We start from the raw sequence: 72,089 nt of genomic DNA on the forward strand, positions 1-72,089 counted from the left end.
ATAATTTTCTTATTACACTTACTGAGTATGTGTTGTGTAAAAATATTTTTTACTTTGATGGGCAAGCCTATTGGCAGATCAGAGGCACGGCAATGGGGGCTTCTTTTGCCCCCATATATGCTGACTTATTTATGGGATTTTTTGAACAATCATACATATATGATGTTCATCATAATTTGTACATCAACAATTTGGACATCTGGAGAAGATATCTAGATGATTGTTGGATGGTGTGGCGAGGGGATAAGGCTCAAGTGTCTGAATTTGTTAGGTACCTTAACAACAACCCTTGGGACATGCAATTTACTCTTAACATAAAATATCAAGAGATTATTTTTTTGGATGTAGTAATTTCTAGACAGGAAGACCATACACTGGCTACACGGGTACATAGGAAGTTCCCCCAATATAATACGCTGTTACATGCATCCAGTTTTCATCCCCGCCACATCATCCGAAATATTCCCAAATCCCAATTTCTACGCATGAAACGCATATGTTCATCAGAGGAACACCATCAAGGTTGCGTACAAGATCTGTCCAATAGGCTTGTTAGTCATGGATATTCCAGACATCATATTTCCAAAACTATTGACCAGACCAGTGAGATGGTGTGTTCTACTCTATTACAATACCAACATTCTAGGAATGATGACACATCCAATTCTGTCCAGCTGATCAGATTTGTAACCACATTTGGTAACAATACATCTAGATTTAGGGAGATTATTAACAGACATTGGGACATTTTAAAGGCTCATGAACTACTTAATGACATTTTACCAGACAAATGTGCCTTTTCATATCGCAGGGGTCGCACTATACAATCTCGCTTTACTCACTACAAAAGATATACACCAGCCATAACAGTTCAAACCACTTTGTTTGGTGACCCTTTGTTGGGATGTTTCCCTTGTGGCCATTGCAGCGCTTGTGAACATATTCTTAAAACTAAGGAATTTTCAAGTAAAAACACATCTCAGGTATACCAGATTAATATTTTTGGAAACTGTAGTTCAGATTGGGTCATATATCTAGCCACATGCATCTGTTCCTCTTTTTATGTTGGTCAGACGTCCAGACCATTTAAACTGAGGATCAGTGAACACCTTAGTGCTATCAGAAACCATTGCTTGTCTAATGCCTTATACAAACACACCAACAGCCATCCCACTGCACATTTTAAATTCGTCATTATAGACAAGATTCAATTGCAGAGAAACTTTAAAGCAGGCTGGCATGACAAACTTAACAACATGGAATCTATATGGATTACCAGGTTAGGAGCTTTGTTCAAACCTGGACTAAATGAAATGGAATAACATGTCAGCCTGCCCTCTTATGCATATTGTTGATATATTCATCTAATTATGTGTACACGTCATTTTTTATAATATCATTTATAATGACTCATAATATAAACAAATATAATAGAATTGTTATATGATATGTGTGTATACATTCAATTAATTTATTTATGAGCAATATGCCTTTAAATATTTATTTATATAATACCAGGATGTAGGGGCTGCTTAACAGTTGACTATCTATGGTTTAGCACTGAAGAAGGCTTAGTAAAGCCGAAACCGGTTTGCCTTAATAATTTTCATCAATAAAAGTCTTTTAGCCAGAGTACCATTGTGCTGGTCCGTTTTTGGTAGGATTTACTGTTTTGGTTTGGACCGTGCACTCAGTCCCTCGTGCGTGTGTTTGGTTTGATACGTCTTAAAACAACCTTCAGTGTGAAAGAGAAGACATTTGCTGACATTTATACAATAAAACGGTCAGATTTCCATATCGAGAAGCAAGTGGTATTATCGCTAAAATCTGGTTGCGATAATATGTAAGTACCGTAATTACATATGTTCTTTCACCTTCCTGGAACTCCTTTTGTCCATTACATGACAAGGGCCCCAGCAATTTGCAGTCCATCAACTTCTCCCACACAAGATGCACTTTCCTCCTGCTGAAAGAATTTGAGTTCATGGTTATACTATACAGAAACAAAATATGCACTGTTCAGAACACATGGAAGAAAACACAGCATTTATGAATCTAGCAATGTTTTTGGAACAATATAGATACTTGAGTGACCCAGGCAATTGCAACCAAGCAATTGATGGAGCATGGGAACATGTATAGTATTCACAAGCCCAGTGGCTTTTTGCTGGCAAACATAGGTGCATAACATTGAAGAAAACATCGAAATACAATTCTATGTCAAAGAAATTATTTTCTGAGTTAGAAACTGTGTGCTGGTCAACAGAAGCATGTCTTCAGGAAGAAGTCATAAAAATCCACTAATGGAGCTAAAGCCAGTCTTAATTTTTCTGTTTAGTAAACGTTTGGCATTCCATTTCCAAACCTACCTGCATTGTTAATCAATACTGAATTAAATGACCTCCTCATATTTTAGTAGACCTTTATTTCCAGTCCCTTCCATACAGACAGCCTAACTTAATCTGATAAAGAAAACTTGCATTCCTCAGTAATTATTAATCTTACCCTCTTCCACTATGCTCACAAACCCCAAACATCCACATTGAATTCTTTATACTCACATGCACACATACACACACACACACACACACACACACACACACACACACACACACACACACACACACACACAGAGGGACAGTTTTGATTTGTCAGCTCACCTACTACATCTTTGGAAGGTAAGAGAAAACCAGATTACCTGGGGAAAGCACCTGTAAACACAGGCAGGGAATGCATAATCCACACAGCAGGCATCCCTGCTGAAAATCAAACCAGAGAAGACTATATGGCAGCATATTATATCTGGCAATAATGATGGAGCAAACTAAGGAATCACCAATAATGCCACAGAATATCTCCAATAATGCCACATAATATCTTCAATAATACCACAGAATCAGCTCTCCATGGCATCAGCAATCTCTCTTGTGACAACTCTCACTGCAAAACTGTTGTGTGACCAGGAGATTGTTGACAACCACTAATTAGATTAGAATCTTCTGAAGTATGTAAGCAACATGCATGACAGCACAGTATTTGAGGCCACCCCTCACTCTCTCATGCCAAAGTGTGTATATGTCCTTGGTTATTCCTGCATTTTGAATATTGAGGCACAGGAAAATAATTTTCTTGGGTGGCGAAAGCCAGGGTACCTTTTTGGCTAGGCTTGTATAGGCCCTAGGGCCAATAGCCTAGTAACTACCTATGAACCTATGAACCTATGTATATGGTAGATCCAGTCAGTGATTCCCAAGCCTCTGTATCCAGGAAGCTGAGAAGTTTGTGTACATAATGAAGATCTGTAGTTTAGAAAATATACAGCAATTGCGGGCCACAGTGGAAAACACTGTTAATGTTGAGAGTTTGCATAACAACTTCCAGTTCTCAGCTGTCATTGGTTTAACAGACTGTTTCATGTCGAGATTCCAATAAATATGTACATTAAAATGGCTTGCAATCCATCAGCTGCCAGGTGCTGTGCATGCATTTCTGATGGTATAATTATGCATGTAAGCATACTGCATCCAGCTATTGTGCATGACACACATACGTGTCACATTCATTATGTCCTCTACTTCTTTAGAGACCACTACATCACATATGGTCATATGACTAGCAAGGAAACAGACAATATAACAGCAAGTGACACTTATGTTTATAGAAAGAAGTACCACATGCCCAATAGATGATTTGAGACAACCTGTAACTCTGCCTGAATGTATCAAGCCAACATTCACTTAAAGCAGCTGGACACAGCAACTACAAGTATGTAAGTGGTCAAGTACATGCAGGTATGCAGTAAGAACATGAGTTTATGATGACATAGTTTTAGTTATTTATGTCATATGTGGTATATATTCTGGTATTATTTCCATTTGAATTTAATTTTGATTCTTTAAATTTTGATGAACTATTATACAACTACAATGTAAAATTCAAGTTATTGTGATTGATGGACTGATTCAAAATGTTAATTTGCACATTTTATAGAGATAAGTGAGCATGATGTGTGGTAGGGGGGAGTTTTCTGCATACCAGCTGTCTTCCTATCTGGAAATCATCTAGGAGTGGGTCCACTCTGCCTGTGAAGTCATCAGTCAAGTTCGAAGGAGTTGAGATGCTAGGTTACAGGTCAGCAGTATGGAGGTGCATGACATAGATATGGATGGTTGGCGGTGTCCATTGTGTAGTTTCAAAGAACTAGTAGAAAGATGGGCCACATTGCCCACAGCATATGAGCAACTAACAAATCACATATAATGACAACAGTACAAAGCAACACTGTGCTGTTCCTGTATATAACACATTGAGTACTTGGGGATCTTTACAGTGACAGATTTGCTACTATTCCCCAATATATTGTGCATCACATGATCATCAGTGAAGAATCTTTAGTTTGTAAGGAACAGCATGATCCAAAATGGATATCAAGTACCTCTTTGATGCAAACTTATAGTGGAGCACACTATGCACCATTAATGAGCTTTAGCCTTGGAGGTCCCCTGCAGTGGAATGGATGATGTAAAGAGAGAGGGACATAGTTGATGCCATCATGAATTTGGCCAGTAGGCTCATCCACTGACTTTCATATTTAGAAACTCATGTGGCCACCTGCATACAAATTCAGTGCTTTATTGTTTAGACTATCTTCATGTGAGGAGGTAAAGTTTTTGTCAATTTGCCAAGGGAAAGTGCAGACATTTTGTGAACAGAGTCCTACATTGTGATTTACAGAAAGCACTGTCATCATGATGACATTCAGCTTCACTGAGTGAGGTGAGATTCTTTGCCCATGTCTATGGGGAACAATAAGCATTTATTATGTCATACCACTTGCAGCAATATAAAGACAGACTATTCCTTGGATGCAAGGCCCTCTCAATATGATTGACAAATGGCAGAAACTTGCATGTAACCTAAGGTCAGTTACTGAGATCTACTGAACCAAGATCAACATTGATATAAAGACATGTGGAGATCCAAATTAAAAAGAAATGAGGAAGGAGCAGGTGCAATAGATGCATATGCAGACTTCATTTTATGTAGTTTGCTCACTGCTGTTACTGAAGAGCATACATAGTGTGCTCCATTTCTTGTCATATACTGTAGGTTAGATAAGTCTGATCAAAGTATTAAAATAATATTTTATCATGTCTTTGTTGTGCCTTTCCTGCTGTTTGACATCTGCCATTTTCTTGATACCCTCAAATAGCTCCATAACCAATGCCTCACTGATGATCACCTGGCTTTTCCCATGGAATAGGACCCCAAAAACTTGGGAGAGCATCATAGTATCTCAGCGGCAAGGAGATATTTGACCAGAATGCTCTAATATGATGCCATTCAGAAGGCATACAGAGAGATTTTTTTCCCAGGTCTAGCCTTTGTCCCATTCCCCAATTCAATATGTGCAAGTATTTCCATGTCGTCCCTGCCAATCTGCATCCACATTCTCCAATGAAGATGATCTGGCTGCTTTAAAAATAAAGTTGCCCTGTCTAGGCTAGAACCACAGGCATTTCTCAATGAAATCTTGTAGTTATTTTCTCTCACTACCATTCCTCTATCGATATTCTGCTAATAAACTTATGTCACCATCAACCCAATCTAGATATTTGGCTCAGAGCCAGCAGATAAGAATTTTACTATATTAAAATTATTCCATATTGTTGTTATAAATATCTTTAATCACATCAATGAGGATTTAATCAACTAATCAGTATTTTAATATCAGTCAAGGAATTTATTTATAGCTATGAACTTGTACCATCACATTGCTGCATCCAGGCTTTGTGATGTCTTATGTTAATGCTGAGAGGTACCTTTACATTATTGTTATTCCAGGTGTCATGCTTGATGTTGAGACACTAATGATCAACCCTCTTTTGTGTTCTTTTGTGTGTTCATGAGCATGCAATTACCAGGTTTTGTCTTGGGAGTAAAATCTCAGGAGGTTCTCCTTTCCCTGAGATGCAGTGACCTAGGAGTTTGAATATATAAATAGTGAGATTGTAGTGCCATGCCTTCTTTTGTTTTATTTTTTATATCAAATGTTGCTCAAATATGAGCGATATTTCTCTTTTGTGATCACGGTTATGCATGTCAGTCAGAAATTAGTACATGTCTTCATATATCTTATCAAGGAGCTGTTATTCTACTGTAAAAGAGGAACAGAGTTGAGTCAACCAACCAATATCCAGGAAGAGAAGTAAATGCTTTGAGACAAAGCAGAATAGGCAAATAACACAGGTAGCTGTGCATATTTTCTGCATGCTTTGAAGGCTTTTTGGCTGCTAGGACATGACATGGTCTAACGATACATTAATTTCCTCTTGTGTGTCACAAAAGGAGATATTGACAGCCAAGCTCGCTGGAATTTTGTAAATAATTTTATAGGTTCATAGGTTCATAGGTTCATACTAGGCTATCTGCCCGAGGGCATTTACAAGCTTAGCCCATAGTTTGTTTTGTGGCTTCACCCACCTTTAGTATGGGGAACTATACCCATTATTTTGCTGTGCCTCTGTTGAGCAGTGACACGGAGGTAATCCCTGGGATCTCCCATCCATTGGTCAAGATTTCTCTTGAACAAGGCCAGCGGAGTGCTCTGCCTCACATATACCGGGATTTTATTCCACAGCATAGGAGTCTTTGGGTGATGAATCTATCCCTCCAGCACGTCCTATTAATAGCTGTGTCGAGGTTTAAGTCTCCGCCTTGTGTGGCTCTGACGGATCTAGATTTTTGAGGTGAAGCATATTCATCAAATCTGGGTTTGACATGGCCTTGTATGTTAGGCACCCCTCTGTCACCTCTGAGCAAGTCTGTGTTTACTGAATAGAGCTGGAGTTCTTTCAGTCGGGCAGCATAGGACAGATGTTTGAGACCCTTTATCCTTTTGGTGAGGAACTTTTGTGGCCTCTCCAGCTGCTGCAAGTGTCGGGTCAGATACCGAATGGGGCATTGTACTCAATCATTGGTCTGATGAGTGATGAGTATAGGGAGACTATGACCTCCCTTGATCTAGATGAGAATCCCTTCATGATAAGGTGGGCAATGTAGAAGGTCTTCCTAACTACTTTAGCTACATGGGTGTCGAATGACAGACTACTATCAACCTGGGTCCCCAGGTCCCTGATAACTTCTTCTGTGCTCAGTGGATTGCCACCTATTTGGTAGCTAGGGGTAACCTTGTTTTTCCCGAAGGGTATGATTATGCATGCATTTAACTTTAGGCCATGGCTCTGGCACCAGTTATCCGTTTCTGTGAGACCCTTCTGAAGGATATCTGTGTCAGATGTGTTTTCTACTATGGCGCCCAGTTTGCAGTCATCTGCAAACTTTGTCAGCCATAACCCTCCTGTGTTTGCTTGTACTTCGGAAAAGTAGATGCCAAACAAGAGTGGGCCCAGGACTGAGCCCTGTGGTACACCACTTGTGACAGGCTTTGAGTCTGACATGGCGCCAGCAACTCTGACCCTGTGGGTTCTGTCATTCAGCCAGTTTGCAACCCATCTTGTGATGTATGGGTTAACATTTAAGCTGATGAGTTTTTCAATGATACCCGAGTGGGGTATTGTATCGAAGGCCTTCGCCAGATCGAGGTAGGCTGTATGGACTGCCTTTCCTCATCAATGGCTTTGGTGACTGTTTCGAAAAAGTCAACCAAGTTTAGAAGGCATGATCTGCATTTGACAAAGCCAAACTGGGATGGATCCAAAGTCTGCAAATTCCCTATGTCTTTATTTATGAGGTCCATTATGATCCTCTCCATGGCTTTGCAGATAAGGCTTGTCAAGCTAATGGTCCGGTAATTTCCAGGGTCGGTGGAGGCACCGCCTTTGTGAAGTGGGACCACAGTTGCAGTGCGCCACTCCTGCAATGCGTATCCAGAGGTAAGACTATGATTAAACAGCTGTCCTAGCTGTGGGTTTAATTCCTCGTTGAGTTAAGTGGAGCACACAGCCGGGGACACCATCAGGTCCCATGGATGCTGTGTTTTTGCTTTGGAGAGAGCAGTTCTCACTTGGGCGTTGGAGATGTTTGGGGGCTGCAATCGCTTGGTATAGATATCTCTCCTTTTGGGAGTTTGCACTGAACCTGTCAGCCAGTATGTTGGCAATGTCTGTAGGATCAGTAATCTTCACATCATTTTGAACTAGTTCTGAGCATATCTGGGAGTTTCCTCCCAGGTTTCTAACTATAGCTAAAGAAGGCCTTATGATTGTCTTTTGAGTCTTTAGCTATTTTTCTCTCAAAATTTGCTTTGGATGATTTTATGAGAGCTCTTAGTTTTTACTTATAGTAATCAAGGGTGTCTTACCTTTTAAGGATTTTGCTCTATCTTGTAGTAGCTTCCTCCTTTTGTTGTAGAGTTTGTTTATGGCTGGGGTCCACCAGACTGGGCGCTTGCCTTTGGTACAAAGAGTCTTTGTTTTGCTTGGGATTGCCTTATCCATGCAGTCCTGCAGGTGCTGGTAGAAGGCATTTGTAAGTGATTCAGCGGCTTGAGTACTGTTTTCCCCGGCTCGGGGCCTTAAAGGAGACCACACTAGTCTTTAGAAGTGTGAAGTCGGCTTCGAGAAGTTCTTTACTGTGGTCTTTTTATTTCAGGTGGGGGTGGGATGAGGACCTCCAGCGAGATTAGTTGTGATCTGATCTCACCAGTGAGGGGTATACTTCGGTGTTGAACATTGTGCTCCCATGTTCGTGATGATGAGATCAAGTATGTTTTCTCCCCTTGTGGGGATGGTGACTAGTTGTTCCATGGCATTTGAGTTTATGAATTCCAGGAACTTTTGGGCTAGGGTGTTTGGGCTTGAGTAGTGTTCCCAGTCTATATTAGGGTAATTGAAGTCACCTAGTATGATGGTGTTTGGTGATACATTTATCCCTCTAGTGTTTTCAGGAAGGCCATGTGAGGTTCCTGAGTTTGTGAGGGTGGCCTGTAACATGCTACAATTTGCAGAGCAGTCTTGCCTATGGTTAATTGCACCTGGATGGTCTCCGATGCATCGTGCGTTGCCACCAGACTTGAGGTGTGGGTGTCTTTGATGAATATGGATACCCCCCCTCCTTTCTTGGTATTGTCTGGATTTTCGGGCCGGAGCATGATAAGAGGTAAAACCTGATAGTGCTGGGGTGCTCTCAGGAGCCTTGAACCAAGTTTCTGTCACTGCACAGACATCGATGTTCTCCATACTGAGAAGGGCCTCGAGTGTGTGCATTTTGAGATTTAGACTTCTGGCATTGAGCAGCATTACCCTTAGTTTTTCCTTTTTGTGTTCTAGGGTGGTAGGTTTAGAATTTGAGCCTTGCCTAAAAAGGCACTATGGGGTGGCAAGAGCCTTTGCCAGTATCCGGAATCCCAGGGTGACAGGTGCAAGCCATCCCTTGAGCAGCGTGGCTTGTCCAGCATGTCATCCCAGGCAGACAGACATTGGATCCCCTTTGAATGACACCAGAGTTTAAGCCAATTGTTAAAGCTGATCATCTTATCTCTGTATTGTGGCATCATTCTTGGTGAAGGTAGGATACTGCTCAAGGTCAGGGTCATACCTGCCTGGGCTATATAATCAGAGAGCTCCTCAATGTCTCTTTTCATGTAGTCCAAGGAGGTACGTCTCAGGTCGTTTACACCAGCGTGGACAATGACTGAGTCGTATTTGTACCTGCTGTTGAGAGACCTGAGTGCTTGCGTTATGTGGCAGATTCTAGCGCCCGACAGGCAGCTTACTGTGACCTTCTCCTTACTCAGTCTGGTGGCGGACGTCAGTGTGTCTGACTATGGAGTCACCAATGACTAGTGTGTCTGGCATTGTGTTTGGCCTTAAGGGCTGTGACTGTTTGACACTCTGACTGTGAGGTCTATGTGTTGCAGGTGTTGTGTTCTGAGGTGGTGGTTGTTTGGGTGTCTGCTTTGGTGGCCTCTGCTGTTTTGGTAGATTTTTGATCAAAGCCGCCGAGTATGTCTTTGTGTGTTTATGTGTATGATTTGAGGTTGCGATGGTACTATGTGAGACTGGGTCTATAGTGTGTGTGGTAACCTTCTCCTCCTGACTGGTCTTGCCAGTCCTATGTTGAGAGAGCTCAGCCTCCAGTTTGGCCGTATAGTTGCATCTCTCGCATGTATTTGTGTTTTGTGGGAGGAGGAGAGGGTTGTCTGTGTACATGAGGCAATTGTAACATTGCCTCAATATTCCCAGGTTCACCAGCTGAGCAGGAGAGGACACTAGCAACTGATCCCTCGACATGCTAGAAGGACTAGACAACAAACTTTAAAACAGATTCCGGGGACGTGGGTGACCGAGAAATGGGGGTTTGCCTTTTTGGGGTGCTATCTATAAGAGTGCCGTATCAAGGTAATAAGTACTGTAGGAGCAATTGCTAGGTTTAACAGATAGAGAAAAGTCTACTTGGAGTCAAGTAGAGATGATCTTTTTAGGTATTAGAGAAAGTGCTAGTAACAGGGATGCTTAAAGGTAAGATTGAAAAGAATGCACTCTGCAGTGTGCACTAGAGAAGTTAGATATGAAAGTAGGTAACTTGAGTTTTACCTGTTTAAAAAGTTAAGTTAAAGTTTTATGTAATTTGTGAATATTAATATGACTGGTAGAAAAGTGTGACAGAGGGAGATACTGCCAGCACAGCTATCTGGAATTTTGTAAATAATTATATGTCATTTGTGAATGTCAACGATTCATATGCCTGTGTTACATGTGTATTAAAAGTGTATGTTATATGTATATCAAATTGCTGGTACAGAAGTGTGTGTAAAGCACTGAGCTTAAAGATGTATCTGCAGTGTATCCTACTGGAAAAGAACAGAAATGTGTATACACTATTGTAATTGTGTAAATGTATATAGACAGTGGAAATTGGGACTTAGAAGGTTAACTTGCAAAACTTCAGAAAAATGGTTGAAATTAAATTGTTTTATAACTGCGCCATAAAAGTTAGGTTCAATGCAGCAAGGAGACAGGATGTCTAAAACTAGGGAGCCTTCTGCACTGTATTGTAAGTGTTTTATTGTTTGTCTTCGAGCAGTTGCAACCATCTGAAAGCTATGTATTTTCACAAGGAGATGCTAAATGCTAGCAGTTTCTAGCAATGGCTGTTGAGCCTGGGAACTAAAGTCAGGTGACAAAAACTGATATCATGCTGCAAGTATCCCAGCAGTAATATTTTGATATTAATTTAATAACTCTTTGAGAAAGTGACTGTGCATTTTGTATTTTGTCTTTGACCTGGTAGCATCTACTGGAAACATCCATTCACTACATCTGTCTTGCCTTGCTGTAAGTAAGTTAACTAGGGTACAGTAATTCTTTTATATTCAGTAAGGAATATAGTAAAGATTAGTTTAGATGTTTTCTGTATTTATTTGAGACTGTCCTGCAATGTTGTTTTAAGTATTTCCTGTACTTTTAAACTCTGAAATTACTGTGATAATTTACTGAGTAGTTTCTTGTTCTTTTACTATTTGTTATTAAATATATTTAAACTTATTATTGTGGCTAATATTTGTGAGACATATTTAAGCTTTTAGAGTACTTGCATATCTATTTGGTGACCTTGATCTTGGTCAAACTACCATTTGGATTAATATAACTTTACACAGTAGGATCGGACACTATTTGTTAAGGGCCTTAAAGTAGCTGATAAGGGGTTCTGGTGGAAGTGATAACTACCTTATAGTCTGGGCAAAAGGGGGCGTAGCTAGTAAACCTGTGCCAGCCTTTCTTAGGGGTGTGTGTGTGTGTGTGTGTGTGTGTGTGTGTGTGTGTGTGTGTGTGTGTGTGTGTGTGTGTGTGTGTGTGTGTAAATAAAATCTCCAAGAGTGTGTGTGTCAGCTACTTTGATAGGGACAAAGAGCACTGGTTGGACAGAGAGAGTGTTGGAGGACTTGGCTTAGAACCCTGGCTAAAGACTCAACTCTATAGCTATGCCAGTAGGGAGTCATACTGGGGATCTGGAGATAGAGGGAGAAACCAGCCACAGACTGACTGTGGTTTCGGTGTGCTCTTAAGGGAAATTGTACTTTACCGTGTATGTACTTGTCATCCTCCCAGTGTGTACATTCCCCACTGTTGTTAGTGGTGAGGATTAAGGCTCCTTGATTACCGGGCCAGTGCTGGGGCATCACAGTGTCAAATGAACTATCAATGAACCAGCTCCCTGAGGCTATAGGGGACATGAGGATTTCTTCTCATCTGAGAGTTTAGGCCAGAAATGCCAGTCTTACAGCTCCCATGGAAGCTAGCTGCAGCTGAATTCACTACTGACACTTGGGATCAGCTGCAGATGGTTGAGGCAGATGTTCCCAAGAAATCTGGATTCATGTTGAGTCGATGAAGGTAGTTTTTAAGCAAAAACAAACAAACATAAAAACATTCAACAAAACTACCTTCAATGAACACTGAAAGAATTTTGTTTTTGCAGGGGAAGAAGCCCCCTTGCACCCCTCATCAGGGGGGCATGCCTCACACCCACCCCAAGCTTACATATATATCAGATCTGAGATTGCATATTAGTGGAGAAAAAAGGCAATCTCCACTGCTGGAGAAAGTAGTTTCAGCAAACAGTATTCAGTCGTTTTGCCTTCACCAACCTTCACTGACTAGTCATACTCATGGACAATGCTACTTATTCTTGACCATGTATCCATCTGCTTGAAAGGATCCAATGAGCCCTAATCTATAATTGTATGCAAAAATATTACAGGGTCATTCTTAATGAGATGCCATAGTAGGTCCACTGTGGAAGATTGCACTACAAAGTGGATGGGATTCAAACCCTCCTAGACCAGCCTTTATGTACACAGCTGTTAGTGCACTAACATCTTGCATATCATATGTGCCTTTGCCCCCTTGTGTGAAGCCTCACAATCTTTGTGTCATCCTGCCATCTCCTACTTTTAACATGCATTCTGTTTTATCCCTTTCTGTTCTCCTTTGGCTATTAGAGTACTTCTGTGCCAGCACTCACACACTAGTTATGGGCTATTAGAGTACTACCATGCCAGTACTCACACACTAGTTATTGACTATTAGAGTACTTCCGTGCCAGCACTCACACACTAGTTAATGGCTATTAGAGTACTTTCATGCCAGCACTCACACCCTAGTTATTAGCAATTAGAGTACTTCTGTGCCAGCACTCACACACTAGTTATTGGCTATTAGAGTACTACCATGCCAGCACTCACACAGTAGTTATTGGCTATTAGTGTACTACCCTGCTAGCACTCTCACACCATTTAGTGGCTATTACAGCATACAGCTTCAGTGCTTTGATTATCATTTAATACTTGCTGCTGCTCTGGAGCATGTGGCTTTCCCTCATTATACAGAGCTGCAACCCTCTCATTTAGGAAATATCTTTTATACCCACTTCAAGATGCTAAAAACATTTTTTGACTATTGTATATACTTTTTTTTCACATCTTCAAAATATGACTGCCATCTCATGACAAATAGTAAGTCGTCCAAATACGATATACATAACATAAATCATCAATGTTAGGGTAACAATTGTTCAGAATTGTCTAATAATCAAGCTGCTCTTAATGAGCTGTAAAACAGGCATTTACACAAAGATAGTGTACAACATATTGAAAATGTGACATTAAAACATTGCAACCAGATATTCAAGTCTACCTAAATAAACATTCTGTCTTGCACTAACTATGTACAATATATACATTGATGTCACCTTAATGTTCATCTTATATGTGTTTGCCATGACCTGTACACTGTTATTGCAGGTATTTTTATAATAATTGCCTTTAGTTTCCCTTAATTATGTAAAGTAATATTGATGGTGAAGTCCTTTGGTCATAAATCTGTTTTGTCCTAAGATTTCTAAAAGCATTTTCCAATGTTTCTGATAGTGAGATAGTTTTTTTTTTTTTTGGCTTCTTGTAATTAATTTGCTGGCTAATAAGTATTTTATAGCCATTCCTTTAAATTCTTCCCATGTGATTTTACTTCTGTCTAATCAGTTTTGGGCTATATATGATTTGGTCATTGCGCACAATGTGACTATGATATGTTTATTTTTGTATGAGAAATTATTAGGGAATATATGTAAAATTGTCATTTCCCATGACAGGGTAGATTTGGTGTATCCCTTTTTTTCTAACTTGGTTCTTAGTGAACACCACAGCTTGTAAATATTTTTACAGCTCCAAAAAATATGAAGGGTGTCAGCAACACTGTTTTGGCATATGGTACAATAAGGGGAGTGGGAGGGATTAATTTTGCTAAGAAAAAGTGGTGTGTGATACGTATTGCTATTGATCATAATTTGGGTATAAATTAGTTTTTTAAGTGGAGTTAATTTCAAAGTAAGTTCAACAGCATCAGATTTTTTTCATCAGTTATCTTATTATTTTTCTCTTCCCAAAATTTGGAATATAGAATTGCATCTTGATATCTAATTTTTGTTATTAATCTATATGTATTTGATAACATTTTAGATCTCGACAGTAGCAGGTTAATAATTTGTTGATATACCTGCATGTCTTGGTTGTCTATTTTGACATTCATAGTAATTGTGTTGATCAGGTATATTAATTGGTTGATTATGGTATTATAGCTTTTATTTACTTCAAGTTTTTGTCTAATATTGTCAACTGAGAAACTTTTGATCTAGTATAGGTCCACATTGTTGGATTTTTGTCTACCTCATGACTACCTCTGGCTGTTTCCAATCCCAACAATCCTCTTACACTGCATGATTATTTTTTTATACCATGAACTTGATTGGCAATGTTCATGATATATTACTCATAGGCTAAACATCTAAATGCTCCTAAACTGAGCAGTGGCATATACATATGTAACTGACACATACTTCTGGAGTTCCACACCTCAGCAGCCTTAGCACTTCAGATATGTAATGCTTGTTTCAATCCTTTAGTGAAAAAGGCTGAAGAAACCCATTGCAATAGAGAAAACAGCTCACTGTTTATAAATGGTATTAAGATTGCCTTCTACATAAAATAAGTGCAGTTATTATCTCTCTGTATTACTCTCATTTTACACTTGAAGTGTATACAATGCAAGTATGTGGTTAGCAGCTTGACATCCCTGAATGAACACATCGCAAGTATGTGGTTAGCAGCCTGACGTCCTTGAATGAACACATCGCAAGTATGTGGTTAGCAGCCTGACGTCCCTGAATGAAGATGAAGATACACATCACACTACTTGCAGTTTAATCTTTGTTACATGTTTTTATGCACGCAAGATATAACATACATGTATATGTAATGCTTTACAAGAATGATAGTGGAATATGGTTTCTACTTACAAGAATGATAGTAAAATATGGTTTCTGCTCCCATAATAAATTCAGCCATACTTTCCTTTCTAAGCTTTAGTTGCCTCGGTTGCATGAGAAATGCATTACTTTCTGCAATTTGACAGTCAATATTTTAAATTAAATGGCAAATAAGCTATTTTCCCTTAAAGATTATGGGACGTGTTGGAGACTACACAGTGCATAAGGCTTTTCCTAATAAAGGATATTGTATATTTTCTAAGTAGCTATTTCTTCATTATTAATTTTACAGTAAATATTTAAACACTGGATTTTAATAACAGGGTAATAATTTGTATTCTTATTTTTTTCAAATAATAATTGCATTAATCACATAATGAGATGCTCTTTAAGACCCAGATGAAACAATACTTTCAGAGAGGTATACTTTAAAGAAGTCTTTGAAATGTAAAAAGTTAAGGGAAACATTATACAGCTGTTCAATAGACCCTGAGTACTGAGATCAATGTTTGTACTGCAATTTATTGAAGGATAGTTAGTTACAACCAATTAATAGAGTTGCTAGTTTGCACAGGAAACATTGCCAACCTCTTTCATCATTTGCTTCTTGATAATGACTTTTTTAAATGAGTTATGATAAGAAAAGATCTCATCTGTGAATATCTGATGCTTTTGCTACATTATGTCTTATATCATGGCAGCATAAAGAAAATGCTAAGCAAGGAAGCTGTAGACAATTACATTGTAGCAACCATGAATAACCTTAGTAATTTGTTTGTCAGCAAATGCAATTAAACCAGATGAAAGAAACCATTTAGCACCTTTTATTGCACTTTATGGTATAAAGTGCAGTGTAGAACAGTTTATTCTGTCATTCCACACACTAGCAGTTAAAGTGGTAATAAAAGGTCTGTGCAGTTTCACCAGACAATACCTATTGCAATTATGTTATAGAACAAAAAACATGAAATGTTGCTCAGAACTGCATGTACAGATGCAGTTTAATTATACACAACCAATTCTTCTGCAATAGTGTTTTGTATGCAGTGTGAAATACTCCTTTATGCTGTAATGGGCTCTTTTGCATTTTATCTTATATGTTACCTTTGCTACTAAAGGACATTACAGGAAAATTATCTTTCAAATAACATAACATGTAATAGGAAATTCTTCATCTTACTTAAAGCAGAAATATTTGCTAAAATATATGAACTTACATGAGTGAACTTCCTTATGGCTACTAGCTACAATGTCTCTTCCTATCACGTTTCACTTCTGAAGTTACCTAGAGATTCCAAGAAATTTAACTTGGGCCAAAATAGTGCTTAATTCTGAACAATTTTAAGCACTACAAATGCAAATCCATCCTTTCTATCCTTCTCCATATATTTCTGTACTGCAAAATAAACCTAAAATGTATGCCTTCAGTTTGGTTTTGAGAAATCTTAAAAGCAATGTGATCATCCTGTTTGGTAATTATAAAACGATTAATGGCTGGGTCCTGTACTTGATGTGCAATCATTGTTATATGATTTTCATTAATCTACTGTTACACCAGCGCTGTCAAGGAGCATTACATGTCTAATGTTCATTTTCCATGCATGTTAAATAATCTTCACTCTTTCATTATTTCTGCATCTCTTGTTTGTTCTCTTTCTCTATCTCTTTTTTTTTTTTTGGGGGGGGGTTCTTAACATATATATATATATATATATATATATATATATATATATATATATATATATATTCATTTACATTTTTTGATACTACAAAATGGTTCCTGTCAAAGTCTGTTCAGCCTTGAGTCAGGCTACAATGTCATGGGAAAATAAAATACAACAATTTCAGGAAACAATAGCATGTTTTGAGATGATGGATATAACTAAAACACTTGTAGAAATCTCACAAAGGCACAGCAACAATACACAGATAACTCACATTCAGTGACTGAAGATCAGGACTGAATGTTGGACTTTGGAGCTATGAGACAGAAATCCTAAACAAAGAGCCACCAAATTCTTCCTCTCATCAACAGAAAGTAAATTATCAGATAGATAAAGAAGTGTCCAAAATCTCTAAGTATTTTAAATAAAAGACAAGTAAAAAAATAAGGCACAAGCAAACTAATTAATAAAGAGATCTTTATTTACAACATGATTCAATTAATAATTGGTAATACTAATATCTGCATGAAATCTGTATGGCTTCTTTTTTTTCTTCTTTTTTCTTAATCTGGAACCTCCTGTTCATACACACCAAAGACATAGTAATGGGTGTATAAGACAGGTTTTGAATTGCCTGTAAAGAAGCAGGTCAGTATGCAGTAGTATGTGTATATATTCAATTATGGCCTGTCATCCATCCAAGATAGGTTCTGCCATGTGGTGGGATAGGCTTTAGCTCTTCAAATAGTCTTGAGAAGCAATAGTGCAAGTATCAGAAAATTAATGAATTAATGGATGAATGAAAACTTCATGCAGTATCCATTACCATCAAAATCCCTAGAGAGAATTCCATGCAGCAGCAAGGTAGTTTAAATTTACTTTAGAGGTCTTCAGCAAGCTTCCCTCAGGAAACTGTAAAGAGAAATAAAAATAGAAGTGTTCAGAAGATTTTCAGAGATCGATAACATATAGACAACGTCTTTATTTTATATCAGTTTGTTGCAATGCAGATTTAAAAATCCAACCAAAATGTACAACCAAGAACCAAACTGAAACAAAAAAGCTTGAGTGTAGTCAAGAGAATAAATTAAATTTTAATCCATAAATGTTTTCTTTCCTACTCATGTTTAAGTTTCCAGACATGAAGGAATGAAAGTGCTTATGGATTAAAATGAAATGTATTCTGTTGACTACACTCAAGCTTTTTTGTTTATACAATATAGATTTGATATTCAAAGTTTTGGTCTGAGCAATCTAAATGAATTTATAAATTATAAAAATGGTATTTAACATCAAATATGAATACACTATATTATATGTAAACCAGTTTCGAGACTGACATAAAAATGTGGTCTTGTGTAGCTAAGATAAGAATATATTATAGGTAATGCCTGCATTAAATAAACAATATGGTCTTAATACTTTGGGGTAGGCAAGAAAAGATATGAGCTAGAGGCTTGAAAGGATTTTGCTATATGTCAAGCAACTGAGATAGAAAAGAATTTGGGGTGTAAGGGTCTGCAGTAGAAATACACTGAAAGGGTAAAATAAATAAGAAATATATTTGAAGAAAGTGGCAAGCTCAGTTATTTAATATAAATACAAGTAGGATATAATGGATTATGCATAAAGTAAGTACCAGTGTCAGATTTCAAGTTATTCTTCACTTAAGGCAAGATGACTTTTATTTTCAATTGATTGTGCATGTCATGCATGTATTACTACAGGTGCTGATTCTGTAGATGGAAAGTTGTATGATGTTACTTTATGGAAGAGATCTATTTCATTGCAGCAAACCACATTATCATCTTAAACTTCCAGGATGCGTCTGTCCATGACCTGTCAGAAGCCAGCTCACAGCTAGTGGGATGGCTTGGCAGAACAGGAAGTGATATGCTTAATTGGAGACAGAAAGGTGTTCAGCCTGGCTTCAGATTCATGTATGCTGATCATAAGAGACATTTTTGCCTTAAGAATACTGTGGTGGCTTGCATTACATTACATAAGCATGCACCATAAATAAGGCACCTACCCAAGTAGTGGTCTTCCTTTCCTTTGCCTATCTAACACACAGTCTAGCAGTGGCCTAAATGATGGTTCTGATTTCACCATCTCAGTGCACCCCAAGCATGTTCACACCCAACACCATGACAAATGTGAGCAGGCTTTGCCCCATAATTCCTCTTTCCCCTCATCATCTGCTCTTCTAGTACCCAAGCATACAGTTTAGCAGCTGCCTTAGAAATTAACTCATGTCCTGAGTGCACCTCCAGCATACCAGCACACCCTCCACCTGAAAGATGAGATCAGGCTCTGCCCCATAAGACCTTGTAACTACTCCATCTGTCCCTCCTATACCAAGATAGCTAGTCCAACCTGAGTCACCCTGAACTGTTTCTTAAAATGGCTTGCATTGCAGTTCTTCTTAATCTACTTATATGCAGCCCTTAGCTCTGCCACCTCTCATATGTTTCTTTGATTGTGTTATTAGGGTAAGATTTCTGTCTCATAGCTCCAAAGCCCTGCATTCAGTCCTGATCTTCAGTCACTGACTTTGAGTTATCTGTTTATTCTTTTGTGAAATTATTCCAGGGCTTTGTTGCTCTTTTTTTCAGACCTTACAGGTTTAGTGATGTTAATGTCCATAAAGAATAATAGTTTTCTTTAGGAAACTGCATGACTCTTACTGCAGAATATTTGGGAATACCCTAGTCACACAAACAAAGAAACATATGAGAGATAGCAGAGCTAAGGGCTATGTTATCCATTTTGAAAGTGTTATAAAGAATGTCAAGCACATAACCATTCTAAGTGACAGTTCATATCATGACAGGACATTTATAGGAAAGACTATAAGAAAAGAAAATCTTGTATAGGAAACTTTGTTATGGAGATCTAGCCAATGCAGTTTAGACTGAACAACAAAACATCACTGTCCAGTTATTCTTGAAAAGAATCCAGTTGCAAACTAATATTTGTCTTCTTTACTCATTCAAATATTTGCAATCTGAGTTATAAAAGGCAAATAATAATAATAATAATAATGACATCTTATATTAATGCTGAATAAATATAATACAGAATAGTAGGGCATGTGAATTAATCAGTCCAGCTGACTGTAGCTGAATAAGACAACACTGTGTACAGTTTGGTCAGCCAGCTAGAAGTGCAGGTCTGACCTCTTGCAGTAACAGCATGTTAACTGCTTCATCATCACTACTTCTCTACTTGTTAGAAATGTTTCCAGTTGTATGTGTACACCAGGGATATGTGGATGAGGGAACTTTTATGATTATGGTTAATCATTAAGTGACACCCTGACCTCCATATGTAAAACAACAATGGGAAAAAGGGATTTTGGATGGATGGATGGATGAATGACACTTGCTAGACAAAAGTTCTCTCAGGTGTATATCAATCTCAACCCTGTCCTTTTATATTAGTTATCCTGGGCCTCTTAGCATAAAGGCTGTACATAATGTATGGCACTGTACACTTATAGCATTGTTACTGCTTTATTTTTTATTTTATATCATTACATTTTGGTGATATTTCTAATTACAATATCTACCAAATGACGTGTTTTTCTGGTATTCTACTGCAATACCACTGGCATCTCTAACTTACTGTGTAAGTTTTTACTGCACGTTAAAAGCTGCATGCTGTTTAAACTGAGACTCTTCTAACTCTAGGTAAACTATTGCTTACTTAAATGCATGCAGGAAAGCCTGTCATTAAGTTATAAGAAATGAAGTCTGCTTACCTGAGCATATTGCACTTAGTTGTGAAGATTTTCATTGGTTTTATACCTGCTTTCCTTGTTAGTATTTTGATAAGATTGCATTCTCCTTCCTCCCCACTACATACTATTTAAGCAGGTTCCCTTACTACAGGACATTGGAAACAGACTGAGCGACTGCTTTGGTCATCAAGTCTGAAAAATAGTGTTGTCCAAAGGTTCTCAGTAGCTTGGTTAAGAAACAGACACACATGCACACACATGCACACACACGTGTGCACACACACACACACACACACACACACACACACACACACACACACACACACACACACACACACACACACACACACATTGCTGTATACATGACACACTGGAAAAGCACTTCTTTTTAGGAGTGAGCTGGGAACTTTGGTCTCATTAAGTGAAATGATCTGACAGAAGCATTTTATAGGTAAAGACTGAGCAAGTCAAATTAAAAGTTACAGGATGTCTCATTTGTATCTCTTAGCTTTAACATCCTCCACTATCATCACTTCTACTGGCAACAAACACTCTTAATTGCAGTTAAAATATTTTGTTTGATTTTCGAAAATGAGGATGCATGATAATGAAACAGACTCAACAATCTGAGCTTTGCTGATATGAATGCTATGATGCTGAGGCCAGATAACACTTTTTACTTTACAATTAACCTGCCATCATAGTAAGTTCTATGGTACAGAGGGAAGCCTTGAATGTGAGCCAGCTTATCAGGAATTGAGGAGTGACACTGATACTGCAGGAGTTGGCTACTAAGGTGGGAATGAGTGGCAAACACAGTCTTCCCTATCCTTCCAGAAGAGGTGAGGGCAGTCTGCTCCACTATTATGCTGATGCCTATTGAGGGTAAGTGTCTCAGAAAGCACTGCTTGGACTGCAGACATGCACTTGGTTCTTCCAACCATTAGATATGCACTGCAATTATCATCACACACCTGTGGAAGCATCTACCTGGTTTAGGGGTTGTGGCAGCACTCCCTCTCTTTGGTATATAAAACACTCCATCCACAAAAGAAAGGGTGGAGGGGTAGGCTAGCATCACAAAATACCCTGATGGCTGTTTGGGTAATGACCTATAATCAGCTTTTCTTCCTGTAATGGGGTAACATAGGGGCATAATCTACAGCAACCACATAACTTTCAGACAGATGGTCCAAAAAAGATATAAATAATTGATTCTAAGGGCAGATTCAGTGATCTAGGAGTAGCAGCACATGTTGAGGGTTGATCTGTCACCAGTTTTATAACAGACGTGACAGAGCTGATGTTTCTTGAATGGCATCTTGACACAGCATCTGGAATAAGTTTCTTCTACTGAAATGCATATCAACACTCCACCTGTTGAGATCAGCCTTGGCTCTAGATGATTCTCATTGCTGAAGTTACACCCTGACCCCATGCACAAAAATGGGAAAAAGGGTTGAAGATGGATAGATCTGCTGAAACCACTAGCATGAGTTGCTAGCAAGCTTTGCTGGAAGCTCCAAGAAGTAAACCAAGGAAGTGTTTAAAATTAATTATTTCATAGCCCTCATTATGCTGAATATAAATGTCAGTGAAATAAAAATCGTATCTTCTACTGCAATCCTAAATCGGTTTTGAAAATAAGTATTCTGTTTTAGTCATTTATGCATTTTCCTGCTCTGGGGCCACTCTCATGACTGTATTGCTTTTTAAAGAACACTATTTCAGCCCTGACTATTGCATGTTAATATTAAAGAAAAGTGAGCCTTATGTGTGTGGTGCCCCAGAACGTGCAGTGTTGTTATTGTGTATACAACCACTAAATCTTTTAAAAGTTGAGTTCTTCATGTCACGATAGCTCAGTGTGACTCTTTGTATTGTACCGTAGACAAAAATCCAATGAAATATGACACTTGTGCTTCAACAAATTGCTGGTAAAAATATGTATGGAGAAATAACTATGAAAGGCAGACACACTTTTTTGACCTTATCACAAGGGCCCAAGTCCTCCAATACTCCAAATTTAGATGGCTTAACTACACTTCCCTTCTTAAATACTGACACTATGACATTGCAGTACCACAGGAAAGAGTATATAATTGAATATTTACTCTTCTCTAAGGTTATACTACCTTGGATTTGTTATGTTTAATTAAGGACAGTAGCAGGAACGGAGCCACACTTCTCAAAAACTCCTTGAAACTACAATTGTTGACCAAACTACAATTACTGAACTTTTTAAAAGATCTATTTTGTGATGAATTATGTTGGGGAAAAAAACAGGATATCAACTGTCTTATTTACAGTAGTAGACTTTTACATTACTGCATCTATGGCCAGCCTTGTCTAGAGAATTTTTTTTTTTTTAACACTGAAGTTCTTCATATAAAATATACTTGAAATTGATAATGATGAAAAGCATTTTATTCAACAGAAAAAAATTACAAAATGAAAATTAACTGTTTCATTTAAGAAAAGGCAAACTTATTTGCATTCTATAAGTACAAAGAAAGACAACAGAACTTTAAGCAAGACAACAAATGTAAGCAACTTTTCAGTTTAATTTTGAGAAGAAAATAATTTTTGTTAATATTAAAAATGCAATAGTTTCAAAAAAAAAGAAAAACAGTGTATGTGAGAAAACATATCTATCTAATACATTATAAAGTACATTGAGTAAAAATAAGGAATACCCTAGCAAATGGGTAAGCAAAAAGACACAGAGCTATCAAGTGATATTCCAGTCTAGCTAGTGTTTTTCACGGAGTATGACATATACAATTCAGACCTACATTAATCAAGATGAATAGTTGGGTTTAATAATTATACCACTGTCCATAACAGAACTCAAAACAGCCATAAGACATTCCCTGGGATTCAATAAAATCCTTGCAGGAATAGTACCATTCCTGCACGGAGTGAACCATGTCCGCACAGCGCTAACAGCAGCGCACCTTGCATATTCATGAAGGTATGCTACTGATAAGGTCTGTAAGGACATGAACAGTGAACAAGTGCAGAGGGCATATTCTAGCACTGCTTGCACAGTTAACACACCGCCTGCACTCAGAAAGTGCCGTACGGCACTTTCTAAAAGTAATGCGGCATAATCCTAGAGATTTTCTTCAATACTATGCCAGTATGTCAGTGTCTGTGGACACTGAAATGAAATAATGAGTATTTCAGTGTCTGTGAACACTGAAATACATAGGGGAGAAGAAAAGCAATGCAGGGGGGTGTGTGACAGGTTCTGTGTCAGACCCCCTGCATTTTAAAAGTGCCGTATGACACCTTGCGACCTGTTAAAGCAGGAATGTGGACAAAGGCACAAATAATGGGGGGGCAAAGCCTAAAAATAGGAACACTTCTTACATATTGCTCTTACAAACTTAGAAAGTTGATAGAAAACAGGTTATGCATTAGCATGAATTTCCGAAGGATAGAAGCCTGAAAGTCAGATGTATGCCATTATTTTATGACTGCAGTCCTCAATGACTTGTCAGAAAACCACAATACTCACTATATAATATAATAATTTTTTTTTTCTATACTAAGGAAAGTTTAAGCATAGCTGAGCGGGTGTCTGTATTATTGCCCTCCACTTAACATTGCTTAAACATCCCATAGGAGATAAATAAAAATATACAGCTGAACTTCCCAAGCTGAGATAGTGTAGTGGCTGGAGTCCTGGCTTTACATACAGGTGTTCATGGTTTAAGTACCAAAACAGGCAAGTTATTTTTATATGGGAAAGCAGTGTTAATTTTTTTTCAACTTAAATTATGTAGTAACTGTTTTTTGTCAACCAGGGTAGTGTAGCTGGTGTAAAATGGAAGTGTAAGGGCATATAACATGTGACACCACCCATGTATACACAAGTGTCCCATACAGTATAGTCACACCCCTTGCTAATGTAATGAAAGCACATAGAGGGATGTCATGTAAAGTAAATTATATACACTGAATACATGAAGTAATTATTCTGATATTCTAAAAATGAAAAGTGAGCAAAGCGTGCAAACCCGCTTACAACTGCTTAAAAGTGCCTTAATCACTGTCTCCATCAGCCCTTATTCTGCCCAGCAACAAAATAATCAGCCCCTTCCAAGTTGCAAACCCAGGGTGCTGTGCACTACAATCATAGCAACATGCCACTACACAATCTGAGCTGTGGGATACTGTAATGATTTTACAAATATATCATTCATTTTGGTCATTTAACATTAATGAAAAAAAGAAAACACTTCCAAGTTTGGAACACAGGACCTTGTGCACAACATTCATAGCAACATACCTCTACACCATCTGAGCTGCAGGAATTTATAATGTTTTTACAAACATATCATGCACAACAGTCATTCAACATAAGGGGGAATTATATAGCTATACATTTATATGTATATATATATATATATATATATATATATATATATATATATACCGATATATATATATATATATATATATATATATATATATATATATATATATATACCGATACATATATATATATGTTCATATGTGTGCACTAGGTTAATGGCTCTGAAGCTTTTACAAGTCTAGCCCAGAGGATTACCCTGGCATTGTGCCACCTGACCTTAGTTCCTAGTGCCTCTGTCAAGTAGAACCACTGGAGTGATCCCTGGGGTGAGTTTTCTATTTCCAATTCACTCATCAAGATTTCTCTTGAAGAGGGCCAGTGAGGTGCTCTGCTTGACATGCATGGGAAGTCTATTCCATAGCATGGGTAGTCTCTGGGTTATGAGCCTGTCCCTCTAGCATGTTTTGCTGATTGTGGTAATGAGCTTGAAGTCTCTGGAGCATGTGGTGTGGAGGGATTGGATGTCTTTAGATGCAGCAATTCTAACAGAGCTGGGCCAGACATGGCTTTGTATGTCAAGCAGAGATTGCTTCTAAGTAGGCAATATGAGAGAGAATAGTTGGATTTTTTTGAGTCTGTCCATATAGGACAAGTGTTTAAGGCCTAGGATCCTCCCTGTGAGGTACTTTTGTGGCCTCTCCAGTTGTTGCAGGTGTCTAGTGAGGAACATGCCAAATGGGGCATTGTACTCATTGATTGGCCTAATGAGGGAAGAGTAGAGGGAGATGATGAACTCTTTCTTCCTGGATGCAAAACCCTTAGTAATGAGATGTGCCACATAAAAGGACTTTCTGACCACAGTGGCAACGTTGTGGTCAAAAGAGAGGTTGCTGTCAACCTGTGTTCCCAGATCTCTTATAACACTTTCTCTGATCAGTGGACTACCATTAATGTGGTCATTCAAGGGAACTGGGATTTTCCCAAGGGGGATGCTGACACATTTTTTTGGCATTGAGCCTAAGGCCGTGGTTCTGACACCAGTCGTTGGTCTCTTTGAGACCTTTCTGTAGGATGTCAACATCATTTAGGGAGTTAATAGCTCCCAACTTGCAATCGTCTGTGAACTTTGTCAGCCAGAGTCCCTTTGTGTTGGCCTGGACTTCAGAGAAGTAGATACCAAACAGGAGAGGACCCAGGACTGAACCCTGTGGGACTCCACTCTTGATTGGTCAGCAGTCTGACTTGGAGTCAGCTACTTTCACACGGTGGGTTCTATCTGTGAGCCAGTTTGCAACCCACCTAGTGATATAGGGGTTGATACCTAGCTTAGTGAGTTTTTTCTATGATTCCTGAGTGGGTAATGGTATCAAAGGCCTTGGCCAGATTAAGGTAGGATGTATGAACCTTGCCTTCATCCACAGCTCTGTTTACTGACTCAAGGAAGTTAACCAAGTTGACCAGGCATGATCTACCCTTCACAAAATCAAACTGTATAGGATCCAGAGTTTGGAAATTCCCTATATCCTTGATTATTAGGTCCATGATGATGCATGCCTTAGCTTTGCATATCAAACTCAGCAGACTAATGGGGCGATAGTTCCCGGGGTCTGTAGTCACTCCTCCTTTGTGGAGAGGGATGACTGTAGCAGTGCGCCATTCAGTAGGGACAAACCCTGAGGTGAGGCTGTGAATGAACAGGACACACAGGTGAGGTGCCACACTCTGTAGTTCATGCAGAACACAGCCAGGGATATTGTCAGGTCCCATAGAAGCTGTATTCTTGGCCTAGGACTGTGCTGTTTTAACCTGAGCAGCAGTAATACTGGGTGCCTGACAAGCTACTGGTATTGTGATTTGTCCTTTGGGGGGAGGGCGGTAAAGTTGGCACTGAATCTGCTGGCCAGTATATTGGAAATGTCTGTTGGCATGGTATAGCAGGTACCATTGTGCAGCAGCTCAGAATAAATCTGGGTATTGCCATGGAGGTTCTTATGGTTGTCTTTACTATCTGCTACAATTCTTTTTTCATAGCTAGCTTTTTTATGGCAGGGGACCATCAGATTTGCTTCCTTTTTTGAGGAGAGTGTCTTGTTTCTATTGGGTATGGCAAGATCCATGCATTTGTGTACGTTTTTGTACAGTGCACTGGTGTATGATTCAGCAGTCATGCAACTATTCTCCATTTACATGGGTGCCATGAAGTTAGCCACCTATGTTTTTAGGAGCCCAAAGTTAGCTTTGGAGTTTTTCATGGTGGTTACCTTTGTGGGGGGGTGGGAGGTATGTTGATTTCCAATGTGATTAGTTTGTGGTCAGATCTAACCAGGGAGGACTTGATTATTGTTGTATAGCAACGGTTGCCTATGTTAGTAATGACCAGGTCAAGGATTTTGCTACCTCTAGTGGGGGTAAGAACGAGCTGGTCTAGGGCATTGGAATTAATGAATTCCAGAAATCATTGGGCAAGTGTATTGGTACATGAGTAGTTTTCCCAGTTAATGGAGGGGTAGTTGAAGTCGCCCAGTATGAGAGTATTAGGTTGAACCCTAATATTCTCCAGGATGCTTAGGAACATGGAGTGTGAGTCTTGAGACATGGTTGGGGACCTATAGCAGGCTATGACCTGAATCCCTGTCTTACCCACTGTTAGCTGCACCTGAAGTGTCTCAGATGTGCTATGTTGGGCTACCAGTCTGGAGGTGTGCACATCCTTTATGAATATGGAAACACCACCACATTTGGAGCTTTGGTCGAAGTTCTGGGGCCAAAAGGTGTGGAATGAGTTGTAGCTTGGCAATGCAGGGGTGCTTTCTGCTGCCTTGAACCAAGTCTCTGTTACAGCACAAATGTCGATGTTATCCATTTTAAAGAGTGCTTTGAGCGAGTGCATTTTGAGATTTAGACTTCTAGCATTGAGCAGCGTGACTCTCTGCATTTGTTTGTAGTTGTTATGGTGGTAATTTGGTCTTTGGAACACTGCCTAAAAAAGGCACTACAGGGGTGGCAAGAGCCCTGGACAGTATTCGGAAGCCCAGGGGTGACAGATGCAGGCCATCTCTGGCAAAGCATTGAGATCTGTCAATCATGTCTTCCCAGGCAGACAGATACTGGATCCCCCTTAGAAAGACACCAGACACTTAGCCAGTTGTTGAAATCAATCATTTTCTGCTTGTACTGTGGTGTATTCTGGGTAATGATAGGATGCTGCTCAGGGCTAGGCTCATACCTGCCTGGGCTACAAAACTCGAGAGCTCCACTATGTCTCTTTTCATATAGTCCAGGGTAGTTCATCTCAGGTCTTTCACACCCACATATACAATGATAGAGTCATATTTGTACCTGTTGTTGAGGGACCTGAGTGTGTGCGTTATGTGTTAGATCCTGGCGCCTGACAGGCAGCTGACTGTTACTTTCTCCTTATTCAACCTAGTGAGTGGGATATCAGTGTGCCTCACTATTGAATCACATATGACTAGTGTGTTGGGCATGATGTTTTGCCTTAGGGGCTTTGGTTGAGTGGCACACTGTTTAGGAGAATTATGTGTCTCGTGATTAGTGTTGTGCTGTGGTGGTCGAATGCATTTCTGTCTTGGAAGTCTCTCCTGTTTTGATAGATTTTTACTGAGAGACACCATGAAGTGGGTGTGTGGTTTGTGTTTTTATGTGAAGGCAGTGCTGCTGTGTCTTCTGGAGGGCTATGTGTTCCATGTGGTGTGGTGCAAGTGTTGACCTTCTCCTCTTGACCAGCTATTTCGGTCTTGACTGGAGAGTGAGTGGCTTCCAATTTGGATATATAAGTGCATCTCTCACAAGTCTGAGTGTTAGGAGAAAAGAGGAGAGGGTTGTTAGTGTACATGAGGCAGTTGCTACATTGCCTAAGGATGCGCAAGTTCACTAGGTTAATAGGAGAAAGCACAGGGAACTGATCTTTAGACATATATGTACACACACACACACACACACACACACACACACACACACACACACACACACACACACACACACACACACACACACACACACACGTGTATGTATATATATATATATATATATATATATATATATATATATATATATATATATATATATATATATATATATATATATATATATATATACATATACATATATATATTCATATTCATACATAGGTATATAGACAGATAAGCAACCTCTTACTGCAACACATCTGCAAAAAGCCCAACAAACTGGGGGGTTAAAGGTCAAACAATAGTGTCATCTTTGAAATATGGCTGTCATATGTGTAGACATCTGCTATGAGTGGCATTGTGTGCTTTAACACACAATGCCAGATAGATTCCAGGTCTGAAACACAACTGAATGTCATTATTTACTAATGTCTATGGTTACTTCATCCCAGTGATTTCACAGAAACCCACAGCTGTTGTGGCCAAAAGACAAAATATATAAGCCATGCATCAGGACAGTGTCTAGACATCTGGACAGTGGAGAGGTATGACCACAATCATGTAACAGGATGGAAAAACCCATGACCACTGCCAACCATGTCACTCAGCACCTTCTGAAACACAGTAAGGCCAATATGACACTAACCCAAATCAGCTCTGGGCCATTACATATGTATATCCAAATATATCATGCACTACAGGGATGGAACTGTAGGGAAAAGCAGATAGTGGTGCATAAATGTCCACCCACAACCATTTGCACCACAGTCACAGCAACATACCAGTACCCCAAATGAACTCTAGAGTAGAACGACTGTTTGAACATACATATCCTGATTCCCAGTCACACACTACACTGACATATACTGACCCAAATCACAGTGTACTGGTAATCCTGAGGTGTTACAGGACATTTCTTAGTCTGCCCCTACAAATATACACACCTGATAGACCACCAGCAGCCATAGCAGCTTGCACAGTCATAGATAGAAAAAGGATCTATAGCACTCATATCTGCTACTCTCCCTACTCAGCCAAACAAATGTCTACATGCAACACTGCTACACAGTCTTGGCAGTCACTTCACAATGGCCAGAAATACATAACTCTCATATGTACAGATTTCCATAGAATGTCCAAGGTGTGAGACCATATTCACTGCCACTGCTGCATAACACTTCCAGGAGTCTGTTAAGTCAATGGGATGATACCTTGAGTGCAGTCACTAAATAATGATATCAAATACCTCTGACCCTCTTACTGCAAGACATCTGGACAAAGCATGACATACTTTGGGGACAGAGGGCTGTAAAGAGGGACATATCTCACATAATGGTGTTACAAACTGAAACAGTTGCCATTGTCATTGTTGTAACATAACATCCCTGAAGGATATGATGTCCGAAACACCAATGGATGTCAACAGTTACTGACTGCAATCCTCACATTATCCTACTGCTTCCACAAAAACAGACATTGTCTGAGGAACAGACCAAACATAACAGGTAAACCTCTGGGCAGTCTGTGGACATCAGGACAGTTGAGAGGTATGTTAGAGATATATCGCTGTCAGACATCAAGTCATGTAGAAAATGTATGTCCAGATTAACCTTATTAAACTAGCAATGTGTATAACAATACTACTGACTTACAATCTGTACCCAATTCTGGAGCTTTGTTCCCCATGTTGTTGGGCTGTCTCCACATGTCTTCTCCTGAGAGGTATTCCCACCTACTGTCTGTAAAGCTGTGGCCCCCACATCTCCATAATGTCCTCTACATAGGCAAGAAAAAGGGGCAAGGCACATATGAATGCTGTAATTATAGCACTGTGGTGCTATGGCATTGGCAAATGGAAAGACAACACAGGTCAATGGATGCAAGTAGCAAGTGGGAGACACTGATTGGTGCACAGGCCATCAACTGCTCATGAGCAGCACCTACAAAAAGTAAGTTGCTGCCTATGCAACACAGGTCACAACCTATCTACACAAAGACAGACTGTGACTGCACAAACCTAAATATTTGCATTGTTGTGAGTAAACTCCTGAGCACTATAAGAGGTATGTAAGCTTGTAATGGAATGCAGAAGGGAGATGCAATGATGTCAAATGAGACATTAAACACTAGGCTGTAACAAGACCTGCTGGACACACATGCCACTGTCCAGCACCTATGACCATTTCCACTTGCCCTGCCTGCATTGACATGGAGCACATCTCTGGCCCCTGAGTCATCCCAACAAAGGTCAGCTCATGTATGACTACTAATGGAGTCTCTGTTGTCCAATACTGAGTGTGTCACTGGTAGGCCAGCTACCTGGGATGTTGTAATTATTCATATGTCACCTGTGAATGCTACTCTGATACATATGCTTGTCTTACAAATGTAAGAGATGTACATAGGGTATGTGCATACTACACAACAGGTGCAGATGTGTGTGCTGAACTGTATGTGATATACTGAGCCCATACCTGACAGCTATCCAGAGTTTTGCAGACTGACCACATATTTGCCTCATATATGTAGTCAATGCCTCAGACAGTTGTGTATCATCTGGCACATCACTGGCAACACATTAAAGACTGAAGTCGTAACAAATTAGCGTACATGCCATTGTCAGATGTCATATCATGCAGAGTACACTTGTAAATGTGACACTGTCTTTGCTGGCAACTAAGTGTGTTTCAGCTAGATTCATAAAGTATCACTATTTACTGGCCTTTGCCCACCACTGATGTGTGCCTTGAACAGATGTCTTGCTTTAACAAGAGCTTGGTGTCTCACCATGAAACCAATGTCAATGCAAGCATACCTTGTCCTGTAGGATGCTGAGATTTGTGCAGTCACTGACACCTGCTTTCTAGCTGTGGAGACCACACAAACCTTGCCAAGTCACTCCTCCCATCATACGTTTAGACACCAAATGGAACCCTGCAAAGCCACAGAAGGTGGAGTGTTGAACATTAGCATACACATCTCCAGGCTGGCCAAACAGTATGATGCCTGAGTGACATCCCGAGTGCAGTTAGCAGTTGACAAAACACCTACTCAAATCATAGCTGGCTATAGGCCTCCAATCATCACTATGGACACCCACCACACCTATTGGGACCTGCTGAAATCTGTCAGGATTCAATCATCTACCCTGCTCCTGTGTGACTTCAAATACCCAACTATAGTGTGCTTGAACTATGCCACCTGTCAGAAAAATATGTATTAATGTGTGTATTAGTAATATGCTTAGTGCATTTAGAGCTTGAAAAAGGTTAAGACATTTATTCTATTTCATACTGCATAAATCTGTACAAACTGCAGATGCTTTCTGACCTTGTATTCTTAGCTAAAATCTTGCTTGTGCCTTGGAAATTTACTGAGAAGCAGATGATTCCTGCTTATGTTAGGAAAATAATGAATGGAACAATACTACTTGTATGAAACTTAGCCAAGAAGTTCCGCTTGTGCTGTGAGAAAATACACAGCTGTAGAAGCTATAGATAATTAGAACAAGGCCTGTTTGAAAATATGAACTGAGATCAGCATTTCCTTGTATCTGAGTTAGAAAAGTACCTTGAAATGTAATACTGTACAATAGAAGCCTGTAAACGGATTAGCGCCCACCAAGGCCAGGTTGTTTTTCTCAAAAAAGTTTCTCACAAATCTAGTCATGTCAGCAGAAAATCTGAGTAACATCTGCTGTAGAACAATACTGAAAGTTGTGTTTGATTACGTCAGCCATAGAAGGCCATGTCTTGTAAAACAGTATAACAATAGCATGTTTCCTGTTAGTAGTTAGACAAATCCTTGTATTTGCATGTTTTTGTCTCCTTGCAGCAAGTTATTAAATGTGCCTTAACTGAACCTTACGTGTATTGGTCTTTGAACTTTTTTCCTTTGACAGATTGGTCCTTCGGACCGGAAACCCTCACTTCGCCTCGGATCAGACAGGTCAGGTGGCTTGAAACCGTACGGGGAGGAAACCACATCGGTTCTTCTTAGTTGAAAAGCCCTCCGACTGAATTGTCGTACAAAAGAGGCCAGCCACTTTCTGATCTGTGACTGAAGGACGGGTTTACTTGAACCAGGTGATCAATCACGAAGGCTCAGGTAAGGTGAATCTACCTTTTTTTCTGTTTTAGATCAGGGACTAGATTTGCATTGTTTTTGTTAGGACTATTATTATTATTATAAGTCAGGGACAAAAAAAGATTGCTGTCTTGTCATAGATCAGGGAAACAGAGCAGGTAGGCAGTCATTCTGAAGAGACTATTACAAAATCCGTGGTACCACGTTAAAAAATAAGGAGTTACATAACGATTAAAAGGGTAGAACAAAATGGGTAATAATTGCACAAAAAGACCCCAAAATCTGCCGTTAACCAAAGACGTGAAATACATGCAGTCACAGCGTGCTGATAATATTAAATACTATTCAAAATGGGTTAATAAGTATGAATTTGATGATAAATTAGAAAAACCCTTGCTTGTCAAACTTGGCAAACAGCTTAAAACCGATTCTAAAGGTCGGGTAAAAAAGCAACGTCAATTAGGAATTCCTCAGGCACACAGGTGGATTGAGGAAGTAAACCGAAGGGAACAAAAGAATAATAATTCAAAAGCAATGTTTTTAGATAAGAAGGACAATAACTTAGTAATAACATCGGCCCCTCCGCCTCCCTTACCGGAATATGAAGCAAGTGAACAAGTTAGTCCACCCCCGCGATATTCTGCTGTCACGGTAAATAGAGACACTACAAAAGTGAAACCGTTTATTAGAGATCCCGTCGAGACCAGGTCTCGAACACGGGCAGGAAACTCAAAGGGGGACATTGAGTTATATCAAATGGGTAGGAATTCACGATCTATGAGTGAAGAAGAAATATGCCCACTTATAGAAGTGCCTAATCCTCAGGCAGGACAAGAAGGTCAGAACCCGATTATTCTAGTGTATAGACCCTGGACTCCAGAAGACATCCGGAAAGTCACTGAGGAAATTCCCCATCCAAAAGTTAATTTTAGAAAGTTTTTAGAAGATTTTCAAGGAATGAGGCTAAGTTATAATTTAAACGGAGAAGAGATAAAACAGTAGTCAGACAAATTGTGGGACCAGATTGGCACATGATTAGTGGCGACTGGAATCCCCGTGATGCTGCGCTCAGACCCCTCCCACATAGCAGCGCAGAGTTAGACAACAGAGTGAAAGGTCTTACAGACTGCATCTCTGAGAAATGGAAGCCTAGGGCAGACTGGACTTGCATTAATCAATGCATCCAACAGGAAGGTGAAACTATTGACAAATATGATGCCAGACTATTAGAATGTTTTAATAGCCATTGTGGAATGCGGGTTCCTGAAGATCAGACACAAGATTCCCCATATGAGCAGCAGTTAAAGAATGCATTTTTGAAAGGCAGCATTGCACCCATAAGCAGTTTTATTATAAAGCACATGGTAGATCATCGTACAAGCAGGTTACAGTCATTACTTGAATATGCTAGGCATGCCGAAAGGCATTTTAATAGCAAAAAGAAAAAGAAAGCCCAAGTATTTTCTGTAGAAGATGGAGCAGAAGTTTATGTAGTACAGTCTGGGAAAAAGGGCAAGAGAAATGCCCAGGGAAACAAACAATCTGATTAGCGATCAGAGGACTTTGAAGGATGAAAGAAAAGGGGTGAATGTTCTAAATGCCGTTAAAAGGGACACTTGGCAAGGGATTGCAAGAAAAACAAGAAAGGAACCACGAAAGACAAGGAGGGTGAGGACTGACTATATGATAGTCACAAATCACTAGAAGGGGATAGCAGAGAAAAGACAAGTGAGAATGTGATAGAGGGAGTAGAGAATGTGGCAGAAGAAATAGAGGAAGTGTAGGAAGTCATGGATAGTGAAGAAAATGAGATATTGGATTTGGCTTTATTGAGCTTAGAGCTCTATTTAGCAGACACAAAACCAGAAGTTACACTCCTGGTAGAAGGGAGGAAAGTCAGATTCTTGTGTGACTCAGGGGCATCACGGACCCTGATACATCCCTCCAAACTGCCAGAGAACTCAGAGTCACCTGATTACATATTAGTGAAAGCAGCTAATGGACAACTGTATCGGGAGCCCCTCTCCCATAATATTGTGATAACTGATCCTGTTTCAGGATTGACCCAGAAAAGCAAAATTGTTGTTTCTACAAAATGCCCAGTAAACCTCTTGGACAGAGACCTTAAGCAGCTATTTGGTATAGCAGTAGTTCCGACTATGCAGGGTATGGAAGCACAGCGACAAATTGATACCTTTGCAGTGCAAACGGAGGGTAAAATGTTTTATTGGTACAGCCAGGACTTGGTAACGACTGGTCCAGGGGCAGTGACCGAAGAGTTGATGAACGTAGCCATCAGCAAGTTCCCCTCCCTTGACATGGATAAACAACATTTGTTGCACTGTACTCTGTATTATTGTAACACACCAGGACCTGATAAGGAATATGAGCAAGAATTGTTTAGAAATCGTGCAAACAGATTGATATTACGTAATCTGTACTGGGACACAGAAGGGAACAGTGTAGTCAGCTATTCATTGCCCCAGGAGTTCTTTGCACTCTATAAATCTAATCGATTACCACATGTTAGCTTAACTAAGGACAAGAATGTGAAATGGGTAGACTTAGGAGAAAAAGTCATGAGATAGAAAAAACAGACAGAGTTAGAACTGTCAGAACAGGGAATACAAATGCAGAAGTTGAATTGGATAACTCAGACCCACCCAGTTGTACACTTGCAGTCTAGCAAGTACAGCTGATTAGCACTCCTATTGAAGGAGGAAGAGAATGCCTTACAGAATATACCAGAAATTCTGTGGTCAACAGGAAAGTCAGATGTAGGACTTATTCGTACAGTGGGACCAGTTACTATTACACCAAAGTCAGCATTTAGACCACAAAAAAGACAGTATCCCTTAAGAAAAGATGCAGAGGTAGGAATCAAACCTATTATAGCAGCTTTACGTAAGGAAGGGGTGCTGGTGGAATCTCCTGATTCACCATGTAACACACCCGTATTTCCTGTTAAGAAAGCGAATGGAGAGTGGCGTATGGTCCAAGATTTACAAGCTGTAAATGATGCAGTAATAGAAAGGGCACCTATGGTGCCAGACCCACACACCCTGCTGAATGATTTAAAACCTCAACAGAAATATTTTTCTGTGGTAGATATCAGCAATGCATTCTTCTCGATACCGATACACCCTGACAGCCAATATTGGTTTGCATTCACATTTCAGGGGAAAAGGTATACATATACACAACTACCACAGGGATATTGTGAAAGTCCAACAATATTTTCACAAGAAATGGCAAGCAACTTGGCAGGATTTACCCCACCAAGAGGTAGTCAGAGTTTGCTTTATGTTGATGATATCCTGCTGGAGGCCCCCACCCAGCAAGATTGTGAAGAAGACACCATAGCGCTATTACAATTTTTAGCCACTGAAGGACATAAAGTAAACAGAAATAAACTGCAGCTTTGGAGAAAACAAGTTAAATTCCTAGGATATGTAATATCCAAGGAGGGTAGGACATTAAATGAGGACAGAAAAGTAATGATTTTACAAGCACCAAAACCTACTACCAAGAAGGAAATGATGTCCTTCCTGGGTACGACTAATTTTTGTCGGAGCTGGATTCCAAACTATGCCTTGGAATCTGCACCGTTGACTAACCTGACTTATAAAAAGCCTATGGCAGCACAGGATTTGTTAGAATGGACACCAGAAGCAGAATCTGCTTTCTGCAAACTGAAGCAGTTAATAGCTTCCTCATTAGTTTTAGGTTTACCAAACTACCACAAACGTTTTTTTCCAAACTGTAGATTGTAAGCAAGGTTATATGACATGAGTGTTAACACAGCAGCATGGGGACAAGCAATGCCCTATTGCTTATTATTCATCACAACTGGACCCAGTGGCATGGTCTTTACCTCACTGTGTACAAACAGTAGTTTCAGCTGCAATGGCAGTACAGGCTTCTGCCTCAGTAGTTTTGTTCCACCCTCTCACATTGAGAGTGCCTCATGCAGTCACGATTATTTTACTGCAAGAGAAGGCAGCATATCTTTCCCCTGCTAGGCATCTTTCCTGTATGACTATATTGTTGAGCCAATCTCATATGACAATTGAACGATGTACGACTTTGAACCCTTCTACCTTGCTCCCAACCCCTGCAGATGGCACACCACACAGCTGCCTGCAGGTGATTGAGCAAAAGACACTGCCAAGAAAAGACCTTACGGATGTTCCGTTAGATGATGCCGAGGTGACATACTACGTGGATGGCTCATGCAAAAGGGGTCCTGCAGGACAGAACCTAGTAGGATATGCAGTAGTTTCTGATATTGAGATTATAGAAGCAAAATCTTTACCACACAATTTATCTGCACAGGCAGCAGAATTGATTGCCTTGACACGGGCATGTACCTTAGCAAAGGGCAAATTTATGAACATTTTTACTGACAGCCAGTACGCTTTCTCTACTGTACATGTTTTTGCACAACAGTGGAAAAATCGAGGAATGATAACATCTACTGGCAAACCAATCAGTCATGCACAGTTTATTTTAGATCTTTTAGAATCTATTCAGTTACCCCAGAAAGTAGCTATTTGTAAATGCACAGCTCATACCAAGCAACAGGACAGGATTTCAAAAGGTAATGTGAGAGATGATACAGCTGCAAAGCAGGCAGCTTCAGAAGTATTTCTTTTGAATGAGGAATTACAACCCTCTGTGATTTTAGACTTAGAAATGTTAAAGACAATGCACACACTTACTACACAAGTTGAAAAACAAAGATGGGTAAAATGAGGAGCAATTCTTGAAAAGGGGCTGTGCATCTCTAAAGAAGGGAAACCGATATTGCCATCTAATTTGTTTAGATATGCAGCTTTGTTGAGCCATGGGCAGTGCCATGTCTCAACAGGGGGGGGTGGTACAGCTGGGGAACCAAGTGTTCACGACATATGGATTCTTAAATTACTCTAAAAAATTCTGCTCGATGTGCCACGTTTGTAATAAACATCATGCACAAGGGGCGTTAAAGCCCAAGCAAGGGAGTTTCCCTACACCACCGTATCCATTTCATACTATTTGTATGGATTTTATAGAATTGAACAAATGTGAAAATAAGAAGTATTGTCTTGTCATTGTAGATATGTTTTCTAGATGGGTGGAAGCCTTTCTGACTAAAAATCCAGACGCAGCAACTGTGGCCAAAGTTATTGTTAAAGAAATCATCCCTAGATTCGGCATTCTGGAAAGGATCTACAGTGGCAATGGCACACACTTCGTAAACCAGACCATACAACAGTTAAGTAGACATTTTGGTATTTCATTAAAAAATCATTGTGCATATCACCCGCAATCTGCAGGGCTAGTAGAGAGGCATAATGGGATTTTAAAAAGTAAGCTAAGGAGGTTAATAGTAGAAACATAGAGAAATTGGGTGTACTGTCTGCCCCTGGCACTGTTGAGCATGAGAACTGTTCTGAGTGCAAAAGGATTGACTCTTTTTGAAAAATTATTTGGAAGGGCTTATTATATACCTCAGTGGAAATCTCTCATGCCCGCAGACCAGGAAGCTGACAGTACATTAGCTGAGTATATGCGAAACCTGTTAAATTCTAAACATTTGTTGCAGTCAAATTCTGTTTCAGATAAAGAACAAATCAGACCGTCAGTAGTGGTAGTGTCCCCTGGTACCTGGATTTGGGTGAAGACAGTAAAGAAAAAGAATTGGGCATCACCAAAGTGGGGAGGTCCATATCAACTGCTTCTGTCGACACCCACTGCAGTCAAAATTGCAGAGCGTGCCTCCTGGATCCACCTGACGCACTGTAAATTAGTCAAAAACTTTGAACTGGACAAAAATCTTGTCACATGCCAAGAGTAAAAATGCTAAGAGTCCAGAAGAAACAGGAATGCAGAACAACCCTTTCCTCAGAAGTATTGCATAATCATCCTGTTAACTGTACTAGTGACAATAATCTTTTTGTTGTGGCCTTTCCTTTTCCCAGCCACACAGACTGAACTGAATAAACGTGAAGCGTTACTCATAGACTGGCATCCAAACTTTTGCACTTACCAGGCAATTAAATATGTACATGCTGAGACTTTCAATGTTTCAAATTGCTGGATTTGCACAGCTTTGCTGACAGCATACGGGGAGGGGGGGTTATTAATGACTACAGTCCCCCTAGGGGTCAGTGAGACCTGGGAGAACTTGATTTATGATACCTCAACCATTACATCACAAGATAAAATAGCATTGCACTTGTCTGTTCCACAAAAGGGAACTGTGTGTTTTTATAAAAATTATACTGTTCAGGTGGGTTGGAGCAATTACAACGTGACTGTTCCTTATAAATGTTACACTAAAGGTAACAATGTAGATTTTTATTGTAATACAAACTATGATTCATTTCTTGGATTGATGCACAAAACCCTTTAAGTAAAACATAATTCTGTTCTTTATAAACAACTATCTATAATTGATAGAAAAATGTTTCATGCAGGGCACGTGTATATTCATAGCAAAGTTACTACTAAAGTAGAGGACTATTTTGTGTGTGGCAGAAAGGCATACAAATGGTTACCTGAGAATTGGTCCGGCAGTTGTTTTTTGGGTTACCTGGTTCCGGCCATACGACACACTGCAGTTTTGCCACGAGGAAAAATTCAAAATGTCTGAGATGTCATCAAGAAACCTGTAAATCCAGTGGGACAAATCGATGCGAGTTGGAAAGACCATCATTCCATAGACAAAGGACTGACACATATGGACTTGAGTGATAGCGTTATATCGTGGGCAGGTATATTACTGGCATATGGAGCAGTGAAATCGATCTGGGAGCTGAGAAAACTGTAGAAAGTTTTCGAAGTAATGAGCAACGCAACTTTTTCCAGTCTCGAATTGGTGACTGATGAACTGAATGCTATGAGAACTGTAGTACTTCAAAACCGCATGGTTCTCGACTTCACCCTAGCGGTGAGAGGTGGTACTTGTGCTTTAATCCAGAAAGAATGCTGTTCATATATTCCTGACCATAAACATGAGATAGACAATCATCTTGAGGTAATTCAGCAAGTGTCGGCCATGACCAAACCAGGCCCAAACCCACTGGTGGACTTTTTCCAGAAATGGTTTGTGGGGTGGGGTACCATCCTAATGAACATCCTGTTTGCCATTTGTGTAGGAATGCTCCTACTGGGAGTATGTGTTTGCTGTGGCTTCCCCTGTATGAAAAGACTGATAAAAGACTTTATAGATATGTCAGTTTCTGAAACCTTATATCAAAGTACTGAGTTTGAAGAACTGTTAAAAGATTGAAAATGCTTTCATGAGTTTAAACTGAATGACTCTCTTAACTGCAAATCCTACGTGGAAGAGGTTAGGAGAAGAAAACAAACTGTTTATGCTTATTTTGAAAGCAGAATAAAAGTATTAAAAGGGGGAAATGTCAGAAAAATATGTATTAATGTGTGTATTAGTAATATGCTTAGTGCATTTAGAGCTTGAAAAGGGTTAACACATTTATTCTATTTCATACTGCATAAATCTGTACAAACTGCAGATGCTTTCTGACCTTGTATCGTTAGCTAAAATCTTGCTTGTGCCTTGGAAATTTACTGAGAAGCAGATGATTCCTGCTTATGTTAGGAAAATGATGAATAGAACAATACTACTTGTATGAAACTTAGACAAGAAGTTCCGCTTGTGCTGTGAGAAGATACACAGCTGTAGAACCTATAGATAATTAGGACAAAGCCTGTTTGAAAATATGAACTGCAATCAGCATTTGCTTGTATCTGAGTCAGAAAAGTACCTTGAAATGTAACACTGTACAATAGAAGCCTTTAAACGGATTAGTGCCCACCAAGGCCAGGTTGTTTTTCTCAAAATGTTTCTCACAAATCTAGTCATGTCAGCAGAAAATCTGAGTAACATCTGCTGTAGAACAATACTGAAAGTTGTGTTTGATTACGTCAGCCATAGAAGGCCATGTCTTGTAAAACAGTATAAGAATAGCATGTTTCCTGTTAGTAGTTAGACAAATCCTTGTATTTTAATGTTTCTGTCTCCTTGCAGCAAGTTATTAAATGTGCCTTAACTGAACCTTACGTGTATTGGTCTTTGAAGTTTTTTCCTTTGACACCACCTAACCATGAATGCACATAGATTCCTCAGCTTTGTCAGCAGCAATGCAGTGGATCAGGTCAACACTTCTACAGCAGGTAGAAATTTCATGTACCTGGTCCTAACCAACATGAGTACCCACTGTAGCCCTCCTACAGTGCCATCCTCCTTGGTAATATCTGACCACATAGTCATCACTGTTCAGGTCATCATCTCCCCTGCCTCATCCACTTTACAGTGTCAAACAGAATGAAATATACACAGATGACTATAAATCCCCTCGGAGCAGATAGAAGTAGCTGTACAGTCAACGTCCCATTTTTTGGAACTAACAGCAGTGTCCAGGCTCACACCACAATACTCTGTGGGCACCTAAATAGCTGTATGGACTCAGCAGTACCTGATGGGACAACATCAACTCCCACAAGGTAGGGTAAATGTCTGTGGTGGACAGAAGCAATACACAAATACCATAATAGGTAGAAACAATTGCTGGATGGGCCAAGAAGGAACAGGTGCCTCATTGGAAGCAATGTCACCTTGGTCTGCGCAAGCAGATAGGGGCACAAGTGATGTACCCTAAGGCAGTCTTTGAATGCAAATTGGATACATCCACCAATGCAAATCACTAGGCTTTCCGCACGTGTCTGCAATTCCAGAGGCAACACACAAATCTGCTCTGTAGTGGTGGTCAGTAACACCACATGCACATATGGCAAAAATATAGTCAACCGGCTACAGACAGGTGAAGTGTAAACACCACCCCCTGTCTCACCAGTGGTACACATGTGCATGTACAGCACCTACCCCCCTCCCTTCATCATCAGGAAGTAGGTCCATAATGCTCTATCAAAGTCAATACACAGAGGTCTCCATAGGCATGATACCACCCCTGGCTGCATCCCACATAAACACAGGCATGGGCTCTCAAATCCATTCTGCACAGAGGTCAACCACAGCCTGAGCACTGGTGTCATCCCATCTGCATTGAGGATAGCCACTGTCATCCCTATACACAAAGGCAGAGCAATCCACCAACCCAGCCAATATTATGCACATCAGCCTAACGAGCCTGCTCTGCAAGGACTTGGAAGGCAATATCAAGGACATTGTGAACAGGGATGTCAGCAACATCAGAATGCCTGGGCCCACACTCCATGGTATTGTTAAAGGGAGATCAGGTCTGTTAAACCTGATTGGCCTCTCTGCAGTGGTCAACAAACACAGGGATGAGGGGAAGACGGTGAACAATGCCTACCTTCCCCTAGCCCAATCATCTCACACTAATCCCCAGATGGACAGGATACATACACCTACACAGCTAGGCACCAACCTGTAGGTTACCAGATGGGTAGCTAACTGGCCCAATGATAGTACCCACTCAGTCAAAGTAGTAGAACCCACCTCTAATAGTAGATTCATCCACAACATTGTACCCCAATGATTGGTCTGGGGGCCTCTACTCTTTGAGATATATGCATCTGAGGTACAGGGCAAAAGCAGTGGTTGTGGCTGACAGATGCTTGCAAGCTGTCTACTGTCTGACATTCCCCTACTGATGTGACCATCACCCAAGAGGTACTCACCCAATTACTGACGGGTACAAGAAGCATTACCGCAAATGGAATGCCAGGAGATGCGTCATCCCCCTTGCTGTAGCCTTCCTCTGTCCTGACAGAGTGCTCTTCATACTATCTGGAGATATAGAGAGCTAAGTATACTTTTCTGGCACTTCAGAGTTGTGTACTGGTAATTGTTGTTTGACTAATTTTATATCGTTGCTGGCTGACTTCAGAGTTGTGCACTGTTATTTTTGCTTCACTGTATAGTTTTTCAGATCTCTGCTGAAGGTGTTTTTTCCCACCTCCCCCTATTTCTGCGGTGTCTTAAGTTGGTATAACTGGTTTTACATTGTGTGTGTTATCTGACTATCTCAAGGATTACTTGCATAAAATTAGACCCTGTTAGCAACAGCCTGCATATCATTACTGGAGCCTTCCTGTGTCCTGACAGAGTGCTCTTCAAACTATCTGGAGATATACAGAGCTAAGTATATTTTTTCTGGCACTTCAGAGTTGTGTACTGTTAATTGTTGCTTGACTAATTTTATATCATTGCTGGTTGACTTCAGAGTTGTGCACTGTTATTTTTGCTTCACTGTATAGTTTTTCAGATCTCTGCTGAAGGTGTTGTTTTTCCCCTACCCACCTTCCCTCCCTAGTCTTGTCTTGTTTAAATTTGGAGGCTTTTGCAGTTGCCTGCCACTGTAGATTTGATTTGGGACACTGCACCCAGTCCCATCTATTTACCTCATTCTACCTAATAGACTCCTTCTGCACTTGTTTGTAGTCATTTTTAATTGAATTGCATTTTTTTAAACTGTTTGGTCTAACATTGCTTCATACTCAAGTGTGTTAGCTTGCACTGCATTTGAATTGTTTTTACTGCTGTTTTAGCTACGTTTCTGTAATAAAAAAATCTAAGCCTGTTTCCTACCTTTCCTGTAATTAGTGCAGTCGAGATTCAGATTTGCTGTATCCAGGACTGTATGTAAGTTTCTGAGCTCCCCAAGCTTTCTCTGTTGGAGGGAAGCCTTCTAGCTTATCAGTGGAAGTGGTAAGCACTAGGTAACCTATCTGCCACATAAGGAGTGGTTCTGGCCCAGAAATTGTAGTTATTGGCCATTTGGGCAGTTTTTCCATCTCTCTCAACTTTCTGATTTAAAAGCCCACATTTGCACTTGTTCCCCCACCCTCCTTTCTTGTTACTAGTTTAGTCCAGATACAGATTCTTAGTTTTAGCACTTGAGTTTGCTTATTCGTGATCAGCACTTGTTCAGAACTTGTTGTAAGCACTAAATAAGCTATTAATTACTGCAGCACTTAATCATCCTTATTACCTAGAGGAAAACAGTTTTGGTACTTACTTTCCTCACTTGCTTAGAGAAAAACAGCTCTTGTACTCACTTTCCTCACTTATCTAGAGGAAAATATTTTTTTATTCAGACATGTCCAAGGGTCAGCTTCCAGTGTTCTCTCATGTCTATCTGATGAATCTGGGCATCTTGGGGCAATGTAGAAATTGCCTCATGTACACAGACAACCCTCTCCTCCTACCACCCAACACTACAACCTGTGAGAGATGCACTTATCTAGCCAAACTGGAGGTAAAGCTCTCTCCAACCAAGACTGAACTTGACAGTCAAGAGGAGAAGGTAAACACTTGCACCACAACACACTCCTCACAGTCTCATTAAATCTACACCATCAAAATCCACACATAGAAACACAAAAACATCCACAGAGGCTCTCAGTAATAATCTGCTCAAGCAACAGAGACCTCCAAAGCAGAAAAGCAAGCAACCTCCACCCCCCCAACACAACCCAAATGACACATAGCCCACAGACTCAGTGTGCCACTCAACTATAGCCAATAAGGCAAAACAACGTACCCAACACACTAGTCATAGGTGACTCTATAGTCAGGCACACTGATGTCCCACTCACCTGGCTAAACAAGGAGAAGGTTACTTTCAGCTGCCTGTCGGGTGCCAGGATCTGCCACATAACCCACGCACTCAGGTCACTGCACAACAAGTACAAATATGATTCTGTCATTGTCCATGTTGGTGTGAGCGACCTGAGACGTACCTCCCTGAACTACATGAAAAGTGACATGGAAGAGCTCTCTGATCTTGTAGCCCAGGCAGGTATGACCCTAGCCATGAGTAGCATTCTGCCATCACCCAGAATGATACCGCAGTACAAGGACAAAATGATTGACTTCAACAATTGGCTAAGCTTCTGGTGTTATTCTAAAGGGATCCAGTGTCTGTCTGCCTGGGATGACATGGTCAACAGACCACGATGCTTTGCCAGAGATGGCCTGCACCTGTCACCCCTGGGATTCTGGATACTGGCTAAGGTTCTTGCTGCCCCTATAGTGCCTTTTTAGACAAGGTTCAAATGACAAATTCACCTCCATAACAGGAACAGGCAAGCAAAAACTGAGGGTGATGCTACTCAATGCTAGAAGCCTAAATCTCAAAATGCACTCACTCGAGGCACTCCTAAAAATGGAGAACATCGATATCTATGCAGTGACTGAGACCTGGTTCAAGGCTCCAGAGAGCACTCCTGCACTACCAGGCTATAACTCATACCAAACGTTTCAGCCATGTAACCTGGACTGGAACACCAAAGGCGGAGGTGTGTCCATATTCATTAAGGATATCCACACATCCAGGCTAGTTGCTCAGCATAATGTATCTGAGGTTATCCAAGTGCAACTAACTCTGGGCAAAACTGCAATCCAAATTGTAGCTTGCTACAGATCCCCCACCATGCCCCAGGATTCCCACTCCTCTTTTCTTGATGTACTGGAAAATATTAGGGTTTAATCAAACACCCTAATAATGGGCGATTTCAACTACCCCACCATTAACTGGGAAAACTACTCATTTACCAACTCCTTCGCTCAACGCTTACTGGAATTCATAAACTCCAATGCCCTGGATCAACTTATTCACACCCCCACCAGGGGCAGCAATATCCCAGATCTAGTCATTACCAACATGAGTGACCAGTGTTCCACACCTGAAGTCAATGCCTCATTGGTCCGATCTGACCATAAGCTAATCATCCTAGATATGCACATCCTGCCCCCACCCCCCATTAAGGAAACCACGGTAAAGTTTTTTTTCCAAAGCCAACTTCATGCTTCTTAAGACAGAAATAGTGAACTTCATGACACACATGCAGATGGACAATACAGTTATGACTACTGAATCCTACACAATTGCACTTTATAACACTTACACGAGTGCATGTATCGTGCTATCCCAAACTGAACCAAGACACGATCCTCCAAAAAATGGAAGCCAATCTGGTGGTCCCCTGCCATAAACAAACTGTACAACAGAAGGAAGAAACTGCGGCAAAAGAAAGTAAAACTCCATGAGTGGAGGAGCTCCCTGGTCAGCCTCAGCAAGAAGCTGCAATCTCTCATAAAATCCTCCAGAACCAGTTACGAAAACAAAATCGCCATTGATTCTAAAGACAACCACAAAGCATTCTATAGCTATGTCAAGAATCTCAGTGGCAACACCCAGATCTGCTCTGAGCTATAGCAGAATGGCACTAAATATACAGAGCCAACTGATATTGCCAACATCCTGGCAGATAGGTTCAGTGCTAAATTCACCCCCCTCTCACCTCCTAAAGGGTCCATCTCTATACTGGAAGAATGCAAAGTTCCTGTAATCATGGCTGCACAGGTAAAACCACAGTCTCTAAAGTCAAGAACACAGCATCCATGGGACCAGACAGCATCCCAGGCTGCATTCTACATGAACTACAGAATGCACTGGCACCCCACCTAAGTACCTTGTTCAGTCATAGCCTCACCTCAGGCTTTCTGCCCACTGAATGGCACACAGCGATGGTTATCCCACTCCACAAAGGGGGAGCCAACACAGACCTCGGGAACAACCACCCCATTAGCCTGATGAGCCTGGTCTGCAAGGCCATGGAACATATCAGCATGGAACTTATAAACAAAGACATTGGTAATCTCCAAACTCTGGACCCAACCCAGTTTTGGTTTGTAAAAGGCAGATCATGTCTCCTAAACCTGATAGACTTTTTGAAGCAGTCACCAAAGCCGTAGATGAGGGTAAGGTGGTTCACACAGCCTATCTAGATCTTGCCAAGGCTTTCGACACCATCCCCCACTCTGGAAATATAGATAAACTCACTAAACTAGGTATAAATCCCTATGTCACAAGATGGGTTGCCAAATGGCTCACTGACAGAACCCACACTGTGAAAGTAGCAGACTCCAAATCCGACTTCAGACAAGTGACAAGTGGAGTACCACAGGTTCAGTCCTGGGTCCTCTCCTGTTCGGTATCTACTTCTCTGAAGTACAGGCTAACACAGAAGGTCTTTGGCTAATGAAGTTTGCAGATGACTGCAAACTATGAGCCATAATTGATACTGCTAACGATGTGGACATCCTACAAAAGAGCCTCTCTGAGAAAGATGCCTGATGTCAAATCCATGGCCTCAAGCTCAATGCCAAAAAGTGCATTGTCATCCCCTTTGGTAAAAACTCTGTACCTATGAACTGCAACATAGGTGGTAGTATACTTAACACCGAAAGTGTGATAAGAGACCTTGGGACACAGGTGGACAGTAGTCTCTCCTTTGATAATCACATTGCCACAGTAGTCAGGAAATCCTTCGACGTGGCACACCTCATCACAAAAGGTTTCTCATCCAGAAAAAAAGAGGTCATTGTTCTCCTCTACTCATCATTCATTAGACCCATTATAGAGTACAACGCCCCTTTTGGTATGTACCTCACAAAACATGTACAACAACTGAAAAGGCCGCAGAAATACCTCACAAAGAGGATTAGCGGCCTCAAACAGATGCTCTACGTAGACCGTCTCAAAAAACTCCAGCTTTACGCTGTCACATATCGCCTACTCAGAGGTGATCTCTGCCTAACATACAAAGCTATGTTAAACTAAAGTTGTTGGACATGCTCCACTTAAAGAAATCCCAATCCCTCTGAGCTACATGCTCTAGGGACCTAAACCTTGTCACTACAATAAACAGAACATGCCAGAGGGATAGATTCCTGTCCCAGAGACTTCCCATACTCTGGAATAAACTACCTATCTATATCAAACAAAGCTCCTCATTAGTACTCCAAGAAAAATCTTGATGATTGGATGGGAAATAGGAAATTCACCCCGGGGATCACTTCTGTGGCTCTGCTCGACAGTGGCACAGGAAAATAATTTTCTTGGATGGCAAAAGCCAGAGTTCCTTTTTGGCTGGGCTTGTATAGGCCCTAGGGCCAATAGCTTAGTACCTACCTATGAACCTATGTCATCTACACTAAGTATGATAGTAATAATGTACTGAGCATGCAATCAGGTATGAGGCGACTTGTCCACTGAGGTTGGTAGCAGCCTGTTTCCCACTGTGTGGGCCCCATTGTACGGAAGGACTTCTACATGGTGCACCTCGCAAATATGGGTATGCCATAGGTAGGCCATAGGTAGATGTAAAGTGAGGGCAGACCTCTAAGTATTGAGCAGTACTGTTGAAAAAATAGAAGCCTAAACAGTTGTTAATGTACTTTTCTTCTCTCCCACCACCCCTCATTTGCATTACTAATAATTAGTCATATACTACAGGTATGTTTTTACCAAACCTAATGCCGGGACATGTGTTACATTATTGTTCATAGAATTAATTGGCTGCATGTTAACATACCTTGTTCAAATACCATTGTGGGTGGCCTGTTGCTGTCATTGTTACTGGCATGCTGTTACAATGCTAACTGTTGTTCCAGTTATGCATGTGTTCTGTTTGCTATGCAACAGTTTCACATCTGTTGTTTTGGGATAATTTGAACACCCATGCATGCCTTTAAAACTGATCTTGACAATGTATTGTTCATGAGTAACCAATATATCTTGGAAAACCTCAACACCATAGCATATTTGAGAAGCCTGACCCCAGCTGATCCATCTGTCCTGCCCCAGATGGGCCATGGCACCAGGCCCTAGCATGTCTGGGACCCATCCTAGAACTTCATCTTCTGCAGGCCCTGCAACACCTGGGCACAGGCACAAAGATGAGCCATCATCTGCCATCATTTCTGAGGTATGGTGTGCAGTGTCATCTGCTCTAAGTTGGGTGCCCAGCAGCGCCAGATGGAGGGCTGCCTGACACACCTTGAGGAGCAGGTTTACCCTCCTTTTCGATTATGGCTCCTAGTTTGCAGCCATCTGCGAACTTCGTTAGCCAAAGACCTTCTGTGTTAGCCTGTACTTCAGAGAAGTAGATACCAAACAGGAGAGGACCCAGGACTTAACCCTGCGGTACTCCACTTGTCACTGCTCTGAAGTCGGATTTGGAGTCTGCTACTTTCACAGTGTGAGTTTTGTCAGTGAGCCAGTTGGCAACCCATCTTGTGACATAGGGATTTATACCTAGTTTAGTGAGTTTTTCTATAATTCCAGAGTGGAGGATGGTGTCGAAAGCCTTGGCAATATCTAGATAGGCTGTGTGAACCACCTTACCCTTGTCTATGGCTTTGGTGACTGTTTCAAAAAAGTCTATCAAGTTTAGGATACATGATCTGCCTTTTACAATCCTGAACTGGGTGGATTCCAGAGTTTGGAGATTACCAATGTCTTTGTTTATAAGTTCCATGATGATATGTTCCATGGCCTTGCAGACCAGGCTCATCAGGCTAATGGGGCAGTAGTTCCTGGGGTCCATGGTGGCTCCCACTTTGTGAAGTGGGATAACTGTCGCTGTGTGCCATTAAGCAGACACAAAGCCTGAGGTGAGGCTATGACTAAACATGGTACTTAGGTGGGGTGCCTGTTCGTTCGGTAGTTCATGTAGAATGCAGCCTGGGATGTTTTCTGGTTCCATGGATGCTGTGTTCTTGGCTTTGGACAGTGTGTTTTTTACCTGTGCAGCTGTGATTACAGGAACATTGCATTCTTCCGGTATAGAGATGGGCTCTTTACGGGGTGAGAGGGGGTAAAGTTAGCACTGAACCTATCTTCCAGGATGTTGGCAATATCAGTTGGGTCTGTGTATTTAGTGCCATTGTGCTGTAACTCAAAGCAGATCTGAGTGTTGCCATTGAGATTCTTGACATAACTATAGAATGCTTTGTGGTTGTCTTTAGAATCAGTGTCTGTCTGTCTCCCTACCCAACCTACCTCCCCAGATGTACCTACAATCCTTCCCCAACATCCCACTCTCACCTTAACTAAGAAAAAAGGGCATCTGTCCCCCCCAAAAAATCATCACCCATACATAGCTGTCCATTTTGCACAGGTGCCCACTGGACACATGTAATCTGGTCCAATAGGTTTGACAACACATTTCTGTTGTCCTCACCCCTCTCTCTGGATTTTGAGTATCCAAATTCACCTCCAAATTCTGTAGAAATGCACAGCTGTTGCTGTATAAAAAATGGACAGCTGTAGACCTTCCCTACACCTATCCTGCACATCCCTAGCTACCTGTCATATTGTTTTTCCATCTGTGTGCCCCTTTCTCACCACTTTCCTGTAACCCCTTTTTCTTTTCTTTTAATGAAATTAGTATGAGTGTAAGCAAAAGTAAGTGAGTTTTCATGATGCTAAGTGTAGCCAGAATGGATTAAGCATTGCAAACCCCCTTAAAGCCACTTAAAATTGCTTTAATCACTCTGTCTCCATCAGCCTCTGTTCTGCCTAGCAACAAAATATTCAGCTCGACCAAGTCTTGAACTCAGAACCTCATACACTATTGTCAGAGAAATGTACCACTACACCATTTAAACCACAGGAATTCTGCATGCTTTTTCAAACATATCATTTAGTAGAGTCATTCAACAGTAAGGAAAAAGCTTTGTGGAATCATTCGGGTTTTGTATATATACATATACAGATATATATGTATGGAAATATATATGAAAAATATATTAAAGACATATATACATATATATATATATATATATATATATATATATATATATATATATATATACATATATATTTATATTTATGTACATAACATGTAGTGCAGTCATACCTTAGAACCATACCTCTCAACCTCTTAGTGCAAGACATCTGGGCAAAGGCTGTCAAAATGGGGGGACAATGGTCTAAATGTAGGGATGTACTTTAAATACTCTACTACTGTAAATTCCCACTAACTACCTTGATTATAGCAAGCTCGGATGCTCATAAGCCTACTACTTATTATACACAGGAACTTCTTATTGTAATAATTGTTAATGTCTGTTATGTACTTTGCAGATAAAGATTCTAGTTGTCTACTGATGTACTATGTTCTTTATCTGTAACTATGTTTGTAATTGTTAATTGCTATGTTAATCAACTTGTTAATTGCTATGTAAATCCACTGTAACTACTGTCTGTATATTTTAACTGTGGAGCTTTTCTCCCCGGGCCTCTGCTGAAAATGGACCTACGTTCAAGATTAACAGGGTATGTTTCAGCCTACATTTTCTGAAGGATATGAGGTCTGTCACTGAAATGTATTTCATCATTTACTGACAGGAATCCTCAGATCATCATAGTGATTTATCAGAGAAATACAAATAATTTGTGGAACAGACTAAAAATATGAGCAATAAACCTGGACATTCTGAAACAATGCAGCCAGCTGACAGGTATGCACAGAACACCTTAGTGCAACAAATTTGGACCAAGCCTGACAAAGTGGGGGGGAGAAAGCCATGAGTATAGGGACATATCTGAAATACTTGAGTAGATAAGCTGAGACAGTTGCTACAGTAACAATGTTCTAACATATATTGACTGAAATAGCAAACGTCCAAGACTCAATTGCTTCTCATTAGTTAGTGACTTAAAGCCTCACATCATCCTACTGATTTGTCACAAATGCACAACAGTTATGGGGACCAGACCAAAGATATGAGATAGACAACCAGACATCCTACAAATATCTGGACATAACATGACATTAGGGAAACCACACTGAGCTGCTAAGCATGTCACCAAGCACCATCCAAACTACAGTCAGACTGACACAACACTACCCTAAATCAGCTATGGGGAATTACGCATGCATTTGCAAATATATCAGGCACTACAGGGATGTAACAGAAGTGAAAAACAGACACCAGTGTGAAAGTGCATACCCACAACCATTTTCACCACAGTCACAGTGACATACCAGTAAGCCAAATAAACACTAGAGTATAATGACTGTGTGAACAAAAATATCATGTTTGCCACTCACACACACTACCACTACATATACTGGCCCAATTCACAGTGTAGTAGGAATCCTGAGGTGGTACGGGACATGTCTCAATCTGCCCCTACAAACATATATGGCCGATAGACCACCAGAAACTGGAGCAGCATGCACACTCACAGTCAGATAGAAAAGGAGCCATGGCACTTACATCTAACCCCCTCCCTACACAGCCCAACTAACATTTACACATTACACTGCTACACAATCCTGACAGTCTATTAACAATTGCCAGACATATACAGACCTCACAACTGTACAGATTCCCACAGAATATCCAGGCATTGTCCTCATATATATGGCCTCTACCTCATAACATGTCTGGAATTCTGCTACATCACTGGAATGATATCAATAATAAAGGCACTAAATAATGATATACCATACCTATCAAGCTCTTAATGCATGACATCTGGACAAAGCCTGACATAATTGGGGGACAGAGGCCAATAAACAGGGGCATATTTAAATATTGCTGTTAGAAACCGAGAAAGTTGCTGGTGATACAGGGTTTGTTATAACATATCTTTTCTGAGAGATATGAAGTCAGAAACACAAATGGATGTTAGCATTTACTTACTGTAATCCCCAGAGTATGCTACTGAGTTGCCAAGAACAAAAACTGTCTTAGCAAAAGACCAAACATAAGAGACAAACCTCTGGCCATTCTGCTGCTAGCCCTACAGTTCAGAGTTATGTCAACCACATAACACTTTAGACTTAATATCACGCAGAAAATCCAAGTCCACACAAACTCTGTTAATCCAGTATTAATCCAACTGTATAACAGCAATACTTACATTCTGTCCCTAGGTCTGGAACCTTCTCCCCCATTTTGCTGGGCTGTCTCCATATTTGTTGTTGTAAGAGGTATTTCCAAATACCCTCTGTGATGATGTTGTTCACACAACTCCATGATGTCCTCCACACAGGCAAGGAAAAGGGCCAACAGCCACATGAAGTACTCAATTATATGAGTGTGTTGCCATGCCATTGGCTATAGGAATAATAACACAGCTGTCCTGCATGCAATTAGCAAGTTGGGGATACCAATTGGTGCACAGGCCATCAGCTGCTCATGAGCATTACCTACAAAAGGCAAGCTGCTGTCTATGCAAAACAGATGTATACCCAACATGTCTGAAAGAGAGAGAGAGAGATAGAGAGAGACAGACAGACAGACAGGCAAACAAACAAACAAACAAACAAAAAAAACAAACAGAATTCAGAAGCAAACCAAGAATACTTGGAAAAAAAGGTATGCCAATCAAGTAAGCATGTAATGGAATGCAGTAGGGGGTATGTAGTAATGGGAAATAAGAAGTTTAACAAATATGTCTCAACAAGACTTGCTCTACTGATATATTGCTGATAGCATACATATGTGTCAGACATCCTCCAGGGTATTTCTGTGAATGTACTGTGCTATCAACTGACTTAAGTGTGTTGCAGCAATATTAATAAAGTGTCACTAATTTTGGGCCATTCCCCCCATTTATGTGTGTTGTCCTCCAGATGTCCTTCTCTAACAGGTTGAGTGGTATGCCTGAGCAGCAAGAGTATAAATACAGTTCCTGGGATTCAATAAATGTTTTTTCCATGCAGGAATAGTGTAGCCATTCCTGCATGGAATATGGCCACCGAGCAATCCAGTAAACAAGCCTGGGGACGTGCATGAGTCTGGTAATACTATTCTGCCATGGACATGACTGGATTATGCTAATGATCTCATTTGCTGTTAAAAACCATGCAATTAAGGTCAATTAGCAGTCCAGTAAGCAGGCAGGCATCCCTGGCAGAATACTGTAGTATGCAGAAATTTATTCGGCTACTAGCCGAATACATTTATGCAAAAATCAAAACAGAGACATGACAGCTCAAACTAGAGCTTGTATTCTAATCCTTAGGCATGCCAATGGCCAAATATATGGCCATTGGCATGGAAAAGTGTTGCAAAATTATAAAAATCAAAGTTTATTTTTTTGGCCGATCTCGGCTGTTTAAGCATAGGGCAGCGGTGAGCAAATGGGATTGTGCCAAACGTGCCAAAAAAAAAATGTGAAAAGTCAATTCTAAGTGAAATCTACATTTTGCCATTATAGTCTATGGCATGCAGAATCAAAACAATAGCAGGGAACTGTGGTTGCTAAGGGAAAAGGCTCTGGTGTAGTGCTGTAACTAGAGACTAAGGCAGTGAGGTATGCTAATGAGGAAATGTACTGAATCACAAAAAGAAAACAAGTGCCAAACTGCACCTAACCGTGTAGGAGTTATAAGGCAGTGGTGTAAGCAGGAGGAGCAGCTGACATGAAAAGGGGGTGTGTCATGCTTGGTGTAAGCACATTGGAGCTCCATGGCTCCCAGATGAGCTTATCTAACCACAGCTAAGCAAGGGGGTATGTCTCAGGCTGTATTGACTTATTCCATGAAATAAAGAGCGTGTTCATGTCCAGGAGAGGGCCATTTCTCATTGTTTACCTTAAATAAATAAAAACACTGATGAGATCCACCAGATTTTTTTTTACAGAAAACTCCAAGTAGTTTTAGCACTTTCGTTCAGAGAAGTTCTTTGTTTGAAAAAGTTCTGTGTTAATCCAAATGAAAGCGCTAAACTATTTGGAGTTTTCTGTAATAAAATCTGGTGGTTCTCATCCCAGCAGTGTTTTTATTTTTTTTACAGTTTTTCCAGTACGCTGTTTTTTGTTACTGTTTTCATTTACTCATTGTTTATCTTAGCTAAATGGGTTTGCATGGTGTGCACCGCGTCTAAAACAAACAATAAAAAACCTCAGAAATAGTAGGACTGTTTACATTTGGGCACTGTGTTTGTGCGGCATGCCTTGGGGCTTAAAAGGGGTGGAAATGGGAAGGGGAAACAAAAGAGAAATAGCAGAATAAAAGCAATCAAGTACAAGTAACATAGCTGGCAGGTGGAATGCATCTTAGTTAGCCAATCATACAGGCAGCATCTGCAGCACAACAGTATAAACTATGCAAAAACCTTTCAGTCTGGTTTTCCCACAAACTCTGCACCATTGGTGTACACATGCAGGGGAATTTTTACCAAAAAAATGTTATGAGCTGCCATTGATTTGATCCATCAATATGTGCTAGAGGCTGAGGGCAGTGAGGAGGATAATGCTGACAAATGCCCCAGACCTAGGAGGAGGAGGAGGAGAGTGTTCAGACCCAGAGTAATTTACCAGTGGCTAGATGATCTGGAGATAGCAGAGTGCTACAAGGTGGACAGAGACATACTTCAGCAAATCATTGAGCTGTGCCAGCCTCAACTCAGACCCAGACCCAACAGAGGAGAACCCATCCCAGTGGATACCAAGGTATGTGTAGCCTTAAGAATATTAGCTATAGGTACTTTCTAAAGACCTACTGGGGACATGATGGGGGTCTCACAGGCATCTGCATTCAGGGTACTCCACCAGTTCCTGGATGCCATGCTACCACATGCCGGTGAGCACATTTACTTCCCTAACACCTGTGAGGAGAGGACCAGCAATATGCATCTCTTCTACCATGTAGCAGAATACCCGGAGGTACTGAGTGCGATAGACTGCATGCACATCCACATCAAAGCTCCTCCCGGTGAACAGGGTAGGGTCTACATAAACTGCAAGGGCTTCTCCTTCATCAACTGCCAGATCATTTGCAATGCTCAGGGAATTATCATGAATGTGTGTGCTGGCAGCCCTGGAAGCTATCACAAATCCCACATCTGAAATTCATTGCAGTTGTACCAGTGGGGACATCCCGTATGGCCATCTGGTGGGGGATGCTGGCTATGCACTGGAGCCATGGATGATGAGAGCCATCAGAAATGCACACACACCCACTCAACAATGCCATAATGAGGCATACACACAAACCGGGATTATTACAGAGCGTGTGTTTGAGATGCTCAAGTCATGGTTCCACTGACTTGACATATCTGGTGGAGCCTTGCAGTACTCTCTAGTGCACACATGTTCATAGTAACTTGCATGCTACACAATATGATTCTGTGGAAACAGCTGCAGCAGGAACAGCACAGGAAAGGGCCATACAGCCCCCCACCATTGCCAAGGTCCCCACAGGTACAGAGGGATTCAGAGGAGGAAGCCCCTGAGCCTGCTCCTGGAGGCAGGCAGAGGCATGCCCATATGCCCAGGCCTTTGCAAAGATGCAACGCATAGCACACACACTGATATTGTAGGGACCCAGGGACTGACACCTCTCTCTGATTTGCACACACAGTAAAATGGATAACACACACATCACATTACCTGTAAGTTACCATGTATAGGCAGTGTACTGTGTGCATCCAACATAGGCATCCCTCAAGCACTGTCCTCACAACTGTCACAGGCACAAAGTAAGTCAGTCTTCTTAACAATAAATTAATGGATTACTATGTTCTGGTAGCATATCTGTGGTAATGCTGCATGCATGCAAGGGAATGGGGTGGCCTACTGGGATAGCAGCAGACAACTGACAGCTATTCGGGACACCAGGAAATGTCTGCACAATACTGGCTTCCCCACACTATGCAGTATCATTTAAGGTGACAAATCCCACTGCAGTATATGTGGGGGCCAAGTAAAGGGGGGCTCATATATCACATGCATTGATGTCACTGTGGGGATCCCATACCCACCCCTAGACTCACACAGTGAGTCAGCCATAGTACCCATAAAGGAATGTCTGGCAAAGGCCCACAAATGGTGACAATGATGGAATGCCACCCTACAGACTTACACAGTGATATCACAGCAGGCCTTGCATTTGGAATAAGGCTCTGAAGGGTAAGAAGTCTGAAACTCAGTTGTATGGCATTACAATCTAACCTGTGGTCCCTAGTGATATGCCTCTATTCTCTAATACATGGCACAATACTATGCTAAATGGAACCAAAATGTAAAGCCGATATCAGCACAGTCTGTACAAATGTGTACTGTTGACAGGTGTGCCCCCCACACCCATATTCCCATAAAAATGCAGTAACATGTAAGTTTGTAGGGTAATAGCAGCACAGCACACATTGCGAGAGCTGTACCAATCAATGACATAACTTGTTGCATGTCCACAATATGCAAGGTCAAGGAGCTATGTATATGTGTGGGGAATACTGTCAGGATGTGGCCAGCAACTTCTCACAGCTACTGTGTCCTTGTGGCTTAAGTACAGTACTATGGTAGACAGGGCCATGTTCCACAAAATGCAGTACGAACTATTTTGCATATCAGCTACACCTACAGTGGGAGCTGTACACACTGTCCAGATATCAATATCCATTACTGCCAGGAAGCTGGACAGGTCATGTACAGTGGGCCACACATATCAACAGTACACAGGTTGGAGTAATCTACACAGTGCCTACCATACCTTCCAACTGTACAGACCTTTTGCTTGATGTACAGAGGCTTGCATCATATTTGTGGTGTCTTTATTCCGAAATAGTGGTTGTCTGGCAAATCACTGGCAAAAAACAAAAGTCTAAAGTCAGAAAATAATGATGGAATGTAGTGTCTGAGACTTCATACCCTTTAGATAAATGCATGCTAATGTAAAATCTGTGATTTTATCACCCTTCCAGGTTTGTAAGGTCAATAGTTACAATGGTTTGTATATTTAGGCCTTTGTCACCCAATTACTCATGGCTTTGTCCAGATGTCTGGCTCACATACGTAGACAGGTATGGTGCCTAATAGCACAACAGTGCATTCTGTGACTTACCATTGTCACCCCAGGTGGGGGTCCACTGACTGGCAGCCTGGGAACATATGATTGACAGAACCCACTACCTTGCGACAGATGGCCTGCATCAATCTCAAATGGCCTACAGGCCTCAGGCAAAGGCCCATGCCTCACCCATAGTGTCTATGTAGGGAATTTCATGGGGTGCATGCTATCAACATAACACAGTCAACAAAATGCAAATGTAAGGCCATGCTGCTTAATGCTAGTAGCATACCTCTCAACCTCATAAAGGAAGAAATCTGGACAAAGCCATACATAATGGTGGGATAAAGGCCCAACTATAGGGACACATTTAAAATATTGCTCTCATAATGCTAGAAAGTTGATAGAATGACAGAGGAGGTGTCTAGTAACATGGATGTCATGAAGGGTGTGAAGTCTGAAACTCTAATGTCGTCATTACTCCCTGACTGCAACCCTGAGTGATTTGCAACAAATGTGCTAGAAAATCACAGCATTAAAGGAAACCTACCAGATATATGAGGCATGAATCTAGATAATTTGTGAGAATCTGTACAGCTGACAGGTATGGCCACACTAGAATATGACCTTTCAGGTAAGAAGAATACTGCACAACCAGGAGATTTGCAACCAGTATATCACCAAGGTGCTGGACCCTTTACACAGCTTCATCAGTGAATTGTCTCTAGCCACACCTCCCAACTGGCTGGATTATGGAAGAATGTCTAGCCTTTACCTCATAATATAGGTCTGTGCATCATCCATCTTGTATTTCACTGGTAAATAACTGTGATGATCTGATTATATCTGTCAGTAGGTAATGACACAATACAGTACAGTGTCAAACATTACATATGTCAGATAATGTCTACTAAAACAAACCCTGTAACTCAAGTAATGCATACATTGATAAGATCAATAGTTACAGTACCCCTATGTTTGGCCCATTGTTTCCCCATATTGGCAGCCTATCTCAAGATATCTTGCACAAACAGGTTGCAAGGTATGGCTGTGGCACACAACACCCTGGACTGGAGTACAGCTATCCTTGGAATGGATTCCCACACATACTACAGAAGGTCATACTTAGCATGCTCCTACATTTAGAGAAGTGAAGCCCATATTTGAAACTACATTGGACTATATATCTCTGTATTATGTAAATGTCCTTGCATGCACACAGCTATGTAAACCTAACTGTCTCCACACACACCCATCAGACAGGATTACCCACAGCCAGCTGTAGGTGGCACATATGTGGTATATCTGCATCTGTTGCATGTGACACACACACACACACACACACACACACACACACACACACACATATATATATATATATATATATATATATATATATATATATTTATGGGCAACATATTACACACATAGACATGGAGAAGAGAGAGACAGACAGTGATAGCGTGAGATGCACAGGGAGACCCACACAGAGAGTGAGTCATACACAGGGATATCCTGAATGGCCTAGAGTGATGTCCTGCTGCAGACAGTTGCATACCAGTTGTAAGCACTGGCATGTGCCAGCATGAAGATGAGATTCATTGTCTGATCCTAGGCCTTAAACTCTTGTCCAATATGGACAGACACCAATAACTCCAACTACTCTCTGTCTCATATTGGCTCCTTAGAGGTGATCTCTGCTTGACTTACAAAGCCATGTCTGACCCAGCTCTGTCAAGAATGCAACATCTAAAGAACCCAATCCATCTGCAACACATGCCTCAGAGTCCTCAACCCCATTTCCACAATCAACAGAAAGTGTTGGAGGGAAAGGTTCATAACCCAGAGACTGCCCACGCTATGGAATACACTTCGCATACATGTCAAGCACAGCACCTCACTGGCCCTCTTCAAGAGAAATCTGGATGAGTGGATGCGGAAAAGAAATCCCACCCCGGGGATCACTCCAGTGGCTATACATGTTAGACTCACTGGGGATTATCATCAAGTGGCACAATGCTAGGATAATCCTATGTGCTAGGCAAAGGCTTCATGGCCATTTGCCTAGTACACACGTATTAACCTATGAAGCTATGGATGTCATTACAGGCAAATGTGTGTGTGTGCATTAGTGTGTATAAAAGTGGTTGTGAGTGTGTAAACATATGAGTGAAAGTAGTTTGAGGCCCTTCTCACCCAGTACACCTACCATTGCTATACTTTACAAGGGCAGGTGATGTTATTCACTATATAGGTACCTTGGGACACTCTTCACCCTATAAGCTCCGTGGTTCATGCGGTAACTGCATAACACTGTAGTACCAATAACTACATAAGTAGGGGTTCTAATCTGAGTTCTGACAAAGGTGTGCATTTGTAAGTGTGCATAATTGTAGAATACAGCATTTTGCAGCCTCACTCTCCTAGTACATTGCCCATTGTCATACTTTACAAGGGCTGGTGATGTTCACCTTAGAAGAACTGTGGACCACTCTTCACACTATAAGCTCCATAGTGCATGCAATAAATGCATACCACTATATTAGCAATAACAAGATAAGTAGGGGGTTCTAATCTCAGTCCTGGCAAGTGCGTGTGTGTGTGCACAAACGGTATCCTGTACCCATGTGTTTGAGTGAGAACTGTATCTATTGGGGGGTGGGTTTTACATTTTTAGGCCATGGTACTCCCAGTACATGTCCCAACGTCCAATTTACATGGCCCGCTGTCTTCATCAACCATGGAGGTATCTGTTGACACTCTTCAGCCCAATAAGCCCAGTGCCACATGCAGGAACTATGCAACATTATGAATTGACTAACAGGATATGTAGGGCTGCTAATCTCAGTTCTGGTAAATGTGTGTATGAGTGTATTTGTGTGGGTAAGTGTGTATAACTGCAGGTTTTTTGTAAGTATTTTGGGTCCATTCTCACTCAGCAAATCACCTATCGCCATACTTTACAAAGCCTGGTGATGATTTTCACCTGGGAATTACCTTGGGACACTCTTCACCCTGTAAGCTTTGTGGTGCATGCAATAAATGTGTGCTTGTGTGTGTGTGTGTGTGTGTGTGTGTGTGTGTGTGTGTGTGTGTGTGTGTGTGTGTGTGTGTGTGTGTGTATGTGTGTGAGAACAGTATCCTGTGTGTGATTGAGTGAGAACTATATCCATTGGGTGGCAGTGGGTCACAATATTAGGCCATGGTGATCCTAGTACATGTCCCAAGGTCCACTATACAAAGGTTACTGCTCATATCCACTGTAGAGGTATTTGTGGACACTCTTCAGCCCTATAAGCCCTGTGCCATGTGCAACAGCTATGTAACTGTATGGAATGAATAACACGATAGGCAGGGCTGCTAATGTCTGTACTGGCAATTGTGTGTGCATTGGTGTGTAAAGCAGTGTTTGTGAGTGTGTAGACTCATAGGTGACAATCTAATGAGTCCTTCCACACCCAGTACACCTCCCCATTGCCATACCTCACAAGGGCATGTGATGTTATTCACTTTACAGGTAACCTGGAACAGTCATTGCACTATTAGTTCCATATCACCTGCGATAACTGCATAACACTGTAGTACCACTAACTAGATAGGTAGGGGCTCCAAACCCAACACTGGCAACTGATCCTGTGTGTGTATGTTGTGTGTGTGTGTGTGTGTGTGTGTGTGTGTGTGTGTGTGTGTGTGTGTGTGTGTGTGTGTGTGCGTGTGTGTGCGTGTGTGTGTGTGCATGAACAGTATTCTCTGTGTGTCTGGTCAACACAATATGCTCTGGGAGGTGTGTGTTTTACCAATTTGAGGTGTGTTCCACCCACTACACTTTCCATTGTCCACTTTACAATGGCTGCTGATGTCAACCACCATAGACTTACCTGTTTACACCCCTCAGCCCTATATGCTCTGTGGCACATGCAATAACTGTTACACAGACCTGGAAAATGTGTTTATATACAGCTATAGCTCTGCTCTGATGCAATCAATGTTTTACCAGTCTGCCATACTCCTTGTTGGCAATGTTTGCAGGGCCACATCCTGCTGACACAAAGATGCCTAGAACACAAACAGAATACACCATGTGAGACTACATTCACTCAGCATTACTAACACCAATAATGCATCATGGCTGAAAAGATACACACAGTCTGAAGTGTACCCATTACAAATGCCAGCTGACAGCACCTTACACAGCAATACATAGCTAAACTGTACATAACTCACCCTGTGCATCAGAACCATATTAGCATGTCTCTACATCTGTGGTATGGATGACAGGGATGTGGCACAGGTATCATCATGTGCACAAAGTGTTGTGTGGGTTTGCCAGAGTCCAAGGCTGGGCCACATGGTTGACATCATGTGTGTGTTTGGAGGGATATTCTATGAATGGGCCATGCAGAGGTGGTGTGTGTGTGTGTGTGTGTGTGTGTGTGTGTGTGTGTGTGTGTGTGTGTGTGTGTGTGTGTGTGTGTGTGTGTGTGTGTGTGTGTGTGTGTGTGTGTGTCTGGAGGTGACTTGGCTGTGATGGTGATGTTTGTGTGTGTTTGTATGCACACAGTCAAACCATGTGGCTGCCCTATACAGGGGTATGTTGGACAGCTGTGGACTGTACATGGCAGGCTGTACAATTCACTGTCTCTAGCCATGGATACATGAACTGGTCCTGCCAGGGGTCTCACTGGCACCACCAGGCACAAGGCCAGATGCAGTACTACTCCTCAATGGTGACTGCTGTCTGCTGGATCTGTGTCCCTGATGAGACCAGCCAGGACCACTTGCCCATGGCCTGTGTCATTGCGGTGTGGACAGCACCCATCCTTTGGTACTGCTGGTGGGACTGCCACTATGGGAGTGTGAAGGTGCACGGCCCATAGACTCTCAGCTAATGTTGGTGCTTACCTCCGTCCATGTGGCCGATGTGCATCTCCCACCACACGGAGCACAGATATTCCACAGTTGAGGATTGCCAAGGTCTCACCACACTGTCTATTCATGATCTCAGTATTTGGAAGTGTGGCCTCAATAAGGTCACGTATGTCATCACATAAGCCAGGAAGAGTTGCATCCAAGACCCTAAGTATTTGTCTGGTGTTGCATTCACTTCATGCCTGTGTATCCATGACAGCCCAAAACATGTACTTGGTAACACCTGCTGTGGCACTTATGACAGCAGCTCGATGGGCAGCAGTCCTCCTTCGAGCACCCCTGTCCAACCACCTGTGTTGGACCACACCTGCACTCTGGCTGTGGCTAGTGTCTACACTCACACTTGCCATAGTCACTCCACTAGCCTGTTCCATGCTACCACTCGCCAACTGTCCGTTATCTTTGGCTGCTGGGGACGTGGTATGTGTGGGCATTGTCACTGTGTGCGGGGATATTGTGGATGACTGTGGAATGCCAACTGATGGCACAGATTCAGTCCCCGACAACCCCATCTGTGCTTCACTAGGACCACCATCATGGTCAGAGTCTGCAGAGATACTGACATCAGATTCTGAGTGGGAGGGCCACATCCACCATGTCCACCTGTGAGGGGAAGACAACATATGTAAATTAATTCCTTCACTATAAGGTTTGCTGGTACATGCACACACACACACACACACACACACACACACACACATGCATGCACATATGGACACATACAGACACATACAGGTGAGGTGGCACAAAGGCATTACACATACCTCACAATAGCCAACTGGTGACATTCACAGCACACAGTCAGACCACAACATGCACACTCTGGACAGGCCCTCAACATCATGCAGTGCAGCCCTTTCCACTTAATGTTAGTACTAATATACACCTCTGGGATATGTGAGTAGTGTTAGGTGATGGGCCTTCACCTAACACACACTGCACCCATGTACACATTATTGCTGTTCACCTGTTTAGCACAGTGGCAACTTCTACAGAACATACCTCTCAACTGTACAGAGTTTCGCTGAATGTCTACATGTGTGACTCATATTTTTGGTCTGTTCCTCATAAATCCTGTTTGTCTAATACATTACTGGTATGATCTGTGGACTGGCGTTACTAATTAATGACATAATTTGAGTTGCAGACTTCATAACCTGCAGTAAATATATGTTAAAACAACTTTCTAAGCTGACAATGGATATAATAAGTGTACACAGCCCTGTTAACATGCCCAGTTTTTGTGATATATAACATGAGACTACAGAAATAATTTCATAAAATTTCCCACCTTTATTGTGATCTATAAACCTGTGAAATACAAATGAAGAACATACACATCGGTTTGGGGTAACATATAGTTGATGAAATACGTACAATAGACTGGTTGCATGAGTTTGCACATCCTTAAACTAATACTTTGTTAAAGCACCTTTTGATTTAATTACAGCATTCAGTCCTCTTGGGAAGGTGTCTATCAGCATGACACATCCTGACTTGGCAATATTTGCACACTGTCCCTTGAAAAAGCCCTCCAACTCTGTCAGATTGCGAGGGCATCTCTTGTGCACAGATCTCTTCAGGTCACCCCACAGATTTTCTATTGGATTTAAGTGTGGGCTCTGGCTGGACCAGTCCATAACATTGAATGTCTTCTGGTGAAGCCATTCTTTTGTTGATTTGGATGTATGGTTTGGGTCATTGTAGTGTGGCAAGATGGAATTCTTCTCCATCTACAGCTATCGAGTAGACAACTGAAGAATTTGGGTCAAAAGGGACTGTTTTTTGGAACTGTTCATAAGCCCCTCCAACTTGGCTAAAGCCCGAGTTCCAGCTTATGAACAGCAACCCCAAAGCAGGACACTGCCATCACCATGCTTCACGATGGGGATGGTGCTCTTTTGCTGATGTGCAGTTTTGTTATTGCACCAAACAAACCTTTCTGAATTATCACCAAAAAGTTCAACCTTGGTCGCAATAGGTCATAACAGATTTTCCCACATGCTTTCGGGAGACTTGCTGTATTGTTTTTCAGAATTTAGCCAGGATGGATGTTGTTTGGTGTAAGAAAATGCTTCCATCTTCCAACCCTACCCCATAGGCAAGACATATGGAGACTACGGGAGATTGTTGTCACATGTAGTACTTGCCAGAGATTTCTGCAACTCTTTTACTGTTGCTGTAGGTGTCCTGGCAGCCTCCCTGACCAGTTTTGGGCTTGTCTTCTCATCAAATTTGGAGGGATGTCCACTTCTTTGCAATGTCACTTTTGTCCCACATTTTCTCAACCTTTTTATGTCTGTCTTCACCATGTTCCATGGTATATGCAATGCTGAGTACATGTTGTTGTACCCTTCTCCAGGCTTATACCGTTCCACAATGAGATCCCCTTGAAACTTTGTAAGCTCTCTGCGAATCATGGCTGTTGCTGTAGCAGGCAACTGAGTAAATGTTTGGAAAAGCTTAGTAGGACAGCTGACCATTATTCATTGTTAATCAAAGAGTCTCTGTAGTTAATGGCAGGTGTGTACCCAAGAAGACATAATGCTGTAATCACATCAAAAGCTGCTTCAAAAACGTATTAGCTTCAGGCTGTGCTTGCTTATGCATCTAGCTTATTGTATGTGTTTTATTTTTCATACTTTTTCCCCTAACATATTTGTTTATCAATTGAATTGTGAAGGTTATAGGTCACATTAAAGGTGGGAAGAGTTGTGAAATGCTTTATTGTGGTCTCATTTTTGTATGTCACAAATACCTGTCATTTTAACAGGGGTGTGTAAACTTCCTATATGCACTGTATAAGACTACTTTTCAAATATGTCCCTAGTTTTGTCCATTTGTCCTCCCCATTTTTCAGTCTTTGTCGAACGTTCTTGCACTGACAGGTTGTGAGGTATGCTACAGATATGTTACACCTTCTGCAAATAGGCCCCTGTGATGACCACTCTGAGGCAATGCAGTTAACCCCACCACAAGTGAACATGCACATTTTGCAATATGGCTAAGAGTAACAGTTGTGTGCATGGTAAGCTGCATGACCTTAACATGCCTGGGGTACTGGGGAGCCACAACAGGACAATACTATACTCACTGGCTTCAGGCTGCTGTCCCACATCCAGACCAGAGGCAACTATGTAGTTGTGGGGGAGAGGTATTGCCAGCAGACTCACATGTGTCATTGGTACAAGATGAATGCTACTTTTCTGCACATGTACACTACATGCTCTGATACTACACAATTTGCTGTCCTTCACCATTGATGTGCACTCGTGTGCATTACAAAACCCCACTTACAAATGCAGTTTGACCTGACATATGCATCTAGATACTCTACAGAAGACATTATGATGGCTGCATTATTAAATTGATGTACACTGTGGCCTTACCTGGACGCTCCTCACTTGTAGTCTGAGTGCCACCCACTTCCATGACTTGTGTGTGTTGGCTTTGCTGGCATGTGGTGGCTGCCCCAAGGTTGGCAAGGAGCTTCTCTGTTAGTGTAAGTGGGGCCTGCAACCTGTGGTGGAATGGTCCCTGGCCACTGCAGCAGCCCTTTGCCAGGCATGGTGTATCAGGTCAGTCACCCGATGCCTGACCTGATCATATGTGCGTACATGGTGGCCTAAGTTGTTTACTCTGTGGACAAGACAGGCTAGTCTGCTCCCGCAAATTATTTTGGCCACGGCCAAACATCATCCCATGGTGATTGATTATCATCTAGGTAATGGCTGCAGTTTCAGCTGCAGTGTATGCTGTCTGCCTAGTACGCTGCATGTCACCTGGAAGACATAAACAGGGAAACACTTCACAGGAACTCATACATTGGTCTATGTTATTTACATAACATGCACATCAACATTGACTAGCATTAGTCACCACTTACGGCCACATCATACTTATGTCATCTATCAGCACAGTATGAGCTTGCATTGCACTCCTGGTGCTGATGTGTCATGTTCCCCCCAATGAGGGTCAGTAAACTGCATAATCCACCATTCATCTTTGTGTAGAGGTATGACAGTGGCCATCTTCCTTGCAAATGGAATGTCAGTGTTGCTCAGGCTTTGCTTGCATACAGTGTGTAATGGAGCTGGGGGCATATGCCTGTGTTCATGTAGAATTTGTACATGGATGTTATCAGCTCCCATGGATACTTACATTTGTTGCCTTTGATTAGGCATTATGGACCTGCTCCCTGATGATGGGGGGAAGGGTGCGGGTGCTGTGTATATCTACCTATACTGATGGTGGGATATGAGGGTGATGTTTTCCCTTAGCCTGTCTGCCGTGGGTTGGCTATAGCTATGCTGTGTGTGTATGTGGTGTGACTGACCACCAGTAGAGGGTGGGTTGCATTGGGTTGTTGCCTCTGAGACTGAAGATATGTGTGAATATGGACTTGTGATTGCCCTTGGTGGATGTGTCCAATATGTACTCATAGCTAGCCTTACAGTTATTCACCTGTGACCTCATATACTTGTACAGACACAGGCTGACTTGCTTCCAAGTTGGTGCCTGCCTCTACTTGGCCCTGTGCAGCCAATATAGCAATGGATTATGTGGTTTGTGTATTGCTGATGTCCAGCAAAGGGGATTATTCTACCTTGGTGGAGGCAGGTTTTATGAATCAGGTATTGCTGAGTCCATACAACATATAGCTGTTTGTAGTGGGCATGGACACAAGGTCATAACACAGTTGGACAACTATCCATTTTCAATCTCATAATCATTCTTATTCTAGTACCCATATCTGTGTCAGAGCAATGCAGCAACCAGTAGCTGTAGAAATTTATTTCTGTTGGATGCACACAAAGATTACACACATATACAACATGTACAGCTTATTTACCTGATGTTTTGCATCTCATATCTGTTGATCTGAGGCTTCCAGTTACACCTACTCATACATACATGTGCACAGGTCATGTGCGATGCCCAGGGCATTATAATGAATGTGTGTGCTCGCAGCCCTGGAAGCAATCATGACTTCCAAATCTGGCATATGACACAGCTGTACAGAGATTTGCAATGGGGACATCCCATATGGCCACCTAGTGGGGGATACTAGTTACACACTGGAGCAGTGGCTGATGACACCCATCAGAAATGCACACACACCCGAACAAGAACTCCATAATGAGGCACATGCACAAACCAGAATCATAATAGAGTGTGCGTTTGGGATGCTCAAGTCATGGTTCCGGTGCCTGGACATATCCAGTTGAGCCTTGCAGTTCTCTCCAGCTTCAGGCATCCAAATTGTCATTGTATGTGCCATGCTACACAATACAATGCTGCAGAAACAGCTGCAGCAGGAACAGCACAGCGGAGGGCCACACAGCCCCCCACCATTGCCAAGGCCAGCACAGGCACAGAGTGACTCAGAGGAGGAACAACCTGAGCCTGCCCCATAGGCAGAAGTAGGAGTGCCCAGTATGTCCAGGTTTTGGCAAAGAGGCAATGCATAGCACATACACTGACATGGCAGAAACCCAGGGAATGACACCTCTCTCTGACTCATACATACAATAAAAGGGATGCCATACATGACATTACCTGTGCTTAACCATGTATAGTGAGTGTACTATGTACATCCGACATAGTCAGCCCTCCAGCACTATCCTCAATACTGGCACAGCCACAAGGTAAATCATTCTCACTATCAATTGCCGAATGGAGTAGTATATTCTGCTACTTGTATCTATGGTACAGATGTGAGCATGCCAGGGAATCGAGTGGCTGAATGGAATGGCAGCAGATAGTGGAATACCTATATGGGCAGCATCAAATCCATAACACATACTAGTGCCAACATAGTAGGCAATACTAATCAAGGTGACAAATCCCACTGCACGACATGCGGTGGGCCAAATGTGTGTCCATAGGACACACACATGCATGTCAGTGAGGCTCACATACCCAACAACAGTCTCAGCTAGCAGGACAGGTGTAGATGACCACAAAGAAAGGCTGTGCTAAGGCCTCCGATTGATGGCAATGGAGAAAAGCCCCCCTCCAGATCTATTCAGACAGACTACAACAGGTCAGGCAGTGGGATGTTAGTTCTGAAGGGTGAGAAGTCTGAAACTGAAATATAGGTCAATAAAACCTAAGATCTGTACTGCACTGTTATGCCTCTAGTCTGCATGATAGGTCAGAATACAGAATGAAATGGAAGCCAGTAGAGTACCTAAAATTCCAGTACAGTCATAGCAAATGTTTACAGTTGTCAGGTGTGCCCCCCTCACAATCCTATGTAGAAATGTTGTAACATGTATGTGTGGGTATAATAACAGTGGAGCACAGACTACTTGAGCTAGCAAAATTAGCAGGATATATTGTTGCATGTGTACAATAGGGCTCTGTGTGTTAGGTTGTTGTGTGTTGTATATTGTGTGAAAGTGGTCAGCATGTAGGCATGGATGGTTGTGTCCCGGTGGCCAGTGGCCAGTACTGTTGATGACAGGGCCAAGTTCTAACAACTGCAATGCCAAACACAATGCATCCCAGCAAGACCCAATCCAGCAGTAATCCATACTAATTTTCAGATGTAATATCTGTCACCATTAGAAAGATGGGCATGGCATGAATGTGGGCCCAGACATACACACAGTACACAGGTGGACGTACCCTAGACAGAGAGTGTATAAAATGTTACTGTCAAATGGACACAACTTTGAAATTGTACATACAGGTTAGCAGCACATTAGTTGCCTGTGTAATATGGAATACTGATGTAGTCTGGCCAAATACTGGCAGACCACAAAAGGCACAGTTATGAAGTACTGAGAAACTGCTGATGTCACCACACAAGCCAGCATAAGGGGAATGCCCCACGTATATCTGTAAGTCAGCTGCAAGTAGCTTCCATAGCACACATGCACTCAGCTCACCCCACCATCAGCCACGGGTTCCTCACAGGTCATATCCCTGCTGCTGGGAAAGAGTACAATATGACACCCATGTGTGCATGGGAATACCCACAGAATTCAGCATGCTGAAGAGGTGCCCCATGCAAGTGTGTCCCTAGCAGTAAGCAGCATCTTGCCAGCATCCACACCAATGGATTAATAAGGACAGAAACTATTGCCATTAACACCTTGCATACCTACCCTGTCACCCCAGGGGAATACAGCAGCTTGCAGCCTGGGACTGTAGGAGTGACAGAATGCACTGGCCTGCTACAGATGGCCTGCATCACTACAAATGCCCTACAGTCATCTGTCAAAGGCCTGTGTCTCACCCGTACTGCCAATGTATGTTATCTCATGGAGTCCCAAGTAATTACATAAAACAGTCCACAGAACACAAATGCAAGGCCATGTCAATAAATCCCAGTAGCATGTCCACCATGTCCTACTGCATGAACTGTGGACCAACCCCTAAATACTGCTGAGATGAAGTGGTAACTATAGGGATACTTATCAGATATCACTTGCATAATGGTAGGAAGAGGATAGAATAACAGAGGGTGGGTAGAAGGATGGACACCATGGAGTATGTGAAGTCTGAAACTCTGATTTGTGCCCATACTATCCCTGCCTGCAAACATAGGAATGAGTGGCTACAAACCTGTTTGTAAACCACAATGTGAAGGGGTAATGACCAGATATATGAGCCCTGCCTCTGGGTAACCTGTGTGAATCTGTACAGCTGAGAGATATGGCCACAGCAGGATATAGCCATTCTGGCATGTTGATAGATGTACAAGTATGGGATCCTCAGCCACCACAGTATCAAGGTTGCTGGACCATTTACACAAACCCATCAGCAAGTGTCTGCAGCTCCTCCTCCAGAATGGCATGATTGTGCAAGAATATGTAGGCTGCAGACCACAATACTGGACACCGCTTCATTCATCTTGTATTCCCCAGGAAATTAATGCGAGAAAATACGTATATCTGTCAGTAGTTGATGACATAATACATCACAGTGTAAAACAGTACATATGTCTGAATATCTCTGCTAACACCAAAACCATGTGGCAGAAGCAACACAGACACAATTAGTTACAGTATCCTACTATCCTTTGCCCATTGTGACTCCATATTGTCAACCTATCTACAGATATCCTGCAAATACAGGTTGATAGCCATAGGTGTAGAACACAAATGCCTGCACTGGAGTACAACCTACTTGGAATGATTTCACACATTCAGTACAGAAGGCCATACTGGGCATGCTCCCACAATTAGAGAAATGAAGCCTATGTCTGACAACAAAATACAGAAGGGTCATACTGGGCATGCTCCCACACTTTGAAGCCCATGTCTGGAAACAACAGTGGACTATACATATCTGTCAGTCGCAGATGTCTGTGCACACACTCCACATTGCACACCAGTCATGTTTTGCACACACATTGGATAGGAATACACACATATATCCAAGGACAACACACTATAATAGGTCAAACATACACAAACAGAGATGTGAGGAAGAAAGAGACAGTGACAAAGAGCTTCCCATCATGAGGCCTGTCCCATCTACCACACATCCAGTTGGCCAATATCACATGATGTGCCAATGTCTATCACTGTAAACATTTGCTTCTGGTAGCCCTCAACACTATAGTGTCTGTGGGGCTTGTGATAACTGTGTACCATGACAGTACAAGTCATTATTCATCTAGCAGTCATATACACAGTTCTGTCAAATGTAAAGTTGTGTGTGAGTGTTGAGTGTTGTGTATGTGTGTTTCCAGAGGAATGGTTTATGGCCCATTCACACACACACTGCACTCCCCATTGCCCTAGTTTAGTAAGCCTGCTGATGACAATCACCTTGAAATACCCCTTTGGACAACAATCATGCTTATAAGATCTGTGGCGTGTGAAATAACTGCGTAATGTTATAGTGTGATGTACTAGTTAGGCAGGAGTTCTAATCCCAGATATGGAAACTGTGAAACTCTATGTGTGTAGGGATCAATGATTTTGAGGCCATTCATAGACACTGCACCTCCCATTGCCCTACTTTAGCAAGGCTGCTGATGTCATTCACCTTGAAATACACCTTTGGATAAGGGCTAGCCCTATAACAACCATGGTGTGTGCTATAACTGCGTAATGCTATAGTGTGATGTACTAGTTAGGTAGGAGTTCTAGTCCCAGACATAGCATTTGTGAAACTGTGTGTGTGTGCTAGTCTGTGTAGGGATCAATGTTTTTGAGGCAATTCATAGTCACTACACCTCCCATTGCCCTACTGTAGCATGCCTATTGATGTCAGTCACCTTGAAATACCACCTTGGATAAGATTCCGCCCTGTAAGCTCTGTGATGTGTGCAATAACTGCATTATATTATAGTGTGATGTACTAGTTAGATAGGAGCTCTAATCCCAAACATGACAACTGTGAAACTTTGTGTGTGTAAGGATCAATGCTGTTGAGGCCATTCACAGTCACTACACCTCCCATTGCCCTACTATAGCAAGCCTGCTGATGTCAGTCACCTTGAAATATCTTCTTGGACAAGACTCCACCCTGTAAGCTCCGTGGCACATGCAATAATTGTGTAATGCTATAGTGTGATGTAT

The sequence above is a fragment of the Protopterus annectens genome, chromosome 12.part0 (genome assembly GCF_019279795.1).
Source record: "Protopterus annectens isolate FY-2018-M chromosome 12.part0, PAN1.0, whole genome shotgun sequence".
Classification (NCBI taxonomy): domain Eukaryota; kingdom Metazoa; phylum Chordata; order Ceratodontiformes; family Protopteridae; genus Protopterus; species Protopterus annectens.